The 72,089-nt window shown below is 34.9% G+C and overlaps 3 protein-coding genes and 1 non-coding gene across 8 annotated transcripts; 3 read left to right on the top strand and 1 right to left on the bottom strand.

The window, feature by feature from the left end:
• The first annotated feature begins 16,319 nt into the window (after positions 1-16,319).
• Positions 16,320-23,288, top strand: LOC130799907 (probable methyltransferase PMT14). The gene is made up of 7 exons (XM_057663197.1): positions 16,320-16,697; positions 18,181-18,874; positions 20,218-20,428; positions 21,175-21,457; positions 21,952-22,338; positions 22,438-22,515; positions 22,646-23,288. Exons 2-7 carry the CDS (start codon positions 18,233-18,235, stop codon positions 22,881-22,883), a joined length of 1,839 nt encoding a protein of 612 aa, XP_057519180.1. The 5' UTR covers positions 16,320-16,697; positions 18,181-18,232; the 3' UTR covers positions 22,884-23,288.
• Positions 23,289-32,562: 9,274 nt separating this feature from the next.
• On the bottom strand, positions 32,563-32,663 carry LOC130800563 (small nucleolar RNA R71). Its single transcript, XR_009039442.1, has one exon. It is a non-coding gene; the product is annotated as a small nucleolar RNA R71 (small nucleolar RNA).
• Positions 32,664-49,616: 16,953 nt separating this feature from the next.
• Positions 49,617-58,862, top strand: LOC130799643 (two-component response regulator-like APRR2). Of its 5 annotated transcripts, XM_057662808.1 has the most exons (14): positions 49,617-50,074; positions 50,465-50,541; positions 50,787-50,856; positions 51,570-51,760; positions 52,590-52,669; positions 53,743-53,809; positions 53,936-53,982; positions 54,070-54,147; positions 54,226-54,777; positions 55,284-55,424; positions 55,503-55,772; positions 55,883-55,948; positions 56,068-56,133; positions 57,952-58,862. In XM_057662808.1, the coding sequence occupies exons 4-14, from the start codon at positions 51,631-51,633 to the stop codon at positions 58,105-58,107; spliced, it is 1,653 nt and encodes a 550-aa protein (XP_057518791.1). In that variant the 5' UTR covers positions 49,617-50,074; positions 50,465-50,541; positions 50,787-50,856; positions 51,570-51,630; the 3' UTR covers positions 58,108-58,862. The 5 variants fall into 5 exon arrangements, with proteins under 5 accessions (XP_057518791.1, XP_057518790.1, XP_057518789.1 ...); XM_057662807.1 differs by lacking the exon at positions 50,465-50,541; XM_057662810.1 differs by lacking the exon at positions 50,787-50,856 and having other exon boundaries at positions 49,717-50,074.
• Positions 58,863-59,248: 386 nt separating this feature from the next.
• LOC130799785 (uncharacterized) lies at positions 59,249-62,585 on the top strand. The gene is made up of 3 exons (XM_057663022.1): positions 59,249-60,175; positions 60,713-61,776; positions 61,854-62,585. The coding sequence occupies exons 2-3, from the start codon at positions 61,149-61,151 to the stop codon at positions 62,291-62,293; spliced, it is 1,068 nt and encodes a 355-aa protein (XP_057519005.1). The 5' UTR covers positions 59,249-60,175; positions 60,713-61,148; the 3' UTR covers positions 62,294-62,585.
• Positions 62,586-72,089: the final 9,504 nt, after the last annotated feature.

Below are 72,089 nucleotides of genomic sequence, written 5' to 3'. Positions count from 1 at the left end.
GGGTATACGTAAGTATAATCACAACAAAAAAAATGAATGAATTGTGACGAACTGATGATGGCCATGTCGTCCTGTAGCCAAGAGCGTCAAACTGGCTACAGACTTGTGTCCGCCACCAGGATGGTCTGAAGTCATTCCATAAAATTTTTGTTTTTTTAAGGGAACTATGTACTAGCTAGGTCATCATTAGATCGTCATTTTGTTTTCAACGTTGTATATTAATTAGCTCGATTCATACTTATAGGCAGTGGCAGATCTAGGGTTCAGAGTCCCCTAAGGCACCAACGAATAGACGAAATTTCGTCAGAGGTTCGTAAAATTAACAACTAAAATATTATTTATTTCGGCAAAGCGCAAAGTATCAATCATGGGCAACTATCAATTTTGAACCTTGGGCCACAAAATAATGAAGCCCAAGGTGTTAGTTAGGCGACAAACTTAATGTTGGGCGACAATCAAAATGAACATTGGGCCACAAGAGTTTGACGCACAAGGTACCATATGGGCAACAAAATAACATGACGCCCATAGTCAAATGCCTTGGGCGACAAACACATATTTGACGCCCACATTTATTTTCATGGGCAACACCGATAGGGCAACAAAAATAGTGACAAAAAATTATTTGTCGCCCAAAGTATGCGCCACACTTTTCAATACTTTGTGCCACACTTTTTGTTGTCGCCCAATATCCCTTTTCTTGTAGTGAGTATAAGATCAAGATTATAGATTAAGATTAAATATTAGAACATAAAGATTAAGATTAAGATTGAGAGTAAAAATAACTTTAAAAAACAAAATTTTAATTTTTAGGGTTTTTGTTAGGAATGTGAAACAAGAACCACCGAACCAGCCGCTGGGCAGCCATAGGCGGCAGGCGGCTGGTCGGAGCTTGCAAGCGGCAGTGTAGGCCATAGTTGGTTTGTTTTAGGTGTTTAGAGTTTTATCTTTTTAGAGAGAAGAGAAAATAGCGAGGGTTTTGTTTTTCTAGATTTTGATACACTAAAATGCGCTTTTCCAATCTCTCCTGACTTTAGAATTTTTAAAACTTTTTTTAAATTCTCCCTGGAACACAAGGAATGCCTATAAATAAATCGGCCTCTGCTTATAGGCAATATCTCCCACAACCTGATTTTGAGAAAGTTATGATACATAGATAAATCATTTAGAATTAATTAATATTTTGAATTTATTTTGAGAAAATGTGCTTAAACATGAATTATTTATGTCAGTTCTTCCTAATCGAAAATCTAAATACGTCATACTCATAGGCACTAGAGTAGCAAGTAGTATTTGTGTAGTTATAGTTTAGGATTATGCATGAGTTATTTATGCTATTAAATTCAATACAGTTGCCGACACTAAAAGAGTTTATTTTATGAAATGGATATGTACTATTTTTAGTGGGTAGAGGACTTGCCATTTTCTTATTGTAAATGCATTTTAAACCATCTATGTCTTGATGTGGCAGTGGAATAGCCGCAACCCATACTATTACTATTACTACCACTAATAATAATAATAATAATAATAATTATTATTATTATTATTTTCTCCTATTCGCTTTAAGTGTCATTTTTTTTTATTTTGTCAAGTTACTTTAAATGTTTCATTTTTATTTTGAGTATGTTAACTTTACCAATTAATTCTTATTAAACTTAATTTTTTTACCCCTTTACACATATTAACTCTACTTTCTATCAAATTTTAAAAATACTATGCTTATTTTTTTTCACATGTGGTCCCATTTGACCGCCTAAAAATGGTAAACAGTCAAATGGGACATATTAGGTGAATAGGAGGAAGTATAATATATAATTGGCTTCATAGCAAAGATGTCTGTGTGTATGTTACTGGAAGCTCACCCTTTGTTGGCATGAGAGTCTCCTCATGGGCTTCTGGTGCTTCTTTAGCCAATGCTGCAAAAAGAAAGAGGAAAAAATCACTGCTAAGGTAAGGAAAATGGCTATAAATTCATCTTTTTTACTTTCTTCACTTTCGGACATTGATGTGCTTGACCTATATCAAGGATTGAAATCATTTTCTTTAAGTAACTCAAGTAGCACTAAGTCTAGATTAGCTTTTTATATTAAAAAAAGTGTGAGCGTTCAACTTGTTGTTCGACTCCCTAGTCCCTACTAACTTCTTGTAAAGTCTTTTTTTATGAAATGAAATACGTTTATAATAATAATAATAATAATAATAATAATAATAAACCATAGAGTATGAGTATTTGCTTTAGAAAAAGTCTTAATAAATAACGGTTATTTGTGTGGTTAAAAAATTACTCTTATATGGTAGGGTGAGAGTTTTGTTATTTTAATTTATCTTTTTTGATTTTATTTATTTTAATATTTTTTTGTCTTTTTATGATGATTTACAAATCAAAATTATTGATTAGGAATTTTTATTTGCTTTAATTTAATTAGCAGTCGTAAAACATTAGTGTTTGTACCAACATGGCAACAACATAGAGTAGGTGTTCTTAACTCTTGGTTCTCTTTTTTAATCTTTGTCTACTGACTTTTTACGATTTTTTGCACTGTAATTATGTCATAAGGCAACTCAACAACTCTAAAATCTAAATCGTTAAATTTGCCAAAATTTTGTATTTCTTCGTCCTATCTTATATTTCAATTTTTTTATGTCAAAGTTGTCAGAAGACTCAACTCAAGAATGTAGTAATTTGATTGGATCAGAAAAAAAATTACTACTCAAATATTTTTGCAACTCTCAAAATTTATCATAATTAAAAGGGAAATTTGCAAAGAAATACCTTTTAAAACTCTTTTTTTTGTAAAGAAACAACTTTTATAATTTTTTTAAAAAAAAACACCTTTTAAGAGACTTTTTTTAAAAAAAACACCTTAAATCAGTTTTCGGTGACTTTTGTCAAATTTCCGGCGTTGACTTTTGTTTTTATTTTTATTTTTATTTTTATTTTTATTATTAATATTATTTTTTTTAAAAAAAATTTATTTTTATTATTATTTAAAAAAAATAAAAAAAATAAAAAAATAATAATAATAATAATAATAATAATAAAAATAATAATAATAATAATAATAATAATAATAATAATAATAATAAAAACAAAAATAAAAAAAATAATAATTTTTTTAAAAATTTAAAAAAAAAAAATTTATTATTTTTTTATTTTTCCTTTTGTTTTTATTTTTATTTTATTTTTAATTTTTATTATTATTATTATTTTTATTTTTGTTTTATTATTATTATTATTATTATTATTATTATTATTATTATTATTATTATTATTATTATTATTAATTTTTTAATAATATTAAAAATTAAAATTAAAAAAAATTAATATTGATAATAAAAAAAATATAAAAATAAAAACAAAAATAAAAAATAATTTAAAAAAAAATTAGTAATAATAATAAAAATAAAAGTATAAAAAATATAAAATAACAGTAATAATAATAATTAAAAATTAAAATCAAAAAAAATAATAATAATAATAAAAATTAAAAATAAAATAAAAATAAAAACAAAAGGAAAAATAATAAAATAATAATAAAAAAAATAATAAAAAAAATAATAAAAAAAATCTTTTATTTTAATTTTTAAAAAAATTATTATTTTTTTATTTTTGTTATTATTTTTATTATTATTATTATTATTATTATTATTATTATTTATTTTTAAATTTTTTTAAATAATAATAAAAATAAAAAAAATTTTAAAAAATAATATTAATAATAAAAATAAAAATAAAAATAAAAATAAAAATAAAAGTCAACGCCGGAAAGTTGACAAAAGTCACCGGAAACTGATTTAAGGTGTTTTTTTTTTAAAAAAGTCTCTTAAAATGTGTTTTTTTTGCAAAAAAAAATTATAAAAGGTGTTTCTTTACAAAAAAGGGGTTTTAAAAGGTGTTTCTTTGCAAATAATCCTAATTAAAATTTGAATTTAGGATACTTCCTCCGTATTCCATTACAGCTATATCATTACAATATAATTTATTTTTAGTGGGATATTAGTAACATTTAATTTAAATGTCACTACTTTAAATTTCTAATGCTATATACAGTGGATTTAGTGATTTATTAGATCTTTTGGCAGTATAATAAAAATTATACTAAAGTTTTTCACGGCATATAATCTAGTGACGTTCGTTAAAAATGTCATTATAAACTATTGTAACAATTACATATGTTTAAAAACCAAATAAAGTGTCACCGATTATATTGTTGATTTTGTTGTTTGAAGATTTGAATTTTATGTGGTTTTATTGTTGATTTTATTGTTTAAAGTTCTAAATTTATGTGGTTTTATTGTTGATTTTGTTGTATGATGTTTTAGACTTGATGTGGCTTTATTGTTGGTTTTGTTGATTGATGGATGAAGTTGTTATTTGTTTTTAGATGGGTTGTTTGTGGAATGAATTTTGAACATTCTAAATAATGGTTTTAGGAGAAATCCAAGTTCATTGTTGGGGTTATGTCGTTATGAAGATAACTATTATGAACTCAGACTTAATTGCTTGTTACGAGTCCAACGTATCCAGGAACATTGGAAGATTAATGGAAGAAAAAAAGTTATCTATTTAGATAGGACCCAACATTTTATGGATGAGGAAAAAGCCGGAAAGAGGAAGGTGATTGAAATTGGGTTAAATGTTAGGGAAAGAAGAAATTCACAAAAAGAAATTAAAACTCACAAATATGGAGTTTCAATGGTGGATTGAGTTAAATGTTAGGGGAAGAAGGAATCAGAGAAAATAAATAAATAGAAATCAAAAAAAAAAAAAATTTAAAACCAAAAAAAAAAAAGTCAAAGCTAAAAAGTGTAGTCAACGGTTAAAATTGTACGGAATCTGTCATTTAGCTTGAATACTAGGCAAAAGGCTACTTTTAAGGCTATAATTCGCAAAAACACATTAAGACTGTAATTCGTAAATCATCAAATATTGTGGTTGTAATTTGCAATTAGTTCTATATTTTATCATGAGAACTAAGCCAATTAGTTGTTAACTACTACTTGCTTTGAATTACAATAAAAAAACGTATTTATTGGCTTAATTTTAAGGCACACAAGTCGAGAAGGTATTTAGTGTCATTGTTAGTTGTTGGACATTCTGATAAGCTTGAGATTAGAAACCAGTTATAACGGTTTCCGGTCTTGATTGCTGAGTTCTCTTTTGTTTGATTACTAGGCTTGTATTATTCCTTCTATATATATTCATGTATAGCTCTGCATTTTAGAGAGGATGATAATAAGAGAAATTCTTCACTGTTTTTTGGTTGATTGATACTTCCTGTTTTCTCTGCATTTGTTTCTCTTCTGTTCATCCAAAGAATTCTAACATGGTATCAGACGCCATTAAAGGTTTTCAATTCTACCTCTTTGTTTCTTTTGCTTCTTGATCGTCCTTCATTATTGATATCTCTTTTGCATGTGTTCTTTACCCTTTTCTGTTTCTTGCGTTTTGTTTCACTGATTCAATTAGCTTTTTCTTCCGTTCTTGTTCTTCTTCTTTCTCTGTCGACCAAGTGTTTGTTGAAATGTCTGAACCAACACAAAATTCACCAAATAACAACAATAATACTCAACACAATCAAGATCCTTGCACCATTTATGGAAGCCATTTCTACATTCATCCTTCAGATACTACTATTATCAAACTTGTTCCTGAGCCCTTCAATGGCACAGGATTCATTGATTGGAAAAGATCTATTATGCTTTCTTTATCCCCTAAAAATAAACTTTGTTTCATTGATGGCTCCCTTCCTGAACCTCCTTTAAATCATATCAACTACGCTGCCTGGCATAGATGTAATGACATGGTCAAGAATTGGTTACATTGTTCATTGATAAAAACAATTGCAAAGAGTGTATATTATTGCAAAACTGCTGCTGAAATATGGAATGATTTGGAAGAAAGATATGGTCAAGCTATAGCCTCCCAATTATATTCTTTAAGGCAAACTTTGTTGGATGTTAAACAAGAACCTGATGAATCAGTTGCTGATTTTTACACCAAGATCAAAAGCATTCGGGATGAAATTGATATGCATGACCCTTTATCTGTATGTTCCTGTAATGCTTGCAATTGCACTTCTAACAAGAACAATCTAAGATCCCAGCAGGCAAGGAGAGTTATGCTGTTTTTGATGAAGTTAACTGATGATTTCAAACAAGTTCGAAGTAATGTTCTAATGATACAACCTCTACCTCCTCTGAATCAAGTGTATAGAATGTGCTTACAAGAAGAAAATCAAAAGGCTGTAACTAAGGCTACAACAGCCACACAACTTGAATCTATGGCTTTTGCAGTTGACAGACGACGTTTTACTGATCCTCATAAATATGGCAAACACACTTACCCCACCAACAACTACAATACCAATTCAACTACTACTGCACATAAAATGATTGGGACCAAGAGGAATTCTATATGGTTTTGTGATCACTGCAAAATATCAGGCCATAGCATTGAACGGTGCTACAAGCTACATGGATACCCCAACACATGGAATAAGGATAAAAAATCTGCCAATCTTTGTCACAATATTGATGAATCTGATATGCATTCTCAAGCAGGCGCCTCTGATATTCCTCCACCTATCAATCTTGATCAATACAATCAACTCATGAGTCTTTTATCTAAGAATCAGAATTCTGAAAACAATAATACCGAAACACCAATAATGCAAGCAGGTACTTCTCCGGCCCTCTTCTCTAGCTATAAGTTCTGTATGATAAGCTGCAGAAATCCTATTTGGATTCTGGATAGTGGTGCCACATACCACATTTGCCACGATTTAAGTCTCTTTTCTACTTATACCCCATTACAATCCCATGCTCATACTATTACTATACCTGATGGTAGACAAGTTGCAATTAAACATATAGGTTCTGTTCTTTTACCAGGGAATATCACTTTGAGAAATGTTTTCCATGTTCCTGATTTTCACTATAATCTTATCTCCATACATAAATTGTGTCTTGACCTCAAATGTGACATCACTTTCTCTGCTTCTTCTTGTATGATCCAGGGCCCTCACTTGACCCTTCCTCAAGTTCTTGGTAATCTTCATCAAGGCCTCTACTGCACAAAACATGAATTCCAGTTTCCAACCACTTCTGTTCCCAGTATCTCTTGTCACGCTGTTCATCTCCCCAATGCAGATCTTGCTAAACTATGGCATCTCCGCTTAGGTCACTTGCCTTTTCCTCAACTACAAACAGCTACCAAGAATATTGTTACTTGTCCTTCTATGGAATGTATCTGTCAAATTTGTCCTATAGCACGACAAATTAGATCTTCTTTTTCCCATAGTACAATAAAAACTACTCAACCTTTTGAGCTTATTCATGTTGATATTTGGGGACCTTATACAGTTCCTACCTATACCAAATGTAATTTTTTTCTTACTATTGTAGATGATTACTCACGACATACTTGGGTTCATTTCTTGAAATACAAATCTGATGATGTTTCCATTATGAAAAATTTTGTTGCCTATTCTTCTACACAATTTCAATTGAAAATTAAAACTGTAAGATGTGATAATGCTAAAGAACTTACGGAGGGTGAAATTTTACAATATTACTTCACACAAGGAATTGTTTTACAAAAAACCTGTGTTGATACTCCTCAACAAAATGGAATTGTTGAAAGAAAGCACAGGCATCTCCTTGAAACTACTCGAGCTTTATTCTTTCAATCCAAACTTCCTATTTCTTATTGGAATGAATGTGTTCTTACTGCTACTCATCTCATAAATAGAACCCCATTAAAATCCATAAACAACATTAGTCCATATGAAAAATTATATGGAAAATCACCTAGTTTGCATCATTTGCGAGTTTTTGGTTGTCTTTGTTATGTCTCTACTTTGAAACAAAACAGGTCCAAATTTGATCCTAGGGCTGCTTCATGTGCTTTCATTGGGTATCCACCAAATCAGAAAGCTTATAAAGTCTTAAATCTCAACACTTTCAAAGTTCATATTACAAGAGATGTCTCCTTTCACGAAAAACATTTCCTATTTCATTTCTCTCAATCTCCCTCAACTCCTTCTACCTCTCTCTTTCAAATTTTTCTCCCTTCCACTACCACTAATTCAAGTTTCTTTGATCATGACATTCCTGATATTTTCACAAACCTCAACCAAACAACACATAACACTCAGTCTACAAACAACATTTCTCCTTCCTCTGCTTCTGAATTCACAAACTCCTCTTCTACTTCAAATATTTCCTCTGATTCCAACCTTATAGATCTCTCAGACCTTTCCCACCCAACTTCTTCTTCTGCACCTGATGCTCCTGCCCTCAGAAGATCCCAGAGACAAACTAAAATTCCACAACACTTTGATGATTTTATTTACTCTCTTCCTGGCCACTCAGCTAACACCAGTACCCATTGGTGTCAATTCGCCTCTTACACACCATCTCACTTCGTTCTTCTTGCTCAATTGGACATCCCAAAAGAATCTACCTGCTATAAAGAAGCAGCAAAGGATCCTCGGTGGGTGGCAGCAATGACAAAGGAATTACAAGCCTTAGCAAAAAATCACACCTGGGATGTTGTTTCTTTACCAACTAGAAAGAAACCAATTGCATGTAAATGGGTCTATAAAACGAAACTCCATGCTGATGGTACCTTAGAGAGACTCAAAGCTCGCTCGGTAGCTATAGGATACACACAAAAATATGGCATAGACTATTCAAAAACCTTCTCTCCCGTCATCAAAATGTCAACAGTTAGGTGTATTTTGGCTATTGCTGCCAGCAAGGGTTGGAGCTTATATCAGCTAGATGTGAATAATGCTTTTCTCCATGGGGATTTGCACGAGGAAGTATACATGAGACTACCCCCTGGTCACCCTCATTTACCAGATCAAGTCTATAAGCTAAGGAAGTCCCTCTATGGTCTGAAACAAGCCAGCAGACAATGGTTTGCTAAGCTTACTCATGAGTTTACACATCAAGGGTTCAATCAATCACAAAATGATCACTCCTTGTTCATTCGAAAGACAACATCTGGGGTCATCATTGCAGCAGTGTATGTAGATGATATAGTTCTTACTGGCACTGATCAGCTTGGTATCCACAATCTCAAGCATCACCTACATCATGCTTTTGGTATCAAAGATCTAGGCTTACTTCATTACTTTCTTGGCTTTGAAGTTGGTTACACACCTGAAGGTATCTCTTTAACACAACACAAATTTACAAAGGAGATTCTCACTGAGGCAAACCTCAACACTACAAAAAGAACAAACACTCCTTTACCACTGCATCTCAAGTTAAGTGCTACTGAAGGTCCTGATTTTGATAATCCAACTCTTTATAGAAGTTTAGTTGTCAAGCTCAATTTTTTAACAAATACCAGGCCAGATTTGGCTTATTCCGTGCAAACACTAAGCCAATTCTTACAAGCACCAAAGATCTCTCATTATTCTGCTCTACAGCATGTTCTGCAATATGTACACAATACTAGCAGCCAGGGTATTCTTCTAAAAGCCAGTGACACACTACTCCTTCAAGCTTTTAGTGACAGTGACTGGGGAGCATGTGTTGATACCAGACGCTCCATTACTGGGTATATTCTTTTATTAGGCAACTCACCAATTAGCTGGAAAAGTTAGAAGCAGAGTACCATTTCAAGGTCTTCAGCAGAAGCAGAATACATAGCCATGAGTAGTGCTGCAGCTGAAGTAACATGGATTGTTCGACTGCTTGAAGAGTTGGGTGTTGACAAACTAAAACCTGTCACCTTACATTGTGACAATCAAAGTGCTCTGTTCATCGCCAAAAATCCAGTCTTCCATGAAAGAACCAAGCACATAGAACTCGATTGCCACTTCACAAGGGAAAAGGTCTTAGAAGGACTCTTACAACTGACTTATCTACCTACTCGCAATCAGTTAGCAGATGTTCTCACCAAAGCTCTTCCCTCTGCTCAATTTCATACACTTCTTCACAAGTTAGGCATGTTTACAACCCTGCCTACCTTGAGGGGGGGGGGGGGGGTGTTGGACATTCTGATAAGCTTGAGATTAGAAACCAGTTATAACGGTTTTCGGTCTTGATTGCTGAGTTCTCTTTTGTTTGATTACTAGGCTTGTATTATTCCTTCTATATATATTCATGTATAGCTCTGCATTTTAGAGAGGATGATAATAAGAGAAATTCTTCTCTATTTTTGGTTGATTGATACTTCTTGTTTTCTCTGCATTTGTTTCTCTTCTGTTCATCCAAAGAATTCTAACATTAGTAGTGTTAATATTTTTTTCGAAAAGAGACGTTGCAATAATCCTAATAAGACACTTAATTTGAAAATTTGGCCGATATAATTAATATGGACAATGCTTTGTCGTACAACCACAAATCAAAGATACTTCTTATACCGAATACCTTCATATTTTTATTCTTAGACTTAGACCAAGCGGGATCGAAGTATTATCGAACATAGGAAAACAAGAAAATCTAAATTGATTGGCAATTTACTAAATCATAAACGGTCTGTTTGGTAGTGCTAATAAATAGTGGTAATGAGAATGAAAACTATTGTATTTTTGGTTGAAAAATCTATTGGCAACCTTGATGGTCATGCTTGTGTAACTTCAATCATCTCATTTTTCTTCATAAAATCCATTCTAATGCGTTACCATTTTGAGAGAAGGTATTAGGTGGTAATGGAAATTTATAAACCAAAAAACTTTTTTGTGATCAAACTTTCATCACCATTAGAATAACATGAAACTTTTGATGAAATTTTACACTATAAATTATTCTCATTACCACCATTTAGTACCACTAACCAAACGGGTCAGAAAAGTAATAGGAACAAATGAATGATTGATCAAACTAATTATAACTAAAGACGTAATTTACATGGATGAACTATCAATACCATGAATGTTAGGAATACATTAGAATCATCAATTACATTTGAATGTTTGTTCAATTAAACCCTAAAATTTATCTACAACATCTAATTTAAATCCTAACATTTAAATAATAACCCTAATGCAAAGCTATATTCCCCTTATCCTAGACTAAGATAGAAACTCATGCAATACACGAATTTTTAAACACATTAATATTTTAATAAAATTTTAAACTAATAAAAATATTAAATTTTAGACTATTTATATTGTAATTTCTGTTATTAAAGTGTTAATACAATTTTTAAAAAGGAATAATTATATTACCGAAAATTAGACAATAATTTTAGTTGATTGATTTTTATTGTACTATATTTGGTAGCTGAGATAGTCTGATTGCCTGCAGACTGATTACAATTGGCTGCTTTTTTGCATTAATTTATTTGTTGCCAATTCACATTTAATTAAGTATTCTTGACATTTTCCCTCAAATTCAGAATTGTAATTATTGTAGTCTAACAATGTAAATGATTGATTTTAAATTTCTATTAAATAAATTTTATGTATTTCAGTTTTAAAGAACAATTGCTGGAAAAAAGTGCATTTATGTACTTCGAGTAATTTCCAAAATTGCAGTATAATTGGAATAATTGTAATTTATTATCCAGTATAATTTTCTACGTAGTACATCATACATTTCACAGTATACTTTTTTAAATAGTACATCATATATATTATAGTGTAATTCTAATAATTTATCAGACAATATATAATTTTCTACATAGTACATCATATATTTCATAGTATAATTTTGTAAACAATAAATTTATATATAATAGTGTAATTGGAATAATTGTAATTTATTGCATCCATTAATGTATAATTTTTTCCAAAAATGCAAATTCGTAAATATAGTAAATTCAAAAATAAATGTCAATTAGTCAATTCCATTAATAGCGTCTAATGAAAAAAAAAACAAATGTTATGCTCATAATCAAACTGCCTTATTCTATTATACAATAAAATTAATAGAATGTATGATTGAAACTTACCTTTAACATGGATGTATTACGAAGTCATAGATTCAATAAAACAAAACATAATAATCAATTTCAATCTAAGAAAGATAAAGAAAATGAACTTACTCATTCTTATCTTCCATGAGGGAGTAAATTCGAGAAAATTAAAGTTGATTATAAGTGGAGTCTTTTCCCAGAATATTGCCCCCCAAAAAAATAATTCCCACGTTAGGTATCATGAGAAAGTATTTCCCACAATATCGTCCACGTAGGATGAGTTTTTAATTTTTTTTAATATAACCGCCACATGAAATGGCGGTTTTGTTTAGGAATCTGAAGTAAATCGCTAGATGAAATGGTGGTTTAGATGAATTTAAGTTTTTTTTTAAAAAAAAATTAATTTGAAGCAAACCGCCACTTTTATACCTGTACAAAACGCCAGTTTCTGCTATTTTTTCTTCACTTCATTTCATTTGCTTCGTTTTCTTGTGGCTGCTGGTTGTTCTTTAAAAAAAAAATTTCTTCAATCCTCATTTACTTCATATTCACAATTCCTCTCATTCAACTAAATTAATCAACTACATTCTCATCTTCTCCTTCTTTACTTGTTCATTTTCATCATCCATTAAGATATTAATATAAACCCTAATTTATTTCAATTTGCAAATTGAATATTTTGTTTATTATTGTTGTCATTTGAAGTTATAAATACATTGATTGTTTGTTACATTCTCTTGATTTCATGATTTAAGCTTACATTTTACACATTTGTAGTTGAATTTTATGATTTGGTTTGTATGCATATAAAGTGTTTGATGAAATGCTTTAATGAAAGTTTATTACTTTGTTGGGTTAGTTTAATGTTTTTAGTATATATTTATATGATTTTGTAATATCATGTTGAGTCTGATAATATTTATATGATTTTCATAACACTTATGTATGTAACAGCGATCATGGCAATGCCGGGCCCAGTTGATCCATCAGTACTTACGCTTCAAGTGACACACAGGAGCATAGCTACGTGGGAGGGCTACACTACCCAATTGGTTACTCGTCAGCACTACCAGGCGAGTACATTACATTGGGAGGTGGATGACAGGGTATTAGAGGTAGTCGAACTAGCTAGTTTCAGATACATTCACAGGTTGTTGGACGGGGGGTTAGAGCTGGATCGAGCTCTTATCACTGCATTGGTGGAGAGGTGGAGGCCGGAGACTCATACCTTCCACCTCACAGTTGGTGAGGCAACGATCACGTTGCAAGATGTGGCAGTTATAATGGGACTGCCCATTGAAGGACAAGTAGTGATAGGTCATGGAGACGGGAATTGGCCAGCAATAGTTCATGAGCTACTAGGGGTTTGGCCTGAAAAGCCTCAAGACCCCACACAGTCGAAGATCATCGTGGGATCATCATTGAAGCTGACTTGGCTCCGACAGCATTATAGCGCGTTACAGGATGACGTAGATGATGTTACAGTTGTTAGACAGACATGCACGAGCGTACATCTTGTACCTGTTTGGATGCATCTTGTTTCCAGACAACAGCGGTGACTCCGTGCAGTTGATCTATCTCCCTCTACTGGGAGACTTGGAGCGCGTAGATGAGTACAGTTGTGGAAGTGCTGCCCTAGCGAATCTGTATCGTAACTTATGTCGAGCATCTCGTATGGGTGCCAAGGACATTGGTGGTTGCTTGATGTTGTTACAGATATGGTCATGGGAGCATATTCATATAGGGAGGCCCATAATTCGGACGATTCGACTCGATGGGCAACATGATCAGGAAGATGACGCGGAAGATTTTGAACTGGTGTTAGGTTCACAGCATCGTCGCGGGATGGATCCTTTAGCAGTAAGGTAGCAACACTCAATTCACTATTCTAATTCATAATTTCACTATTTTATGATACATGAAAATGTTAAACAATGTTCATTTGTTTGCAGCTGGCTTCGCGTATATCTTTCGAGATCCCACTCCCCACACACACTCGTCTACTACAGAGACGCACTTGATCGACAATGGAACGAGCAGGTTATTAACATTTATTATTTGTATTAGTTATGAATAAATTGTATATATTACTGAGCATATTGACTTCTATTACAGATGACATGGCAGCCTTACACAGCGGCTAAGATGGACGCTCTGCCGCACATATGTACATCGGGCCACGAGATTTGGAGATCGCGTTGTCCACTTATTTGCTTTGACATCGTCGAGCTACATCTACCGGATTGTGTCATGCGTCAATTCGGTTTGGAGCAGGTTATTCCGCAAGCCTGTGACACCCAACCTCAACTACATGCGATCGATCGGAGGACTGGGGACAAGAACTACCTCGTACGACATAGATCCCATGTAGATGCGTGGAATGACCGAGCATCTACATTGGTTCGAGGAGATAACTTCACAGGTCATAGCTCTGCTATGTACATGAGTTGGTACAGGCGTATCTCCATATTACGCCTAACGAATACCACATTTGCGCAGCCAGGATTACATTACCATCCAACATCTACGTTACTGGTACGTCTTCTTTCAACACTCATAACATATAGTAATAGTTTTATGTGACTCTTTTAACAATATAATGATAACAAACAGGCTGAGCGCATCTGATCGGTGCTCATACAATGCAATGACACGATTCAAGGGGCTGCTACATCGCCAGTTGATGTGGGGTATCGGCTATGTTCTCAGACCCTAGGCTCCATTAACCCGTCGTTGACCGATGCATTGAGTCAGGCGGGTTATGAGTACCTTATACCGACTCCACCCGTCATTGGCGAGGTAGATGACACATTCCACACTCCTTCTCAACGAAGTTCAGCCCACTAAGGTAGCTCTTCCGGAGGATCCAATTCTCGGTCCACAAGAGGTCGCCAGCGTTCATCTACTCGAGGTCGGTCTTCCAGATCGCCATCAACATCCGGTACTATGTCGCCATTCGTTCCTCCAGCTTCCATCACCACTCCTCCTCCACATCCATCGCCTCCGCAAAGGATCATCACATATCAGCGTGCTAGTCAACGACGAGCTTCTGCTCTTAATGTTATTGCGGAGGTTGACGAGTTCACCCATCATCATCCACCGGTGCGCAAAACAAAAGGGGCCGAGGGTTGTAGTTTAACAAACTTTGTATATTCTTATATGATTTGAACTTCTTGTATGACTTTCCATGATTGTAATATATCTTCGCATTATTTTCATAATTAATTTTTTCAAATCAAGCTGGTTCGTAATTGATTATTATGGAGTACATGGTATTGAACTAGTTTAATGCAGGTTGCGTTGACTATTTAGGGGAAATGAAAGAAAAAAAAAGTTAAAAGGCACAAGCAAACCGCCACATGAAGTGGCGGTTTACCAGGGACCAAACCGCCACTTGAGATGGCAGTTTGCCTTGACCAAACCGCCACTTCATGTGTCGGTTTAGTGCTTAAGGCAAACCGCCATCTCAAGTGGCGGTTTTGTCTAAAAAAATTTTAAAAAAAATAAATTTCCACGTGGACGGTATTGTGGGAAATATTTCCCACATAATGCAAAGTGGGAATTAGTTTTTTTTAGCAATATAATAGGAAAAGATTCTTATAAGTGTAAAGAAGGTCTATTTATAATATTTTCCAAAAAAAAATAAATAAAGAAAACAGTTTAAATATATTTATAACTTTTCATATTTTCTTTAAAAATCACACTTTTTCTCTTTGATAATGACATTGGGACATAAAAAATAGGAGTATATATTAAAAAGAGAGAGAGAGAGAGAGAGAGAGTAGTAGAATAATAGAAAACAAAAAAGAATAATCAGTGATTTGCGGTTTGGTCAAAACTAGGGGCGAAAGTTCGATTTGTGCGTTGATTTTATCATAAAATCAAATGAAACCAAATTTAATTTATGATTTTTCAATCGAAAACTAAATCAAAACTAATTTAAATTAATTCGGTTTTTACTTTTTCATTTCAATCCAAATTAAATTTTCAATTAAATAACAAATCTAAACTGCAAAACAAATTTAAAAAACTAAAATAGTATATCAAAAAAATTTATAATTATGGTTGCAAAATAGAAATGACAAAATGAAATTAAATAAACACTTATTTCTATTGTAAGAGCGCTTAAAATTTTTTGTTTGCATCGCCAATAAAGTCTTTTTTTTGTGTGTTGGGTTGCGCAAGGTTTATTTAACTAGTAGTATAACTCAATATAATAAGTAAGCTCCTATTTTAATTCCGCTTAAAATTTTAATTTTTAATTTTTTATAGGCTCAAATTTAACCAAAACCAAAACATTTTTATTTTGAAAATTCAAAATCAAATACAAACCAAACTTTAACCAAACTTTAATTGATCCAAACTCTACTTTGTATTCGATTGGAATTCATTTGGTTTATAATTTTTATATGAATAGCTTTTATGCTAACCGTGAATCCCAAAGTAATAACCACTTACTCCAATGATTTAATAAATCTGAGATAGACTGTTGTTTCACTGTCGGTGCCATTGGTAATGTTATATTTTACCTTAGAAACCTCGAACATTGATATGCTGAAAGTACCAATTTTAGCCTCACTTCCTTCTTTCTTGTTGTATGCCAGTAAATCTACTTCTTTCTTGTTGTATGCCACTTAATACTCCCAACAATCAATCACTTTCTCTTTAGATTCCTTCATTTCTCACTCTCTTTTTCACACTTCCATACTCATTACTCCCACTTTCATTATATCTTCTCTCTTTTCTTCTCTGTATTCATCATTTCCCTCTTAAGATCTGCTCCAATAACCATTGAAACACACCTCTTTCTAACCAGGTAAATCTCACTGAACTCAATTTCATCTTCTGGATTGTGCTGATGCAATCAATTTTTTCATGTGATTTCAAATCTCAATCTTCTGCAATTACCCATGTTGAAATTTTAGTTTTCCATGTCTTAATTTTTTGAAATCTAAGACTTAGAAACTATAATTTGTTGATTTGTTTTGATTTTGATTGTTACTTAATTGGGTTGGAACTTGAAAGATTCAAATGTGTTCAATTTTTAAGGAAAAGGGTACGAGTGGGTTCTTAGATTTGTGACTTCAATTGAACTTTATGGCTATTATGGGTTAAAGATATAAACTTGGGATAAAAATTTGATCTTTTTTAGTACTTGTTGACAAAAATCATGTCTTTTGCCGACATTTAATGTGATACCATGTGTTACAATTGAACTCCTTTTATGCTTAGTAAAGACTTGCTATTTTATCTCCTTGTTTGATTGAATAAAAGATTTATACTAGAACATATTTAGTGAGCTGAGTGAAGATTGGCTTATACTATGAAGTGATTAGCATCTGTTACTCTACATTCCTATACAATTTTGCTGGATTACTTATGTTAGGCAGTGTGGGATCCAAGAAATAAAAGTGATATAAAATTTTTTTTAAAGTAAAATGCACTTTATGGGTTTTGAACCCTAGTCGAAAAAAATACTCTAACCAACTCATGTGTGGTTTAATTACATGTATTATTTGATTGTATTTTAGATTTAAATGATGCAATTGACTTCAATGACCACACACTAGGTCCGCCCATGATTTAAGTAGTAGGGGAGCTCTTAATTGATCCATAGGGTTAGCAAAATTGTGCAATACCATGTTTTTGTTAGTGTATCGGATAATGTTTATACTTACTTTCAAGCTGGTGGTGGCAACTGTTAAGTAATTGTTACTTGTGAGGGTACCTTAGAAGTATATGATGGCATTTGAAATGGGTATGATCGAAATTTAGATGGGTGTGGTCTATCGTGTTTGAATAGGGCTACATTTTGTTTATCTTCAGGATCAACCTGTATCAGCCATCATGGGAGCATTCTATACAAAAATCTTTAGCCAATCCTTCCATCTAAACATGATTTTAGGCCTTAGATATTGTTCTTGCTTCGTTTTTGTGGATGATGATAATATCATCAATATGTTTAATGTGACTTGGGGATAAAGTACTGTGTAGGAAACGGATCAAGGTCGGTGTCGTAGTGTCTAACCATGCTTTTGATGGAGAGGTTCATCTGTCTCTTTGTCTAATTTCAACTGTCCAAGTCTCTTAAATAGTGTCACTTACTAGGGTTTATTTTAGTTGGAATGAACAGTTTAAACGAAATGCCGAATAGTTATCATTCTAACTAGACTGTCATTTCATCTTCTATGGTCTCAGACTCACAGAATAAGGCTTGGTCTTATGCATTAGTAGTTTATCATATAGTTTGTCAAATTCTGTTTGTAAACTTGCTGATGATAATTTTTACTTCTTAACAGGTGATTACTTTTTGAAGTTTGATACAACGTGGACGGAGTGTAGCTAGCTATCATGACTCCTAAACATGGTAGTCGACGTCGAGGCTCCATGTCAATATTTATTGTGCTTGGTCTTTGCTGTTTCTGTTATTTACTTGGAGCTTGGCAAAGAAGTGGGTTTGGCAAAGGGGATAATATTGCCATGCTGGTGTCCAAGGTATCCGAAAAGACCGATTGTAGTATAAAGACAGATTTGGACTTTGAGCCTCACCACAAATTTGTTGGGACTATTGAAGCCCCTGAGGAGATAGTTAAAAAGTATGAGCCATGTGATGTAAAATACAAAGATTACACCCCATGTGAGGAGCAGGACCGGGCAATGAAGTTTCCAAGGGAAAATATGGTCTATAGAGAGAGACATTGTCCCCCGGCAGAGGAAAAGTTGCGCTGTCTTATTCCAGCACCTGTAGGATACACAACTCCGTTCCCCTGGCCAAAGAGCCGGGATTATGTGTACTATGCCAACGTGCCTTATAAACATCTTACGGTTGAGAAGGCGGGACAACATTGGGTGGAATTTCAAGGCAATGTATTCAAATTTCCTGGTGGTGGAACAATGTTTCCTCAAGGTGCTGATGCTTATATTGATGAGCTTGCCAGTGTGATTCCGATTAAGGACGGTTCTATTAGGACGGCTCTAGATACCGGTTGTGGGGTATGTTTTCCTACCTATCATGTATTCTGTTTTCGTTGATGTGATTCATCCTTTTCCTTTTCCTTTTCCTTTTCTTCTATGTGTTTAGTTTTGTTGATTCTTTCTGCTCGCTAAAGATTTTGAATCTTGCCTAGTGTTCTTCAGAAAAATTGATCTGCTTTACTCAATAAATTGTCAGTTTTGTCGCGGTGAAAGAGTTGCCTTAGGCTAGTAGTCTGTAGCAAAAGTCTGATTTTCAGCGCTTTGCACTAACTATAAAAATGAAGGAAAAAAGAATTGAGATGCTTGTTCTCTGATACTGTTCCTTGGAAGTAAAATATAATTGGATTTTAGTGTCCTTGATCTTGGTTAGCCTTCTTCACTTTATGTTGGTACCTAAAAGCTCACTTCATTTTCCTTTTCAGTCGTAATTAATAGGCACAAAGAGGTAGTTGTGGATAGAGATGGGCAAATTGGTCGAAATGGACTTGTGACCCAACCTTATCTGAAAACGACCCCTAAATAAAAACGAAAGAGAACTAACTTATCGTCCAAGTTATGGACCAAACGCAAATATAATCCAACATAACATCCCACCTAAAGGCCCTAATGCTCATCTTTAATCGTAAATGACTAGTGTTGCTTTTATGTTACCGGAACTATTTTGTTAACATTGTTATTGCTGTGCTACTTCCCACAATTTTTGGATCACTCTAATAGACCCTAAGGAGCTGAGTTCAGTACGTTCTAAGTATAACTAAATAAGTACTGAGTTCCTAAGGAGCTGAGTTCAGTACGTTCTAAGTATAACTATATAAGTACTGAGTTTGGTCCTCCGCAAGATCTTTAATTAGTATGTGCTTAATATATGTCACTTTTTTAACATTTTGTAGCGATTTCTAGTTTATTTGTGGTGCAACTATGTACTATCCAACTAGTAAACAACTTCATTATAGCCCCTAGGCCCTAGACATATCAGATCAGACAGAAAGCAAAATTCAATCTTTATAGATGTCCCACTATCTCTGCAAATAATTTGATTGGTATATATGATCTAGGTTTATATTAAAAAAAAACCCCGTGATATGAATTTGAAGAACTCCTGAAAGGATGGACGAATATCTAGAATTTCCCTTCCCTCCATTTGTATAGAGAAAAAAACTATTAGAAAAAGTATTATAATGAATTTCATGTTCCTGTAGAAGTGTATCTGATTTATGCAATACCCCATTGAGCCATATTTCTCATGGGGCAATTGTTGTGTAGTGCATTGCTATTATACTTTTGAAACCCGATGATAATGCTTAATTAGGTAGCCATGGTTCATAGCGGATGAACTAACTAGTTTTTTATGTCTTTAACAGGTTGCCAGCTGGGGTGCCTATATGCTGAAGAGAAACGTTTTGGCGATGTCATTTGCACCAAGAGACAATCATGAAGCCCAAGTGCAATTTGCATTGGAAAGAGGAGTTCCGGCGATTATTGGTGTACTTGGTAGTATGCATTTGCCATATCCCTCAAGGGCCTTTGATATGGCTCAGTGTTCCAGATGTTTAATACCATGGGCATCAAACGGTGAGTACGGCCGCTGGTTTAATTGGATTTGATGAATAAATATTTCTCAAGATCTATTAAAAACTTCAAACATTCAGCCATATGGTAGTCATATTGCATAAGTTTTGGATATGTTCTTATCTTATTTAGAGGAACTAAGGCGTCTATGATATTTTAAACCAAGATTTCATTCATATGAATAATGATGTATCATCAAATGGAGGCAGACAACAACAATCGGTAGTCCAAAATAAAGTCAAGTTTGATTCATAGGCTATGTTACTCGGACCCTTCGCTTTGCTTCACATACCCGTGTCTCATCCTTGATGCTCGGACATTGTTATGGCACTTGGACATTTCATTTTAGGCATACAATTGAATAATTAGACGTGACGTACCAGTATCTGATATAGTACCCGAGTCCAAGTAACATAGATCATATGTATGCAACTATGCATGAAGACAGTAACTAGGGTGTCCCCATCAAATCTCAAAAAGCAACAGCAGTATAGCACTATACCCAGATTTTATTTCCTAATATGCTGCCCATAGCCATATTCAAGGAAATGGTTGATTCAAAAGCTTTTTCATGAATGGGAATCATTCCCACTAACAACCATAACATGTATAACATAATCTCATGAACTCGGTCCATTCTTTTCACATCTGCCCCTTGGGAGTGGTGTGGTTGGATGCGGTAGACCGTATGCCTAGCAATTTTCATATCTAGTTCCTATTTGACCTTTGTGATATGATCTCTTGCGCAGACGGAACGTATCTAATGGAGGTGGACCGTGTTCTGAGGCCCGGTGGTTATTGGGTTTTGTCTGGTCCTCCAATCAATTGGAAGACATATCATAAAGTATGGCAGCGTACAAAGGACGAATGCAGAGCAGAGCAGCAGAAGATTGAAGAGCTGGCTGAGCAACTATGCTGGGAGAAAAAGTATGAGAAAGGAGATATTATCATATTTAGAAAGAAGATTAATGCTAAATCTTGCAAGAAAAAGCCTCAAAATGTTTGCGAGGCACAAGATCCGGATGACGTCTGGTTAGATACTTCTACTCTCTTTCTCTGGTCATGTACTTTATGGTTAAGTTTGAGAGTTGGTTTTTAGGTTCAGGTACTTAATGGTTATAACTAAAAAAAAGTTCTAATCACATAATAGGAATTAAGGATAATTTTAGCGGTCAATGTCATGTAACCGTTTTCTCAAAATTCGTTAAATTCAGGGCACATATTTTTGTACCTTTTAGAATTATGTCGATGGGGCTAGAGATTTATGGTTCTTTTTGTTTCAGTATATAATGGACTATATTAAAATGACTCATTAAATCATATACACGTCTTAGCTATGTACTAACAAGAGTCAATCGGAAACAAACTCGCTGTAGGGTAAGGTTGTGTACATCTGATCCCTCCAAACCCCATCTAGGTGGGAGCCACTTAATGACGTTGGGGCATTAGAATGTTATTTACTTATTGAGGAAATTTTAAAAAATAATGATAAATACATGTAACTCAAAGAAGAATGCATAATACAGGTATAAGAAATTGGAAACATGTGTGACACCTTACCCTGAGGTTTCAAGTACAAATGAGGTAGCTGGAGGAAAGCTGGAGAAATTTCCTGCGAGGTTATTCGCAACACCCCCCAGAATTGCCAAGGGATTGATCATGGGGGTCACAGAAGAATCATACCAGGAAGACAGTGCGAAGTGGAAAAATCACGTCAAAGCTTATAAAAACCTCAATAAATTAATAGGATCCTCCAGGTATCGCAACATTATGGACATGAATGCAGGCCTTGGTGGTTTTGCCGCTGCACTTGATTCGCCTAAATTATGGGTGATGAACGTTGTACCTACTATTGCCGACAATACTTTAGGAGTGGTATATGAAAGAGGTCTCATTGGATTATATCATGATTGGTATGCAACACAATTCTATTCGTTTTGTTCCTTCAATGATCGTTTAAAATCTGATCGCTAAATTTGTTTTTTCCGATGTATAATTATCTGCTTTTCCAGGTGTGAGGGATTTTCTACGTACCCAAGGACGTATGACTTAATTCATGCTAATCGTTTGTTCAGCATGTACCAAGATAAGTAAGTGTCTTCTGTAATCTATGTTTGAGAACATTTTTTCTTCGCGTGTTTTACTGACTGCTTTTGTTAGACCTCTAAAGTCGTTTCAAGCCATTGATCGAAATTCTAATAGCTTCAATGTTATGCGTAGGTGCGAGTATGAAGACATACTTCTAGAAATGGACCGAATCCTCCGCCCAGAAGGTGTAGTTATCTTTAGAGATGCAGTTGACCCTCTAAATAAGGTTAAGCAAATCGCTCGAGGCATGAGGTGGGATCTCAAGTTGGTAGACCATGAAGACGGTCCTTTTGTTCCGGAGAAGATACTCATTGCTGTAAAGCAATATTGGGTTGCGGGTGAAAACAATAGTACATCAAGCAATCGTTAATCAACTTTTACAAAGGAAGGCTATAAAACCTTCCTAAAATAGGCGCATCAACCGGAGAAGACGTGTCGAGTTCTTCATATCACTTGAGCAATGGAGGTATGATTCTTTGCATGTTTTTGATTTACTTTGTTACATTGTTTTATATTATAGGTCACCATTGCATTCAAGAAATGTAATATTCTAGGTGAAGTTATATTTTGTGGAAATGGTAGGGTCTCAAAGATTTAGACCCTTTAGATTTATGTATGCTCATACCTAAAAATAGGTTTGAGATTTTCTACTTGAAATGTAGCATTAATGAAACAATTGTGAGCTAAAAAAAAAAAAAAAAAATCATAGTGGCCCATATATAATTTATTTTGAGGCATAATTTTGAATATTTGGATGAACCCACCAATGATTCTATGTCTCTTTTAAATCTTAAATTCCTCTACCTTCCCCCTTTTGTTATCAAATATTTTGGTTTTGTTTTGAATTGTGGCTTAGAACTCAATTTTGAAGAATCTATTTATGAGACACAGAATATTTACCACATCATGCATCATTCTAATGCTCCACATATTTAACACAAAGTGTCATAAGACAAAAATGTCTTTTTGGGGCGTTTGGTAAAATGGAAGCTTGGTATAAAACAGCTTATTTGAAGCATTTTGAAGGTTTGAATGGTTAAAATATGTGTTTTTAGCCAATTTATTCACCCGAAACCTTAAACCTCCGGCACCCACAAAATATTACGATTTATTTGGTTTATTTGGTTGCTGGTACTAAAAGGTGGTAATGAGAATGACTTGTATAAAATTTCATGAAATGTACTATATTATTTTTGTGGTAATGAAACTTTGATTATAAAAAAATATTGTTGTTCATAATTTTCTATGATTACTTAATACCACCTTTTAAATGAAAACGTATTAGAATAAATTTTGTGAAGAAAATAAGATAATTGAAGTAGAAAGGACATAAGAATTAAAATTGTAAAGAGATTTTCCTATTAAAATTGAATCAACTTTTTATTATCATTCTACCATTTAATATTGACTACTAAATGAGTCATAAAACGGAGATAACATGTGTTTTTTGTAACAAGGCACTACAACGCCTTGACGCTAAATTTGGGGTATACTTAAACACACAATAAGTGTATGAGGAGAGCATTATTCATGTCTTTAAGGTATTGTTATATTAACAATAAGAGAGACACAAATGATCGACATTTGGTTATTATTATTATTCCACCATTTAATACTAAGAATTCTTAAGCATTAGTGTGGACTGTAGCCTGTAGGTGCTGTAAGATCCACTCTTGGGTATCTACTACTTGGACTTTAAAACTGTTTGGATAGTAAATTAGGAGAGTAAAGAAGGTGAGGGAAAGAGAGAAAAAATACTCCATTGTTTCAATAGAAAGAATGGGTAGGGAAAAGAAATGAATTGTATTTTACTTTTAAAATCTTTTCTTTTATGGAGAAATTTGGATGTTAACAAAATGAAGGGATCTAATCCCTCCAAATCCCTTCTTTTCAAATCTTTTTCTTCTTTTTTTGCTATCCGAACGAAAATATCTCTATCCCTATAAATCATTTCTTTTTTTTTCACTATTTTTCTCCATTCAAACAAGACCAAAAAAGTTAAATTGTTTAGACAAGCTGCAACTTAAGAAGTCTCACAAAATCATGATGGTAAACCTTAAACTACAATGAAAATGGTTGTATAATGTCATTTAAAAACTTTATTTTTTTGGGATTAAATGTAGGGATGATAATTCAGCCCCTAATCCGACCCAATCCGAGATATTTAATCTGATATGAATCCTAGGAAAAATGTTATCTGACTCTGAATTCGATTATGTAACCCAAATTCGATGTAAGAGACAAATCAGAGTTGGACCTAATAAAAAATCCGATACTCCGACCTGACTCCGATTCCAATCCCACTCCGACTCCGCTACGACCCGACTTCTACTCGACTTGATCTGACACCCTACTCCGAATTTGAATTTATGCCATTTTTAATTTGAAAAGAAAATTTAAACTTCATATTAAAAATAAATTGATAATAAGTTTATTCCGATTGCTTCTATTAATTGTAGCTCGGCGGTTTTTTTAATTTTTAATTTTTTATTTTTTATTGCAATGGTGGCTGTGGCACTGGGTTTTGGAGATTACAAATGCAATTGTATCATTTATTTTTTCTCCCTTGCAAATTAAATGCACTAATTTATTCTTAAATATTTTTAATTATATATTTAAATATTAATAAAATTTACATTGACATAAATTAAATAAGATTTTATTTAATTATATTTTAATTTATTAATTAAAAATAAAATACAGATTAAAAGTAATTGATTAATTGTCAAAAATTAGCAAATGAAACAATTGCATAGAGTTAGAGGGAGTATGTATAGTTTTTTTTCCTCAAACAATACTTTATCTTTCTAATAGAAGTAATTATATAGCAAAAAGATCATTATGGAAATTAAACAGTTGTTTAAGAAATTTGTCTTTAGCGTTAAATACAATGAAATTAAGAAAGTAGTGCTTAATGATAAGATTACGTTTTTATTAAACACCACAAATTCTCAAGGCCTTTGTATAAACACGTATATAATTACATGTTTGGTTTGACAATTTTATTAAGAAAATAGCGCGCCAAAAAGGTGCTTTTATTATTATTATTATTATTATTATTATTATTAGCAGCAGCAAGGGCAATAAAGCGGACTATTGTTTTAGAGACTACAAATTTTTAGGGCTAACTTTTTCTTCCATATGTAAGGTTGATATTATTAACTTGAAATAAATTTAAATACTAAAATTTATATTTTTGCTATATAATATGAATTTTATTACTTATTAGAGTTTTCTTATAAAATAGTTAAAATATAAAAAATCATCATCATCATATCCAGTGTATCTCGCTCATAGAAAACTATAATCAATATCTGGAGAGGGAAAGACGGCGGCAACTCATACCCATAGAGGAGATCGCAGCCAAAGAGTCACCCGACTCGAGAAAGAATAAGAAAAGTTTCTGCAACACCCAAAGAAAGGTAATAACATCCTAAAGTTCTTGAGAACTAACGACCATTTCTTAGTGCATGGAATGAATTGTGAAGTTAACTCTTTTGAGACTGTTGTATAAAAGAACTGCTTTTCAAAACTAGAAGTAATGTATGGTGTTAGAAATGGTATTGTCTTACTTGGAAGCCAAAACATGTGCTCAAAAGTTTCACAATATTTCGTTAGATCGTCAAAAGGAAAAATATAAACTTAAAAGTTTGCAAAACTCGTGCGAATAACAATAGTGTTGACACATTAACTAAACTATTGTTTCAATCCAATCAAACTAGGGTTTGATATCTATTTATACATACAAGAATGTTGTTTTAAACATAAACTATTTTTAAATTAGTCACATATATAAAGGAACTTGAATAAGTATATTTATGTTTGTAATTGGATTGTAAATTCATATTTAATCATGGTTTGGTGTTGAATAAAATGCCCAAAGTATTTTAACTTTCAATAGGTTTGTTAAATTCACAATTTAATGAATAATATCTATTAAGTGAACAAAGTTATTTAAAATACAATTTAGTCTGAATCATTAAATTGGACATAAATAACTTATTTATGGATTAGTTTGTAAGTTGATTGATAGCACAGTTTTATGGGCTATGGAAACTTAAAGATGTCTAGTTATTTACATGGATATGTAATAGTGATACATTTTGGACAAATCTTCCTTATGTACATAAAAAAAATTGACGAATTTCATTGTTATATTGAATTGATTGCTTTGACATGAGTATGACATTCTCATCTAGTAATTAGAATACTTTTGACATTCTCAAACATTGCGCCGTAAGAGAAAGCGATAAAGGGCATACTCGGAGTTGATTAAAATTAAGTGAGAGTTTTGGTTGAACAAGACTGGATATGTCATCTTATTTATTAGGATTGGTGTCTTTCGCTTGTTAAAGAATAAGAACTAAAAATGCGTGGCCTTGCTCATGGTGTTACATTTGTTTCGACAATTCAAGCTTATACTTCAAGAATTAAATTTGAACATCAGTATGAATGACATTAGATGTCATTGTGCTATCAAATTTGATATTACGTGGGAGATAGAAGATATTGGATGTCCTTTAATTAGGTGTGAACATTAAATATAATAGGACGAATTATAGAGATAAAATATATTCAATTATTTTAGGTGATCATAGTATTTTACTATAAGTTAAATATGATATGAATACTAATTAAATTAATTTACTACCAATTCTAATAGGGCTCTATTAGGTAACACATATTTGTATTGATAGAATAAAATTATACCAAATAACATAAGATGCTTATTAGTATTATGATTGTAGTTTATTACAATGTAAGACATATTAAGAGACATTTATCTTTATTATATTACTTGAAACTTAGGTAATGCATATGAAGATACAAATATCTACATCATGTTATTTACTAAAGTAAGATGCATGAAGCGGCATGAACTTTTTGTATATAAGTTGCATGTGTTCATATAATCATTTATGTGATATGTATTGTACATTTCCATAACATTTGCTTACTCTTAACAAACACCATATTGAACCTAAAAGTAATAAAAAGTAGTTTTTTATTCCGTACTAGTATATTTGATGAATCGTTCGGTGCATGTGGATCAATAATAAAGCGACGACAATTGACGTTCTTTAATCTACGTTTGGTTAATTTCATAACTAGTTAGTTATACTTCGTGGATTTCACGATTCAAGGGTATGAAATTATTTTTTCAATGATCATCTTATGATATGCTTAGATCATATTTAGATGTATTTAAGAAATAATTTCTTGCAATTTCGCTATACACATCTAAATCTCTACATTTATAACTTTTAGGAAAATTTGATTTTAAAGGTATGAATTTTCTCTTCCGCTTTTAAAGGTTCGAACTTTCATTTATTTTTTAAAGGTTCGAACTTTGGGGTGCCTCTGCTTTTAAAGGTTCATTCGCTTTTGGTAACCTGGAATATCAGGGTACCTTCTTCTTCCCTTTGTTTTCTTCATCTGATTTTTCTACTCAGCTAAATCTTCTTCATCCCTCAACAATGACATCTTCACCATTTCTTCCTTTCACCATTTCTTAACTATTTGTAAATTTAATTATGTTGGATAAATGGTCATTTAAAGCCTTCTCTAACAACTCTTTTTTTCAATCATGAAGTTATTTAATTTCTCCAACAACTCTTTTTTCATTCATGGTTTGAATTAATAACTTTTATGTTCTTTAGCCATACTTTATGAAGGTTGAAAAAGAGTTGTTAGAAAATCCTTATAAATAGATGATATTCATTCATTTGCAAACATATAATTTTTTTATTCTATTCTCTCTTTTTCTATTCACTTGTGCAAGAGTAGTATTTGCTCCACACCTCAAGTAGTGAGTGTACATTGCTTTTGGTGGGTGTGTTAACTTTTGAAAAGTCTTGTCTATATACACTTGGGATAGTCGAGAAATAGCTTTCTTAATGCAACGACAAATTCGTGTCACACCATACATTTCTTTATCAAACACATGCTAACCACAACTCTAAGCACGTTTCTCATATAGGAAATGTTATGCAAATTAATATCACTAATTTGTGTTGATGATTGTAGCCATAAAAAGACTTTGTAAAGACCTTAAAAAGGCTTTATTTCCAACAAATTAAATGGTTAGTATTTAAATCTCTAAAAAATAAATTAAAAGCATGTACTGATTTGGAGTTTTTGATTTCAATCCCATAAGGAATCTCAAAAAATCCATCTTAAATTATGATTAATAAACTCATTTTAATTTTTTTTTTGGGGTTTTTTGAGTTTTTTTTTCTCTTAGTTGATTCAAAAACCCATTTCGATTTAATCTATGATTAAAGACCCATAAAGAAGGAAGAATTGAATTAGTTTCTAGTTGGATTGCAGTTTCCAGTTAAAGTAGGATTGATTCAAAAACCCATTTCAATCTTTAAATACCATTTGTAAGGAACGGGAGAGGTCACTACGACTCTCACTAGATCACCAATTCAAGACAATCCTTCAAATATTCAAACCAATCAACCCAAAATATCACACAACATGAATATGAAATGTGGACATCAATATTTCAGTCACAAAGCATCAATAATAAGCGAAATAAAATGCAAGCAACACACACAAATTATATGTGGAAAACCCCTTCGATGTGAAGGATAAAAACCACGGGACCTCTTGAGGATTCCACCCTTAATATTCTCTTATTGATGTTAAATTAAGGGTAAAATGAACCCAATGTAGTTCACAACAATCTACAACCCACCAACAACAATAAACAATAAGAGATTGGAATTAGAGAGCAAGAGAAGTAGAAAACGCCCAATAAAGCATTTTTGTCTAGAGATAACTATGACCAAACTCGAGCTCAAACAACGATCCAACCATTCAAATGAAGCTCTTGATGTCAGGAACAAGCTTCCAAAATTTGAGGATGATCCAACGGTGCAATTTCTGAAAACGGACAGATTATTGAAGCCTGCTCTAAAAACTCCGAAAAAGAAAAACCTCCTTTTTTTCTCTATTTTGTGTGTGTTGTTCTTAAAAACTACTCACCCTATCTTGGTCACATGTTTACCACAACATAACCCCTTTAAAACTTCTACAGGAAGTCACTAAATTAGACTTAATCCAAGCTAGTAAAATGTAATAAAAAATGGACCAACTAAGTGGACCAAAACAAGAAACATTTTACTTCAATTAGCCTGGACCCATAACAATCTCCCCCTCCAGCCCAAAACGGGAAAGACGAACAGACTTCAACTATCACTTGAAGCTCATTCCCGCAAGCTTACAACAAACTTCAAGCTTGCTTCCAGGAACCATCTTAGTCAACATATCTGCACCATTCTTGTCGGTGTGGACTTTCTTCAGCTTCATTCTTCGATCTTCGATCACATCCCGCAACCAATGATATCTAACATCAATATGCTTAGTGTGGGCATGGTATATAGCATTCTTGCTCAAATCCATAGAACTTTGACTATCACATAGTACTACATACTCACGTTGCTTCAAACCCAACTCTTGAAGAAACCTTTTCAACTAAAGTATTTCCTTGCCTGCTTCCACAGCTGCTATATATTCTGCCTCAGTAGTCGACAAAGCTACACACTTTTGTAACTTGGATTGCTATGATATGGCTCCCCCTGAAAGAGTGAACACATAGCCTGAGGTAGACTTTCTATTATCGAGATCACCAGCCATGCTGCATCTGTATACCCCTCAAGAATAGGTTTTCCACCTCCATAACACAAACAAAGTTTAGAGGTGCCACGCTAGTACCTAAAGATCCACTTTACTGCATCCCAGTGAACCTTACCCGGATTGGATAAGTATCTGCTCACAACTCCAACAGAATGTGCAATATCTGGTCTAGTACAAACCATAGCATACATCAAAGAACCAACAGCAGAAGAATATGAAATAGTAGACATACTTGCTTTCTCTTTCTCTGTTGTAGGACAAGCTCTCTTACTTAGCTTAAAATGAGTAGCTAATGGTGTACTAACTGGCTTGGCATGTTTCATATTGAATCTTTCAAGAATCTTTTCAATATAATTTTCCTGTGATATGATGTGTGTATTTTATATATTATTTTCTACCATGCCTCCATTGTATTTTCATAGCATTTCTCGCGTATTTTGCTCAATTTTCTATTGGTTTTTATGCTTGGTTGGAGTGTTTGTTTCTTATCTATTTTGTAGGTACAAAGTTCTAATTATGCTAGGAATCGACTCTTGGAGCGAGATTTGCAAGTTGGAAGGTCATAAGCTACTCAAAGGTCATTTTTGTGCTGACCAGGTCTCATACCCGGGTGGGTTTCTTCATACCCGGCCGGGTTTGCACTTGATACTTAGAAGAATTTGAAGACGCTATTTGGAAGAGAAAGTTGCCACACGCACCCGGCCGGGTTTCCACATACCCGGCCGGGTGAGCCTCTCATACCCGGGCGGGTTTCCACATACCAGGCCGGGTGAGCCTCTCATACCCGGGTGGGTTTCCACATACCCGGCCGGGTCAAGCAGTTATTTTTTTTTTAGTAACTTCCGTATCCTCCGATCTCTTTGGAGGAGGATATAAATAGCTTTTGAGAGGAATTTCCAGGAGTCAGTTTTTTTCTCTGTTTTGAGGGCTTGGTATTGAAGGGATTTCTGATATTACTTGCCTTGAGGGATTGTTAATCAACATTTCGATATTGTAATCTTAATTATATTGAAGGTATTAGTTTCAATTCTAATTTCTTGTTCTTGTTTATCGTTGTTATCTTTGAATGTTTGTTTCTACATTTAATTTGAATTTGATTTTCTCCATGGATTTCATTGTTGAATCTCTTGTTAGTTTTAATATGCTTAGTGAGTAGTTTTATTTCTAGGGCTTGGTGAAACTATGCAAAAGGTCATGATTCTTGTTTGATTTTAGGATTTAAATTTGGTTTGTCTAGGCGATTCAATTAATGGGTTTTATATTGATTGCATGTTTGGCCAATTTGCAAGTTTTATTCGCTCAATTCTATAAGCGAGAGTTGCGAGTTTGAGTGAATGATTTCCTTCTTTGAACAATTAAGGTTTAATCGCGATAGCTTGTTTTATTGTTTGATTGTCGAATTTGTTTGCGAGAGCAACATCTTCCTTCGCCTATATTCATTCCTATCCCAATTATTGTTCATGAATCGTGATCGATGCATAGTGAATCCTTTTAGCCCTAGGTTTTTAATTATTGAATTTTATTCATCTCTTGTTTTTGCGTTTTACTTAGATAAACAAAAATCCAACATTTGATCGTTAGCAATAGTGAACTTGGTTCAAATTGTGACTTTATTTGTCCTTCCACAGTGGTTCGACCCTGCTTTCCCAACTATACTAGTTAGGTGAATTAGGAATTATTTTTGGTAGTAAAACGACCTATCAAACTAGTTAGGTGAATTAGGAATTATTTTTGGTAGTAAAACGACCTATCAAAATTTGGCGCCGTTGCGGGGGAAGGTCAACAGTTTTACTTTTTGAATTTAGTGTTTGCTTTTGCTAACCCACTCGAGGAACAACTGTTCTTCGAGCGTATTTACGTTTGTTCTAGTGTTTTTGTGCATGACCAGGAGTACCAACAAGCAACCTTTGCTTTTTGATCCTGAGGTTGAGGCAACTGTTCGTAGAACACACGCAAGTGCAAAGAAAAGGAGGGCGGAGGCTCGTAAACAAGCTCAACAAGCCTCTCAATCTCTTGACATGGCAGGTCAGGCTCCCGAGAGAACTCTTAGGCAGTCTACACAGCCCAAGGCTAGCAATGTTACCGCGGGGATTAGGATGCCGACTACTAATGCTGGAAACTTTGACATCAAATCCCATGTTATGAATATGATCACGGGAAATCAGTTCTATGGTCTTGACAATGAAGAACCCGTCGATCATCTGCAGAATTTCCTTCAAGCATGTTCTCTACAAAAGATTACTGGGATGACTGACGACGAGCTCTACTTGTACCTCTTTCGTTTCTCTTTGGCAGGCAAGGCTCAACGTTGGTATAACTCTCTTCCCAACACCATTACTACTTGGGCGCAACTGTCTGATGCTTTTCTAGTGAAGTATTATCCCGGTTATAAGACTCATGATTACAGACTTAAACTCTATAGTTTCTCACAAGATGCGGGGGAGACTTTTCATGATGCGTGGGAGAGATTCAAAGATTACCAATATATGTGCCCTCATCACGGTATTGAGAAGGAATTTCTTATGCAATCTTTTTATAATGGTCTTGATAATGAGACTAAGAGGATGGTAGATGGTGCAGCTGGCGGCTCTTTCATGAACAAACAAACTTCTGAGGCTATTTCACTCTTGGATACTCTTGCTGAAAATCAATTGAATAGCTCATCTAGGCGCGCAGCTCAAGCACCAAGGAAGGGGAAGCATTAAGTTGAAACTTATTCCATTCTATCATCACAAATCTCAGCTTTGAATGCGAAAATCGATGGGATGCGCATGAATGCTAGTACATCTATGCCCGTCAATGCTATGACTACCTCTAGCCAAGGTGGAGTTGCTTGTGATTATTGCGGTATGCATGGTCATTCTCTAATGGAGTGTTCTGTTAATCCCAATGGAGCTATGGGAGTGCCAGAGCAAGTTAATGCTTTTCAAGCCCGTCCTCCTTTCAACAACAATAGCTACTATCCTGGAATTCGGAATCATCCTAACTTGTCGTATCGCAGCAACAATGTGTTAAATCCTCAACAGCAACACTTTCCACCACAAGCACCACAACAACAATATGGGCAACATCAGCAATTTCAGCCCAATCAAGGACCACCCGGTTTCCAAAGGCCTCCTCAAGGCCATCAACAACAGCAATTTCAGAACCAACAACCCCAATCCGAATTGGGGGAATTGAAAAACATGATGGCCCAAATGGCCAAACAGCTTGAGCAACTCGGTACTCACAATAAAATGCTTGAAACTCAAGTCGCTCAATTAGCTGCATCTAGCTCCTCTAGACAAGCAGGAGCATTGCCCGGCCAACCCACTCAACCACATGGCAAGGAGACCGCCAATGCAATCACTACAAGGAGCGGGTTGAGTTATGATGAGCCACCCATGCCTCGCAATGAAGAGTCAAATTCGAAAGATGTGGGCATTCCTGAAGTGGTTATTGATGAAGCACCTTCTGAGGCAGTGCACGAGAAAGAGAAAGCAAAAGAAGAGGCATTGCAAGTTCCTCCCATCACACTTCCTTTCCCCAACCGCCAATTGAAGAACAAACTTGACAAGCAGTTCGGTAAGTTCTTGGAGGTGGTTAAGAATTTGCAGGTAACAGTTCCTTTTACTGAATTAATCACACAAGTGCCTGCTTATGCTAAATTCATGAAGGACATATTGACTAGGAAAAGAGCTTTTAGTGAGGTGGAAACGGTTGCTTTTACTGAACAATGTAGTGCTTTGCTACAAAATAAATCCCCTCCAAAACTGAAAGATCCTGGTAGTTTCTCCATCCCCTCTCACATTGGGACACTGTTTATTGATAAAGCTTTATGTGATCTAGGAGCTAGTGTCAGTGTAATGCCTTTTTCTGTCTGTTCTAAACTGAAAATGGGAGATCTAAAAGTCACCAATATTACTTTACAAATGGCCGACCGTTCTGTTAAATATCCTTTGGGTATTTTAGAGGACGTCCCTGTTAGGGTAGGTAAGTTTTATATCCCTGTTGATTTTGTTGTTCTTGATATGGAGGAAGATCGACAAATTCCTATTATTTTAGGAAGACCTTTCCTTCATACGGCAGGAGCAGTTATTGATGTGAAAAATGGTAGACTTACACTTTCTGTGGGGGATGACAATGTAACTTTCAATTTGAGCAATGCTTTGAAAGGTCCCATGCTTGAGGAAAAATGCTATGCTATTGATGTAGTTGATGTGATTTGTCATGATAACTTGCCCCTAACTCTTATGAAAGATCCTTTGGAGGCCGTTCTTTGTCTTGAATCTTCTACAGGTGATGCTAGCATTTGGAAGACTGAAATTGATGCTATTGAACAAGCTCTTTGTAATGAAGAGCTTAGTCACAGCAAGAGCAAGAGAGTGCAGAGGTTAGTTCGGCCTGTATGCAAAGTTGAGGTAAAGAAGCCCGAACTAAAACCTCTCCCTTCCCATCTTAAGTATGTTTTACTTGATGAGCAAGAGCTCCATCCTGTTATCGTCAGCGCTACACTCAATGATGCCCAACTTTCCCAACTTTTGGATGTTCTGAAAACTCATAAGAAGGCCATTGGATATAGTGTTGATGATTTGAAAGGTATTAGTCCCGACTTTTGCATGCATAGGATTCATTTAGAAGAAGATCACAAGCCTTGTATTCAACCACAAAGGCGCTTAAACCCTAACATGCAAGAAGTCGTGAAAAGTGAGGTATTGAAACTACTTGACGCAGGCATTATTTTTCCTATTGCTGCATCTAAGTGGGTAAGTCCTGTGCAAGTGGTTCCAAAAAAAGGTGGGATGACTGTTGTTAAAAATGATAAAAACGAATTAATTCCCACTAGAACTGTCACTGGTTGGCGCATGTGCATTGATTACAGGAGACTGAATTTAGCTACTCATAAGGATCATTTCCCTCTCCCCTTCATTGATCAAATGCTTGAAAGGTTAGCTTGTCATAAATATTTTTGTTATTTGGATGGTTATTCTGGATTCTTCCAAATTCCCATTCATCCTGATGACCAAGAGAAGACAACATTCACTTGTCCTTATGGTACTTTTGCATACCGTAGAATGCCATTTGGATTATGTAATGCACCAGCTACTTTCCAGCGTTGCATGATGAGCATTTTCTCTCATTTCATAGAGTCTATCATGGAAGTTTTTATGGATGACTTTAGTGTGTATGGTAGTTCTTTTGAATCTTGTTTGGCTAATCTCACTAAAGTTTTGAAAAGATGTGAAGAATGTAATTTGGTTTTAAATTGGGAGAAGTGTCACTTTATGGTGACTGAGGGTGTGGTTCTTGGCCACATTATTTCTGATAAGGGCATACAGGTAGATCGAGCCAAGGTACAGGTGATTGAGCAATTACCACCACCAGTCAATGTGAAAGGGGTAAGGAGTTTTCTTGGCCATGCGGGGTTTTACCGCCGCTTTATTCAAGATTTTTCTAAAATTGCTAAACCACTAACCCAACTTCTTCTTAAAGATGCACCTTTTGACTTTACTGAGGAATGTGCTGAGTCTTTTAACAGGATAAAGCAAGCTCTCATAACCGCACCCATCATTTGCCTTCCCGATTGGGAACTCCCATTCGAGATTATGTGCGATGCAAGTGATTTTGCGGTTGGAGCTGTGCTCGGTCAAAGAAAGGACAAGGTCTTGCATGCCATTTATTATGCTAGCAAGACTTTGGATGAGCCTCATGTCAACTACGCCACCACTGAGAAGGAACTTTTAGCTGTTATTTATGCCTTAGAAAAATTTAGATCATATCTTCTTGGTTCCAAGGTTATTGTGTATACTGACCATGCAGCTTTAAAGTACCTTCTTGCTAAGAAGGAAGCCAAACCAAGGCTTATTAGGTGGATTCTCTTACTTCAGGAGTTCGATATTGAGATTCGTGATAAGAAAGGAGCAGAGAATGTAGTTGCAGACCACCTGTCTAGAATCAGGTATGATGATGGTAAGATCTCCTTCTCTATTGATGATTCATTTCCTGATGATCAGTTGTTTGCAGTCACATCACAGGGTTCGTGGTTTGCGGATTATGCTAACTATGTGGTAGGCGGTATTTTGCCTCCTGATTTGTCCTACCAACAAAAGAAAAGGTTCTTGCATGATGTTAGATATTATTTTTGGGATGATCCTTTTCTTTTCCGTGAGTGTGCAGATGGAATTTATCGCAAGTGCATTCCTGAGTGGGAAGTCCATGGGATCCTCCAGCGCTGTCACAGCTCACCCTATGGGGCACATCATGGGCCAGATAAAACCGTTCGCAAGCTGAATGAGTCTGGTTTCTTTTGGCCCACGATGTTCAAGGATGGTCAGTCTTTTGTTATGTCATGTGATTCTTGCCAGAGGACCGGCAACATTTCGAGGCGGCATGAGATGCCCCAAACTGGTATTCTTGAGGTCGAAATTTTTGACGTTTGGGGTGTCGATTATATGGGACATTTCCCATCTTCTCATGGGAATTGCTACATTTTGGTCGCTGTCGACTATGTCTCTAAGTGGGTTGAAGCAATCGCATCTCCCACCAATGATTCTAAAGTGGTCATCCGGCTTCTAAGCAAGGTCATATTTCCGAGATTTGGGGTTCCTAGAGCTCTCATTAGTGATGGTGGTTCGCATTTTCATGAACGAAAGTTAGATTCTCTTCTCAAGAAGTATGGAGTTTATCATCGTACTGGACTTACATATCATCCCCAAACAAGCGGTCAAGTTGAGATTTCCAACCGCGAAATCAAATCTATACTGGAAAAGGTGGTTGCAAAGTCTAGGAAAGATTGGAGTGTGAAGCTTGATGACACGCTTTGGGCCTACAAAACAGCTTTCAAAACACCTATTGGCACTTCCCCATATCGGCTTGTGTACGGAAAATCCTATCATCTTCCCGTCGAGCTAGAGTACAAAGCTCATTGGGCAATTCGCGAGCTTAACATGGATAACAAACTGGCAGGGGAGAAGAGGCTACTTCAACTTAATGAGCTGGATGAGTTTCGATTGTCCGCCTATGATAGTGCTCGGATTTACAAGGAGAAAACTAAGAATGGCATGATAAGAAGATCCTCCCAAGAGAGTTTACAAAAGGAGATAAGGTGTTATTGTTCAATTCTCGACTCAAGCTCTTTCTCGGAAAGCTAAAGTCTAGATGGTCCGGTCCTTTTTTGGTTACTAATGTGAATAAGTTCGGCTCCGTGGAATTGAAAAATGAGAAAGGTGATGTTTTCAAGGTCAATGGACAACGCTTAAAGCTTTACCATGAAGGAAATGTGGTTGGAACGATGGAAGTTATCCACCTTCATCCTTCTTCCTCCTCTTAAGTTGGTCGAACAAGAGGGTCGTGCGGGACCTTAAAAAAACCAGCACTTGTCGGGAGGTAACCCGATTTGAGAGTTCACATTATTACAAAAAAAAAAAGGAGAAAAGAAGAAAAAAAAGAATAATACCCGCACCCGCCCGGGGTTACGCTCCCCCGCCCGGTTTTTCCACTCACACCCGCCCGGGTCCGCTCCACTCCCCCACCGTATATATATTTTTTTTCTTTCTTTTTTCTTTCTTTCTTTCTTTCCTTTCCCTCATTCACACTTCACTCACCACTTCACCTTCTTCCTCCATCAAATTCTCTCTCTTCCTCCATTACTCTCAACTTTCCTAAATCTCTTTCCTCAATTTCTCCATTTTTCCTTCATCAAAAATACCTAAAAATTTCACCATCCTCTTCCTCTTCTCATTCTCTTTCCCATTCACTACTTCTTTTTCATCAATTTCACCCATTTCTTCAAATCTCAATCTTTACACATTTCTCTTTTTATTTTTATTTTCACCCTCCAACTACATTAGCCCAATTCCTAAAACTTTCTTCTTACCCATTCTTGTGTTCTCCTCATCCACCCATCAATTTCCAAAAAAAAAAAAAAAAAACGGGAGTACAATGACAAGCAAGCGGGCACGAGCTTCGGGGTCTACCTCACAACCTATGGTTCCAGCCATTGAGCGCGATGAGGATTTTCCCGACGTTATTTTCTGCAATGAGGATCAACGACAAAAGTTTCAACATCTCAAAGGGCGCATTGTGTCATCTAAGTGGATCGATCGTTCGGCACTCGAACGATTAGGTATTATCGAACCCACCCGTGATTTATTTGCTTCTCTTGGATTGTCTACTTTGTTTAATGCATGTCATAACACTCATGAGCATCTTACACTAGAATTTGTTAGTTCATTGTGGGAAGATGTTAGTGATAGGAGCAAACCTAAGTTACGGTTTCGGCTGCATAACCGGAATTTTTCCTTGACCATTTCGCAATTAGCTAAATGTTTTGGCCTCCCTACGGGAGGAGATTTGCGAATACCCCAAGGAGGTGAGGCATGTGAATTATTTCGTCGTTTAACTGGACTAACCAATGTTAACACATCACACATGCATTTTAATCAAGTTCATCATCCATGTGTGCGTGTGTATTTGAAATTCTTCAGTACTTGTCTGTTTGGTCGAGCCGACCCTCACTCTGCTCGTAGTTTGGATTTAAACATTTTGGCTAAGTATTTCTTGGCGGGACATACAGATATCAATATTAACATTCCTGTTTTCCTTTGGAAACACCTGTTATCTATTTCCCGCCATGCACTATCTTCGAGCCAGGATGTTGTTATTGGGGGTTTGGTCACTCGCATCGCGACTAAATTTCAAATTCCTGATGATGCGGTTGTTCGTGCTGATTGTTTATTGTCTTTACAGCACCTTTGTCAATGTGGTTATTTGGTGGAGGGTAGTCAGGGGGGTTTTCGGTGGAAAATTCATTCCCGTCCCCCCTTTTATATTGATATGCCGACAGAGGATTTACCATCTTTGGAGCCCAACCGGGCTCATTACTTATTTCCTGCGGCTCTCCCTGCTGAGTCCTCTGGAGCTCGTACGGGACCTCCGCTGGGACCATCTCCGGTGGCTCCCCAAGGGTACTCCCCTTTTGAACAGCTCATGATCGATAATTTTAATGCTATGCAATTGTCTCAGCAGCAAATGGCCGCCCAATTAACCTCTTTGGACACTCGATTCACTCACTTCGAGCTCCAATCTCAGGCTGCTTTTCGACCACTGCTTGACTATCATCATCAGCAAGGTCATTTTCATGCCGATGTTCAGTATCCTGATTGGTATTCTCCCCCTCCCACCTATCAGGATGATGACGATGATGATGAGCAACAGGATAATGATTTTGACCCCATGGGTTAGTGGGCTCTTGCCCCCCTCACAAACTCTGTGGACAGTGCTTGATTTAGCTTGGGGGGGAGTCTTGATTGTCTTGATTGTTGCTTTGGCTTACTCTCTTGTATATATTCTACTGCTTTTAGTGTAGTTCTTTTGGTTGGAGTTCGTTGTTTCTCTCCTTTTGCAGGTTCTTTTGCAAGTCACACTTTGGACAACGTGATGATCTTCTGTATTTCAACTTGCATTAGGAAGTTAATTGGTGAGATCTTCCCAACTCTTTTCATAATTTAGCTTGGAGTGTTTTTATTGCTTTCTTAGGATTGTTGCATGGTTTGTACCACTCATTAGGAGTGGGAGTTTACATGTGACCAAAAATATTGTATTGCTTTCTTAGTCGTAATGTATTTCTTTCTCCCTCGATGCCCCTTTGGATCTTTTTGACAAAGTATGTTTCTCTGTGCCCTATGGTTGGAATTTTTAACACTTGTGATTGCTGAGACTAGTCATTGTAGACTTTTGGATTCTTTTTCTGATTCCTTAGTATTATTGAAACTTGTGTTTTTGAGCATTATTATCTATTGTTTGGAACAAGGAAGAGTTTACCTTGTAAGGATTTGGACTTTGACTTCTATCTCACTATTTTCTTCTTGAGCGATTAGTTCCTGGTGTATCACTGATCTACATTTTGGCTTGGTACTGGTCTTGTTAGCTATGTAATTGCATGATGAGCATGATAGAAGGCCCTCACTTGCTAGAAGCCGTGCAAAATTGTTTTCAAAGTCATGATTTGCCATTTGATCCTTTATTCTATTTGCCATTTGATCCTTTATTTTATTTGCCATTTGATCCTTTATTTTAAGCCCTACATTTTCTTCCATAACTAACCGCATTATAAACCTTTTGACCCTATTTGATCAACCCAAGTCTAGCTTGGGGGAGCAATTGGTTAGTTAGTGGGCGGTATATATTCTGTCATTTGGCTCACATTTACGTGCATGGGATACTTAAGTTAGGTTGATTATTTCCTCATTGTTGGAGTGTGCTTATCTAGTTTGTCATATATCATCATCTTCTTCATTGTTCATATTCATTCAAAAAAAAAAAAGAAAAAAAAAAGGAAAAAAGAGGAGAAAAAAACCCTCTTGGTTTGTCATATGTTACCATCTTTTCATTATTCATATTTATGTAGTTTCAATTTAAAAAAAAAAAAGAAAAAAAAGAAAAAAAAATCACAATACACGGACCAAAAAAAAAAAAAAAAAAAAAAGAAGGAAAAATTTGTCTGACATCTTTTATTTTATTGTACATTTTCGCCTTTGCAAGTTGTGAATCTCTTATCGTTTGATGATGATATGACGGTGCTTTCCATTAGTTGGGTTGGTTCGGTAGTTATGAGTTGAAGTTATTTGGAGTTGTTTTAGCCTCATCTTTAGGCTACGTTACTTTTTAGATTATGCTCCCCCAAAATAGACTTTCAGCTCGCATATTTTCAAATTGAATCCTACCTTTGACCCAAACCCCATTACAAGCTTAATAAAGACCTTCTTGACAATCACGCAGTTATATGTGCTTCCTCGATTTAATATCTTGCCAAGATTCAAGAGTATGTGATGCATTTCGAGTCGACTTTTATAGGTCGAGTGATATTATTTCCCCTTTAAACACATGAGTGTTGTTGAGATGGGAGGGTGCCTTATTAGCATTTTAGGCTACAAAAATTCATTCATATGCACATCTTTTGCATATTTGTGGGCGGAGAGCGATCGAGTACATTTTATACTCGCCACAGATAGAGGAGTGTCACTCGTGAGAACTCTTTCCTTGATTTCTCGTTATTCCTTAGTGATAAGGCTTGAATTCGCTTGTATGATATTTTACTCTTGGATTGGTATTGAACTATTTGAATGCTTTGATTGAGAGGATGTGATCACGAGTGTTTTGCGATGTTGCTTTTATAGGGTGAAGCATACTTTTATTCTTAGAACCTTGTCCTGTTTGCTTGAGGACAAGCAAAGGTTCGGCTCGGGGGAGTTTGATGAGTGTATTTTATATATTATTTTCTACCATGCCCCCATTGTATTTTCATAGCATTTCTCGCGTATTTTGCTCAATTTTCTATTGGTTTTTATGCTTGGTTGGAGTGTTTGTTTCTTATCTATTTTGTAGGTACAAAGTTCTAATTATGCTAGGAATCGACTCTTGGAGCGAGATTTGCAAGTTGGAAGGTCATAAGCTACTCAAAGGTCATTTTTGTGCTGACCAGGTCTCATACCCGGGTGGGTTTCTTCATACCCGGCCGGGTTTGCACTTGATACTTAGAAGAATTTGAAGACGCTATTTGGAAGAGAAAGTTGCCACACGCACCCGGCCGGGTTTCCACATACCCGGCCGGGTGAGCCTCTCATACCCGGGTGGGTTTCCACATACCCGGCCGGGTCAAGCAGTTATTTTTTTTAGTAACTTCCGTATCCTCCGATCTCTTTGGAGGAGGATATAAATAGCTTTTGAGAGGAATTTCCAGGAGTCAGTTTTTTTCTCTGTTTTGAGGGCTTGGTATTGAAGGGATTTCTGATATTACTTGCCTTGAGGGATTGTTAATCAACATTTCGATATTGTAATCTTAATTATATTGAAGGTATTAGTTTCAATTCTAATTTCTTGTTCTTGTTTATCGTTGTTATCTTTGAATGTTTGTTTCTACATTTAATTTGAATTTGATTTTCTCCATGGACTTCATTGTTGAATCTCTTGTTAGTTTTAATATGCTTAGTGAGTAGTTTTATTGCTAGGGCTTGGTGAAACTATGCAAAAGGTCATGATTCTTGTTTGATTTTAGGATTTAAATTTGGTTTGTCTAGGCGATTCAATTGATGGGTTTTATATTGATTGCATGTTTGGCCAATTTGCAAGTTTTATTCGCTCAATTCTATAAGCGAGAGTTGCGAGTTTGAGTGAACGATTTCCTTCTTTGAACAATTAAGCTTTAATCGCGATAGCTTGTTTTATTGTTTGATTATCGAATTTGTTTGCGAGAGCAACATCTTCCTTCGCCTATATTCATTCCTATCCCAATTATTGTTCATGAATCGTGATCGATGCATAGTGAATCCTTTTAGCCCTAGGTTTTTAATTATTGAATTTTATTCATCTCTTGTTTTTGCGTTCTACTTAGATAAACAAAAATCCAACATTTGATCGTTAGCAATAGTGAACTTGGTTCAAATTGTGACTTTATTTGTCCTTCCACAGTGGTTCGACCCTACTTTTCCAACTATACTAGTTAGGTGAATTAGGAATTATTTTTGGTAGTAAAACGACCTATCAAACTAGTTAGGTGAATTAGGAAATATTTTTGGTAGTAAAACGACCTATCATGATAACCACAACTTTCCAACCTTCCTATCACGAGCAATCTCCATGCCTAAAATTTGCTTTGCTGGACCAAAGTCTTTCATGTCAAATGAACTAGACAAATTTTTCTTCAAATTGCTGATTATCTCTGAATCTTGCCCAACTATCAGCATATCATCTACATACAAAAGAAGGATAATAAATTTGTCACCAGGAAACCTCTTAAAGTACACACAAGGATCTACAGAAGTCCGCTTATAACCATTACTTGTCATAAACGAATCAAATTTTCGGTACCATTTCCTTGGTGCCTGTTTGAGCCCATAAAGACTCTTCTTCAACTTGCAAACAAGGTTTTCTCTCCCCTTTTCTTCAAACCCTTCAGGTTGCTCCATGTAGTTTTCTTCATGCAAGTCACCATGTAAAAAAGCAATTTTAACATCAAGCTGCTCCAACTCAAGATCAAGAATTGCAGCCAATCCTAGCACAGTTCTGATAGAAGTCATTTTGACAACAGGAGAGAAGATCTCATCAAAGTCAATACCTTTTTCTGGTTGCATCCGTTTACCACCAATTTGGCTTTGCGCTTCACTATCTTCTCACCATCTTTCTTGTTCTTGAAAACCCACTTGTTTTTCAAGACTTTCTTACTCTTAGGAAGCTTCACCAACTCATAAGTTTCATTCTTCTGTAAGGACTCCATTTCTTCCTTCCTTGCATTGAGCCACAAATCTTTCTCTTCAAGAGACAACACTTCTTGATAATTTTCTGGCTCTCCATCCTCGGTAAGTAGAATGAACTCTGAGCTTGGATACTTAGTCGAAGGCCTTCGTTCTCTAGTTAACCTTCTAACTTGAGTATCCTCAACATGAGGGGTAGGTTGCTCCCCCTGCTCATGAACCTCTTGATCATGTACTTCTTCCTCATCTGATAAAGACTCATCACGATCAACATCATCATCCTCATGAACGCCATCATCATCATGAACTGGTACATCACCATCAGGTTGTACCTCACCAAAATTTTCGTGATTCTCCTCAACGTTCTCATTTGATAACTGATTTACAGGAGGTGTAGAAGAAGAAACATCATAAGTAGTATCAGAAGACAATTCTGAAGTAGAAGTATACCTTGAACTCAGAAGATCTGCACCCTTCTCATGTTCAAAAAATACTACATCTCTGCTTCTCACGACCTTCTTTTTTTCAGGATCATATAGTCTGAAACCATACTCTTCATCACCATAGCCAACAAAAACACATGGGTTAGTCTTGGAATCAAGCTTCAATCTCTGATCTTTCGGCACATGCATGAATGCCTTGCATCCAAAGACTCTCAAGTGTGAATATAAAGGATCACACCCCTTCCATGCTCTATCAGGAATGTCAAAACCAAGAGGAACTGATGGAGAACGGTTGATCAAATACACGGCACACTGAGCTGCTTCAGCCCAGAATGTCTTAGGAAGATCAGACATTCTAAGCATACATCTCACTTTCTCCACAATGGTTATGTTCATCCTTTCTGCAACTCCATTGTGTTGTGGTGTACCGGGCTCTGTCTTCTCATGTCTTATGCCATGCTGTGAGCAATAATGCTTGAACTCTTCCGAAGTATACTCACCACCATTATCAGTTCAAAGGCATTTCACCTTTCTTTCTGTCTTCCCAATCTACCATGGAATGAAATTTCTAAAAGACCTCGAACACTTGACTTTTTGTCTTCAACATATACACCCAAGTTCTTCGAGTAGCATCATCGATGAAAGTGAAAAAATATCTAATGCCACCAAGGGATTCAACTTCAATGGGACCACAAACATCGGAGTGTACTACTTCCAACTTGGCTTGCTTTTTAGTATACTTTCTGGAAAAGGAAGCTCTATGCTGCTTTCCTGCCAAACAATGATCACAAAAGTCAAGAGAAACAGTTTTATCAACAAGAATCAATGTTTTACCTGCCAGAAGTTTTAATCCCTTGTCACTCATATGTCCCAATCTTCGATGCCACAAGTTAGGAGAGTTCTTCTCTTCCACTGCATTAAGCTCACCAGAACATACACTCAAATATGTCTTGTACAAAGAGCAACACAACTCACCCTGTGCAACTGTCATCAAACCCTTAGACAGCTTTCACTTACCATCACCAAAAGTATGTCGGAAACCCTCTAAATCAAGAACATTTGCAGACAACAAAATAAGGCGTAGATCGGGAATATGGCGCACATTTTTCAATGTAAGCATGCAACCAACACTTTTCTTTACACGAATATCACCTAACCCAACAATGCTTGCTGAGCTCTGATTTCCCATCTTCACACTACCAAAATATGAAGTACTCTCTTTTGGGAACACAATGGTATGAAGCACCTATATCTACTAACCACTCTATATCTGAACCATCAACATGATGACACTCACTAGTTGCACAAATCAAAGTGACCTCATCATCATCCTTAAAAGATGTTGCTGCAGTATTTTTATCATCCCCCTCCTTTTGTGAATCATTCTTCTTTCATTGTTCCTTTTTCAAACGAAAACAATACTTCTTGATATGACTAGGCTTCTTGCAGTAGTGGCATGTAGTCACATTTCTTCCATCACTGAATTTGGACCTACTTCTTGAGTCATCGCGACCTTTAGGACCCTTACTCTTGCCTCTTCCTCTGTTCTCAACAACAAGAGCATGTGAATTATCAACTCCCATCTCCTTCCTTCTGATTTCTTCATTAAACATGCTATCTTTGATCACATCCAAAGAAAACACGCCATTCAGAGCAAAGTTACTAATAGTCAAAACCAAGGTCTCCCAACTATCTACTAAAGAACTCAATAAGAAAAAAGCTTGCAACTCATCATCAAGAACAACTTTCATAGTGGTTAACTTGTTAATTATATCCTGAAAGTCATTAAGATGTTCAGAAACAGACTTTCCACTTTTCAATTTCAAATTAGCAAGTCTTTTAATCAATGAGGCTTTTTTATGAGCGGTCTTTCTTTCATAAAGGCCTTCCAACTTCTTCCACAATTCATAAGGGTCGGACTCTTGTGACACATAGTTGAATATGCTAATATCGACCCATTGCCTAATTGTGCCCAAAGTCTTTCTTTTCAAATTTTCCCAATCTTTAACTTCCATTTTATCCGGTTTGGATGGTATGGAAATACTACCATCTGGATTAGTAACAAATTCAATTAGGTCAAACAAGTCCTTGCAATATAGCAAGTCTTCCATCATAGGTCTCCAAATTGAATAGTTAGTTGATGTCAATTTAACCATCAAGCGACTACTACTCAACTCCATAATGTGATTATATTAACCACGGCTCTGATACCAAGTAGTAAGGAACGGGAGAGGCCACTACGACTCTCACTAGATCACCAACTCAAGACAATCCTTCAAATATCCAAACCAATCAACCCAAAATATCACACAACAAGAATATAAAATGTGGACAACAATATTTCAGTCACAAAGCATCAATTATAAGCGGAATAAGATGCAAGCAACACACACAAATTATATGTGGAAAACCCCTTCGATGTGAAGGATAAAAACCACGGGACCTCTTGAGGATTCCACCCTTACTATTCTCTTATTGATGTTAAATTAAGGTTAAAATGAACCCAATGTAGTTCACAACAATCTACAACCCACCAACAACAATAAACAATAAGAGATTGGAATTAGAGAGCAAGAGAAGTAGAAAACACCCAATAAAGCACTTCTGTCCAGAGAAAACTGTGACCAAACTAGAGCTCAAAACAACGATCCAACCGTTTAAAATGAAGCTCTTGATGTCAGAAACAAGCTGCCAAAATTTGAGGATGATCCAACGGTGCAATTTTCGGCAACAGACAGATTACTAAAGCATGCCCTAAAAACTCTGAAAATGAAAAACCTCCCTTTTTTCTCTATTTTGTGTGTGTTCTTAAAAATTACTCACCCTATCTTGCTCACATGTTTACCACAAGATAACCCCTTTAAAACTTCTAGAGGAAGTCACAACTTAAGTCTCTAAATTAGACTTAATCCAAGCTAGTAAAATGTAATAAAAAATAGACCAACTAAGTGAACCAAAACAAAAAATATTTACTTCAATTGGGCTGGACCTATAACACCATTATTATTTTAATGAAGAAGGAAGAATTGATTCAAAAATCCATCTTAATCTTTGATTAACAAACTTATTTTTAATGAAGGAAGAATTGATTCATAAACCCATTTCATTCTTTAAGCACCGTTATAATTTTATCCTTGAATTGAATCAGAAATATTCTATTAAAGCTGGATTGCAGTTTCCAATTGGAAGAATTGGAAGGAACTTGAAGAAAGGAAGATATGCTCAAAGATTTGATTTCACAAAATTAGCATACAATGAGCAATACCCATACAATTTTTATTTTCCAGTTGAAGAAAAGAAGGTATCTGAAGAAAGGAAGATATGTTCTTAATTGGAAGGTACTGGATTGCAGTTTCCAGTTGGAAGAATTCAAAATTCAAGCAACCAGGAGCAACACGCATACAATGAGCATTCAGATTCAATTGCGCAAAATTAGGGCTCTAATTTCCAAAAGCTATTTTAAAAAAAAAAAAAAATCTTCAATTCTACTCCAATTTTAGTCTCCCTACAAAAATCTAATCAAATTCATTTCGTAGAAGTCAACATCCTTCTAAAATTCACTTCTTTTCATCTTCATCATACAATCAAGAACTCGAAAAATCTAATCGAATTCTACTGGTGAGAAAACAATCCAATCTACAATAATCAAGACATACCTAAGAAATGAAGGTTTTTCTTACTATCATCCCCAAATTTAAACCCAAGATAATGTATTTCTAGCAGAGAAAACGAAGAAGCCATTGATGAGGAAGAAACTTATTTTTGTAAAAGAAGAAACTTGTTTAACAGGTTAAAGGTATAAAGAACCTTTACAAGCGGAGATATCCCAAAGTTCGATCTTTAAAAAATAAATGAAAGTTTGAATCTTTAAAAACAAATGAACTAAAATTCATACGTTTTAAATCAAATTTTCCTAACTTTTATTATCATAGGTAGCTTAGTGGTCGAGGGGTTTTTCATTAACCCGTATGATAAATATTCAGTTCCCACCATATATGTAAAAATAATTAATTCTCTCTCACCCCTTGCATGTATGGATCTAGCTTACGCCAAATCAAAAAAGAAAAAACTTTATTATCATATTTTCACTGGTATTCCAGTTTAATTCAACTAAATTACCATAAGTTTATAATTATATAATGCTGTCACTATGTAGTAACTTTTGTAATGTTTATAAAATTATTTAGAAAATTTAAATTTTAAAATTATTTGCATTTTTTATTTACTTCTTGCTTTAAATTTCATTTTATTTTTTAAAACAAGAAGTTGTAGTTAGACACGGGGTAATTTTTTTGAAATAATCTACCACATGATGTGAGGATAATCGGTAGAATCTTTAGAAGAAAATGACGTGAAAAGTTTAAATTTTGTAGATTAAATTAAAAATCGAATCTTTAAATGATAACAATATAAAGGTTGGACCTTTAATTTATTTTTTTTAAAAAAACTTAAAAAAATAGTAATTTTACAAAAACAATGGCATTTAACGAAGTTAGAAGGCCTTAATAATATTATGCTTAATGGTGTAAAAATATGTTCTGTGGTCCTTTTTTTTTTATTATTTTTCTTTAGTGATAGCAACACTACAAGAGACAAGAGTAGTCCAGGATTTGTACGCATATATCATAACACAAAATAGATAAGTTTCTTTGAGAGATCATTTTTAATTGGGTCGACTCATTTCAATTGTTTGGACATATAATATGATGTTTTCGCCTGATGATCTTTTACTTAAAATAAACTTATGACATTTTTATAAAAAAAGAATATGTTATAATTAATTTAGTTAAATTATATAACTCAATTTAGGATTATATCGCGAGGAGGACATCTTAAATGAGAGTTTCTGTAGTAAGTATCATTTGGGTGTTTTTTTTATCTGGAGAATATCATTAAATTTACGTACCTTAGTAATTAGTGATATTTTTAATTCGTTGTTCTTTATTGATAAATTATGTTAAATAAGAAATTAGTATTTTACTTAGTTGAAATAATGATGCTTTGTCAATTTACATTTTTAAAAAAAATGAACATACACGTTTGTGTTGCAACTTTCGCTTAAAATTCCTAAAGAGTCCGAGAGGATCTTGAATACAAAGGTTGTATTTTGAATACACTTGACTTATATATTGCATCATCATCATATTCGGTGTATTCCGCCCATAAAAAAACTTATATATTGTATCATTGTCTACATTTATTGTAATTCAATAATTCTTTTGAGACCTCTTACTTAAGCTTTTGATTTTTTTTTTTTTGCCTTTTCTCCTAATGATATCAACATCTTTTAGGTTTAATGAGCCCTCTATATGCCACCTTTTATAAACAAACACAAGGGAATTAGGGATGTATCACATCATTGTAAATGCGTAGTATTTACGTATAGTAACTTCTGTCATCCCTATATAAACGAGTGGTTTGCGAATGTTATATATATATATATATATATATATATATATATATATATATATATATATATATATATATATAAGGGTGTTGAAAATGAGAAGGATAAGGATTCTACACCCTTGATTTCACTAAAATTTTTAAAAAATCTATGGTCACGATTGAACCAAAAACATATAATTGTAAAAGTAACTATGTTACACAGAAAAATAACTATGACATAAATTTTTATAATGTTCTTACTTTATAATATAGTATTTTTTTTTGTAACAAAATCAAACAAAAATCCTTCTCAACCTTCTTATTTTAAAATCTCTTTAGATTTGATCATATATACATATATATTGACGATAAATTTTTTATTTTAGTGAAATCAAAAATATAGAATACTTTGTATCCTTCTCATTTTCAACATTGTTATTATTAGATTTCTCCCTCCTATATATATAATATAATATAATATGACCGTAACAATTTATTAAATTAGAAGAAATAGAGTTTAAAAAAATCCCGTCTCACCTCACTTATTTGGTCTTCATTCTCTCCTCTAAATTGCTCCTTATGGTATTTTTGTAGGCGTGTGTCCCGAAACAAGTCATCAAAAACCAAAATTCCGTGTCATTTGCATCTCTCTACTGATCTATACAAAGGTCTTAATACAAAATTAGTGAAGCATCAAGTATAAGAAGGAACACCTCCAACTACTTCATCTTGCTTCAACTATCAATTTCTCTTCTTATCACAATCTCCTTTTTATCCCATAAAACTTTCCCTCTTGGAGGAAGTATAAAGCAAATTATACTCCCTTAAAGAAACCTCCTTTTATTTCACCACTTCTGGTAAAGTTCTGCACTTTTTTCTCTTCAAGAATAATTTTGGTTGTGAATCTTCTTACCACTTATCTGCATTATGTATTTTAGCTTGGAATAATCGCAACATTCTTCTAAATTCTTGCTTAATATATACTTCTATGCATTTTTAATGTAATTCATCTTTTTTTCCTTGATTTCTTTTTGAATTTTTTATTTTGCAATTTTAGTGTTCATTCTTTGGAGATTTTTAATGGGTTTTTGCTTGTATTTCTGTGATTAAATAATACAAAATGTTTTTGAATCTCTGGTAAAAAACATCAAAGGCTTAATGGGTAATTATAAAATCTGTAAATATAATAAAAGATCTTACCTTTTCCTCAATATTTACATTTTACAGTTTTTATTTTTTTGATTTAGGGTACTGTATGATCAAGGGGCAATGGAATCATTTCTTCTAAATTCTTGCTTAATAAATACTTCCATGCGTTTTTAACGTAATTCATCTTTTTCTTTGCTTATTTCTGTCAGAATTTTTACTGTGGAAGTTAGTGTTCATGCTTTGGAGATCTTTAATGGGTTTTTGCTTGTATTTCTGTGCTTAAATACAGCAAAATGTTGTGAAATTTGTGGTAAAAAAATTAAAAGCTTAATGGGTAATTATAAAATCTGTAAAAATACTGAAAGATCTTAACTTTTCTTCAAAATTTACATTTTTACAGTTTATATTTTTTTGATTTAGGCTACTGTATGAATTATGATCTAGGGGCAATGGAAACATGATCGGTCTCAATTATATTTGTCTTTGCATGGTACAAGTTGTTTTTTCTTTTTTTCTTTTTATTTTTCTTGCTGCACTTTAGTAATTCTATTTATAATATTTGTAATCTTCTCGTGAGTCTTGTGAAGCTTTTATCAATGGATCACTGTTTGATGTCAGTAACACAGATTATCTGCTCTCTTGATTCAAATTTCAAAAAAAGTTTTTATTTTTAATTTTCTGATTACTAATATAGAACATGGTACTGTATTTCTAAATCATGTAGAAGTACTTGATAAACTTTTTGCAGAAATGTTAAAAGGTAGTTTGTGGGCAATCACGCATATTGAAGTACCCTCTTCATTTGAATTTGCTACAATTTATAAAAAGATCTCAATTTGATTTGCCTAATGTTGCAAATTGGTAGCGACAAAGAAGTATTTAATTTTTTAATTGGGGGGTTGGGCAAAATAGTTTATTAATCAATTTTAGTTTATTTTGATACAAATAGATGGTTGGGCGGGTGATCATCCAATGTTAGTGTTTGGTAAAGTAGCTAGTTGAACAACTTATTGTTATGAATGTTTTTTTGAACAAGCTATCAGCGGGTTTAAAATCAGCTGATCTAATCGCTCAATAAAATCAGTTGGTCCAATCAGCCAATGTAATTAGCTAGTTTGCCAAACAACCTCATGTTGCATTTGGGTGCATTGTGAAATACTCCTTGCACACATTTGATGATTGTGATTGCATAAAATGTTACAGATTTGATTTATATGAGGATAATTTGGGATTTTACACATTGCTAAACAATGCGAAACGAGCTATGGTTTGCACTGCCAATGATTTACTGGAGTGGAAGGATTTCCCTAAAGGCCTTAGGATCCTTCTCCTTGATGAAGACTGGAATTCTGCAGCTGAGATAAAATCTAAGCTTGAGAAAATGGAGTTTATAGGTTAGACATAATAATTTACTTCAGTTATTATAATTATGTATTGGGTTATGAGTTGCCGTCTTTCATTCCTTTCTAGACCCTGATTATAGACCCTATGAGCAGGATACACTTTGTAATAACTATGTTATGTTAAAGAAAGCTAACTTATTGACTTCATTGATGAATTATTTCTATTTTGGTAGTTCGTATCACATATAGGTTGGTCCTTCAAGTTTCCTTTAGGTTATAGTAATAGTTGTAACAACCTAGTTACTTGATTTAGTATCTTGTAGCCTGCATAGTGGAGCAAAAATACACAATTATTTTGGAGTTCCGGTTTATTTTATATTTTTTCGGAAATGTTGGGGCCTAAACACATGTGATTAATGCAAAGCAAAAGCTATGTAATTAAGCTAATGTAAACTAATATTTGAGTATTTAATTTACGGGGTCTGTGTGATTGGGTACCTTGCACATGCCCAGACCCATCCGGTGACTATCTTGTGATGAGCATTTGGAGAAATTTGATTTGAGCATATTTTCTGATGTAGGATTTTGGTGCATTCATGAATGTTTAGAGTAATAATTTGTTTATTTTCTCTTTATGGTAACCATTTGCTCAAACTTCAAGAATTCTGAATTAAATAATGGAGAGAAAGCTATCAATGTATTGCACAACTTTCTGGTATTATTAAATGTGCTGTATATGTCCTTTTTTCCTTTCATTTTTTTTAGAAAGATTTTGGAATGCTGTGCATTATGTTTACTTGGCAAATTGGTTAAACTTTAATTATTTTGTCCTCTCACGTTTTCTTTCCGAAAATTGACAATGTGAAGTTGTTCTTGCTAGTTAATGCATTTTCGAGTGAGCATGAAGCTTTATCTGCAATTTCAAGTAAAACCGAGAGCTTCCATATCGCCGTTGTAGAGGTAATGTGTTTAATTCGTTTGGAAGAAAAGCTTAATGCTTGTATTACAATGTTCGTTTGAAAATTTCTGTTGGAATTTTTATAATACAATATATAAATTTTATACTGTCGAGACTAAACAATGATAAAAATGAAGGGCCTACGCCTTAATTGCGAACCAACTTGACTACAAATTATGTTTTTTTTCTACTGCAAACTTGTTGAATATGATTGAGCACGAAAATATACACTTGAAATGAAGGATATTAGTAACTTGATACACATACAAGGCACATAATCGCTTTCCTTAATTGCTATCCTTGATGTTGTTGGTTGAATCTAATCAATTGAAATAGACTAAAGAGACACTATGTAATCAATAACTTTCTTGGCAAGGGTAAGCTAAAAGATAGGTTTGGTTCAAATCAGGGTTGTCTTGGACATTTTAGGGGCCTGGGGAAAAGCTAAAATACTTATGTACATGTTTCATTTGTTGAAAAAATATTATTGAGATATATTAATTTTTTTTTTCGATTAAAAAAGACACTACTTTGCTTATTTAACCCAATTAACCTATAGAATACAAAAAATTAACAATATTGTACTTGCCACCTTGATTCAATGATTTTTTCTGAAAAAGAAAATAGCAAACAATAAAAAGTAACCATTAACCCAAAAATAATAATCGAAAAACACTACTACTATATGTAGTCACTAACAACTAATGAATAACTATTATTTATAAAAATTATTGACATGAATAAAAATATTATATTTTTAATAGATAATTTTATAAAGAGTATAGTTGAAAAAAAATTTAGGCCCTCAAAAAAGGGGGTCCTGAGCGGTCGCTCATGCAGCTCATGCTACATGTCGGCCCTGGTTCAAACTAAATATGAATTCAGAAAATGTTCAGAGATATTGCAAGTTGCTTTTGAAAAATATTCGTTGTTTTAACAATGTGTTTATCTAAATTCTTCTTGCACAATGACTACATGTTTATGAGTTCTGAATGACGATTATTGTATATATACTTGTTTTTTTGGCACTACCAATCATTAACAACTTTTCATTACCTTATTTCACTCATAACAGGTGAGTATACATAATCATGATGGGAGATGCAACTTTTTGGAGACTGCAAAGGATCTTCCAACAATCAGTAAGCATGTTATTTTTTCGTGTGAAATGTATTTTGGTATTCTTGTTGATTAACAGCAGAAATTATCTAAAAAAATTGCAATATTCATTTTTGTGATTATGTGAGGTTCTTTTTCATTGGTTGCAGTGATATCAAAAGAGCATTGCTTGAACACCATGATGAAGTGTATAGCGGTGAACTCCTGATCCTAGGCTATTGTTTCGAAGCTTGCATTGTCTTTGCTTATCTCAATCTTATTATTGATTATTATGAATTTGCAGCTAGGTGCAGTTGAATTTCTTGTAGAACCATTATCGGAGGATAAACTTCGAAATATATGGCAGCATGTAGTTCATAAGGTTTCTTTACTTCCCCACTAGATACTATTGAATATATAAATGTGAAGACGAATCAGCTTATGTATTGTTTCTTGAAAGGCATTTAACACGAGTGGAAGCGGAAAATCAGAATCACTCAAATCTGTCAAGGATTTTGTGGATTCCATATTGGAAATTCAGCAAGAAAGTGTTGCGATACAAACACACGTTTCTGAAGAACCAATCGTTGATACAGAAGTGGACGTAGGTGATCATGACCCGTCAGCCGCTGGTGACAAGTTCGCTGCTCCTTCAACTCCTCAAATAAAACAATCCGGAAGATCCTTGGATGATGGAGACTATCAAGATCAAACCAACAACTCTTCGGTCAAGGAGGGTGGGGAATTTGATGGGGAAACGAAATTTGTCAATAATACATATGATGGCAACTCATTTGCCAAGATGGACAAGGATCCACCTCAGTCGACATCTGTTGGAGCTATCAAAGAGGAGGTGGAGGATCGCAGTGATGTTTCCCGGGGTACGGATGATTCCGTACCTATGCCATGTGACAAAAAGTATACTAATGATGTTGGTACCAATAGTGGGAGCTCAATAAAGGGATCTTCTCATAATGTTTGTGGAACGAAGAGTAGCCGGAAAAAACTGAAGGTAATAATGTTACAACTTTTGGTTTATCTGGTAACTGTTGTGATAGTGTGCTCTATATAACCCTTTGTTACTTGGACTCGGGTAATGATGTTGGATATTGGTACGTGTCCAACTGTTAGATACGTCTAAATATTCAATTTTACGCCTAAAAAGAAGTGTCTAAGTGCCATACCAATGTCCGAGGATCAAGGATCGGACACGGGTACGTGAAGCAAAGTCCGAGTAACACAGATATAACCTATTGATACTTCACTTTGGACTCAACGAAATTTTTCATACAATGGCCGAGTCTGACTTAATGAACAAATTGTGTCTGATACGAGCACCCGAGTCACTTGGGCCATATAGACTATTATTTAGCCATCACAAGTATTTCATTCTCGATTTGTAATTTTTCTTTTTAAAGTGATAGTAATTTTAAATTATAGTCATTTATACACTTGAATCATAAATTGATGTTCTAGGATGCATATGTTTGGTGATCGTTGACATTTTTGTTTGTTCAGGTAGACTGGACACCGGATCTCCATAAAAGATTTGTACAAGCAGTGGAGAAACTTGGTGTTGATCAAGCCATCCCTTCTCGAATATTAGAGCTTATGAAAGTGGATGGATTGACGAGACATAACATAGCCAGTCATCTTCAGGTAAAATATTCTTGAATTTTGTGGTGCAAATGTCTCCATTTTTAGGTTGGTCTCTTAAATTATTGGTGATTTTTTCAGAAATATAGAATGCATAGAAGACACATTTTGCCTAAGCAAGAAGAACGAAGATGGCCGCACCCTAGAGATTCAACACCAAGGAATTACTATCCTCATCATAGACCTGTGATGGTATATCCTCCCAATCAGAACAACCATGCCTACCTATCCGGGCAAGTCTACCCCATGTGGGGTCAGCAGGGTTTTCAGCCGCCTGGCTTTCCTGTTTGGGGATCCCCAAGCTATCCCTGGCAGCCTGCTGAAAATTGGCCTTGGAAGCCTTACCCTCCGGTAAAAAATACGTCTATTCCCTCTTAAAACCAATTGCTTCTCATATAGCTTCACCTTTGGTTATGCCATGTTGCTAAATTTTGTGTGTTTTCGGTGTAATTTTGTTTCAGATGCATGCTGATGCTTGGGGTTGCCCTGTAATGCCAGCTCCAGTATGCCCAACCTCGGCTTTCCAAGTAAATTCCATTACAATATCATTTTGTTAAGGTTCTTTGTAAACAATTATGAATTCATAATTCCTACATGAAACCAAAAACTACGAACGTCGATTTATTTGGTGACGTTCCTTCAACAGGTACAAGGTGCATATGGGTTCCACAGTCCTGATAGCTACGGGAAGAATTCTGCTGATATAAACCCGGTAATGCCAATTTCCCTCAATTATACATGAAACTTTGACAAAGTCTCTAAAAGATACATTCGTTAGGAAGTTATGCCCAAGAAAGCGACAATCTCGCCTAGTAATGGACCTTCAAGGATTAGTGATTTCCTATAACCAGTGTTTGACCTTAAGGGTTTGGCCATATGATTAATAATAATGCCTTCTCCTTTTAAAATCTTTGCTTTGTTGCCTTCAATCAGAACCACAAATCACTCTGCATACTATTTATGGATTTATTCCTCAGAGATTGTTTGGTTGTATTGTTGCTGTTAGAGGTGCTCATTCAGGTCATCGTATCAATTTTGGGTCATGTGTTTCGGGCCGTTTCAAAATCGTGTCTTGTGTCGACATTGATTTTTACATTATTTTAAATTCATTTTTAAATCGGGTTCGGTTTTAAGGTCAAGTAAATATCGGGTCTGTTTTGTACACCTTTAGTTGCTATACTTGAAGGCTGACCAACCAATAACATCATTGTACTCTCTGAACTAGTTAATGATGAAGGTTCATCCTTTGGTGTAGTGCAGATCATCAATAGCTCTAGCACATGCTGAATTAATATTGGGACAAATAATAGGTCCTTTACATAATACATGCATCATCTTGTACAACTACTTAGAAAATACTAATACATAAATTTAATTTCATGAAACCTAGAAGTTTTGCCTATCATACTAACTGGTCCCTCTTGCAGTATTTCAATATTGTGGTCCTTGAACACATCTTTTTCTTATATTTTCAAAAGAAAACTCCCATAATCCTCATTTAGTATGCATGAAACTTCCATGCAAATATCTTTTACTATTCTTCCCTTAAATGGTTTTGACTATTCATATTGGTATCTTATGTGAATATCTGCATAGCTGGATACTCGGGAGCCTGATGTAGATGTATGAAATTTCTATCGGATTATGAGGCCCAACCAAACCCAAATCTGATTATGTTGATCCGAGCATGAAAATATATATATAACTGATTCAACACGGTGATCAAGGTAATATTGTCAAGGAACCAACTCAACCAAAAGCTTAAGCTAATGGTTGTAGCCTCAGAAATATTATATTACTCAGTCATGTTCCCTCACAAAAACCCTTTAGACTAAAAATACAAGTGTGGATACAACACATATCATCCTCATACATGTTGCTAAATATTACACATAAAATTATAAGTGTTTGAGATTCAAACACATGACCTTGATTCACGTTGGTACTTTAACCATACCAAGGAGCAAATTCAACTAAAAGTTTAAGCTGATGGTTACATATTTTATCAAACACATGTCCCTAGGCGAAGTTACATCGGGGCCATGGGAGGTCCGGTCCCCCTTGTTGAAAATGCAAACTTTTCCAATTTTGGCTTTTGTGCTCCTTACGAATAGTATGATATATAATTTAAAGAATGCATAAATATAACAAAAATTACTATAGCTCAAAAGAGGTAAGTATAGGGAAGCTTCAACTCTATTTGGTAAAAATAATTTTTTCAATGATTCAAGTTAATTTCAGTCTGTATGACTTTAAAATTTTCATATCGACAATTTCACCCCCTAACTAAAAATCGTAGCTTCATCTTTGCACGTAACTCAATGTGGCCACCAGTGATGAGGAAATATGTTGCCTGTGTGTAAATTGATGTGACGATCCTAGTATTAATACATAGTAGTACTTTACAGACTACAGTAACATAAAAGGGTCCCATGATCACATATAGAAGTATATTACTTATTACACTGAATTTATAACTCTTAATAATTACTATGTGCACACTTTAATCCCATAGTAAATGATGTTGCAGTGGGAGGAAGTTATTGACAAAGTGGTGAAGGAAGCAATAAACAAGCCATGGTTGCCACTACCAATAGGCCTTAAGTCACCATCTACTGACAGTGTCTTAGCTGAACTCTCCAGGCAAGGGATTTCCAATATCCCTTCCAACATATATCAATGCTGATCTGGCACATTATTGCGGCTGGGTCCCACGAGGCGGAAAAAGGAGGATTTGATACTGTACAACACCTCAGTTGACAAGCGTCATGGTCCTAGTATAAAGCTGATTTTTTTCGATCGAACGATCATCGTTAAGCCACGTATAAAATGCTAGAACCACAGAGGTTTTAGTGGTTGTAAATAGAGCTGACATGAAGATGGATAGATATTTGGGTAGGTCAGGGGAAATATATGCTCAGACTGATCATAATGAAAAGGGGGGTTGATAGATAGTGTGAATGTGATGGGTGCATAATTGTTCAATGTTTGTTTGTTGTTGGTGGAATGAAGAGGGGTGGGTCCTACATATCTTATATAGGGAGGGTACTATTTTCTGAGCAGCTTGTCCCTTAATTTGTAGGGCTAACGACTAATAATTTTTCCCATTGAAAAACTTAGGGTATTACTAAATATCTTTTTTTATTTTATCGCTATTATATATATATAATGAATTTTCAAGATTGTCCCTGCATAATTTTCGAACTCAAAAACTGTAATATCTCTCTAAAACTCTCTAAAAATACTATGTTAACTTAAACAAGCTAATAGTGTACATCGAATAACAATGGCGAATCAAAACGAGCTTGATAATGATTCGGTAAATAATTAATCGATTCGAAATTTTTCAAAAAAAAAATTTTTCCAGAACCCCCAGTTGCACAAAATGTGCGACCAGACCTAGGGATAGTCGCATTTTTTGTGCAACCCCTCCTAAGTCAAGTCGCATTTTTTGTGCGACTAGGGGGGTTCTGGAATTTTTTTTTAATTTGTTTTTTAATAATTAATTGTTTTTAATTATTATAATTATTTTTTAAGTTATTATTATTTATTAAATATTATAGTAAATTATTTTATTTACTCATATATTTATATATATTTTTTTGTGTTTACTTAAATTATTTATTTATGTTATATTAATTTATTTTATTTTATATATGTTTTTTATTTAGTAAAATTTTTTATTTCATATTTTTGTATTGATCTTGTTAATATATTGAAATTTGAATTATTAAACTAATTGATATTGTTAATATATTAAATAGTTTAATTTTTTAATTATTATGAATAAATTTATATTTGCAGGACTTTAAAAACTTAGTGGATAATGTAGATTACTCTGAAGATTTGTTACCGATAGGGAATTTGATTCTGTAGATAATTTACATGTTTGGGCTGATGAGATAACACTAAGAATTGGTTTTCAATTTACATGTGCTTCATATAAACAAAAGAAAGGACGTTCTAGAGTGAGTTTGTACTTAAGATATCAACGTTATGGTAATATAAGAGGTGATTTGCATAACTTAGACAATGATATCCGACTTAGTTCTAAAAGTAGGGCTTGTGGGTATAAATTTATGATTTTAGGAGGTAGTCGTAAACCAGGGAAAGACCTTGGACGGTAAGATGTTTCCTGGTGAAAAAGGAAGACATAACCACCCGTTCTTGGTGTACAGAGATGGTCAAATAAGAGTAAATAGAATGACTATCGATATTAGGCAGCACATACGAGATCTCAGTGCAACTGGCATGCAACCAACGTTTATAATGACTTCAATTAGAAGGAATTTTTCTGATTTTTTTTGCTAGTATGAATCAAATTTAAAATATAAGACAATCAATAAAGAGAGAAGAGATGGATGGTAAGACTCCTCTTCAACACTGTCTTTATATGGCCACAGAGCATAATTATGTAGTTCGGACAAACTTGGATAGTGAGGGACAGTTGAGTAGATTATTGATTGCAAATCCTACATCTATACAGATGATACGTTCATGGCCCCATGTTGTGTTGATAGACACATTGTACAAAACTAATGAGCAAAAGTGGCCCTTTTGCGAAATAATTGAAATGACGCCAACCAATCACAACTTCTTGGTTGTGTTCTGTTTGATGCGAGATGAGGCGGTTGTGTCTTATTCTTGGGTGTTGGAGAGGTTGAGGTATATTTACGGCAGAGTTCAGACGCCTAACGTAAACGTAACGGATCGAGAAGAGGGTTTGTCTGCAGCTATTTGTGTTGTCTTTCCAGGTAAACAGGTTTTAATGATTAATTATTGTCGATATATATATACTTCCTCCGTTCCATAATAGCCGCTACATTTTCTATTTTTGGCAATTTCATATTACTTGTTACATTTCCGTTTTTAGTAATAAAACAATCATTTAAAGTTTTACCTACCCTATTTTTATCCTACTCTATACTCTATACTCTATAATAAAATACTATACTATAATCTATAAAGTAACCTAACAACCTATTTTTCCTTTTTCTTTTTCAATTAACAATAATAAAATACTATACTCTATAAAGTAAACAATAAGTTACAGTGTAGGTCAATCACTTTTCTTAATTCCCGTGCCCATGTAAATGTAGCAACAATATCAGAACGGAGGAAGTATATATATATATATATATATATATATATATATATATATATATATATATATATATATATATATATATATATATATATATATATATATATATATATATATATATATATATATATATATATATATATATATATATATATATGAATTAATTTTAAATTTCTGTTTAATGCAGATGTACGACATTTATTATGCGTATGGCATAATGACAATGACGTGGAGAACATGGTCGACAAATTGTGCGGCGGCAAGAGAAATCAACAGGGGCAGATATTCAGGTAAACAAAATGGAACCCCTTGGTTAACAGTCTGACGATCCCTGAATTTGAAAACAAGTGAGAAGGGATTGTGTCTACTTGGTCGACTAGGAACAGGAGGGTCGTGCGATATTTGGCTGGAACATGGATTCCTCACAAAGAGAAATTTGTGCGTGCGTGAACGAATGACTGTTTGCACTTGGGTAACCAGACTACCAGTAGAGTTGAAAGCCAACACTCTTCCTTCAAGTACTACTGGGTAGCGGTAATAGCTCATTTGATACCCTCATTAAAAAGGCACACAAACAGATAACGAATCAGCAATCGAGGATAAGACAAGCTCTGCAGGAATCTATGAATTCGATTTCAAGGACGTCGCGACTTAATTTTTTGAGACCGTTGTATCGTCATGTTTCCATATTTGCCTTAGAACAATTGATGATGGAGCACAACCGGATGTTAAACTTGGGGATTTATGTTTTTGACAAATGCGGTTGTGTACTTCAAAGAACCCATGGATTACCCTACGCGTGTTACTGTTACTTGTCAATCAGGTCTCATGGTTCGTTGTATTTGGACGATGTACATCCATTTTGGAAAACGTTAAAGTACTTAGAAGCAAAAGAAGACGCCAATGAAGAAGTACGGCACGCAAACGCCGATGATAAAGAGTACTTTCAATCGTTGGTCGATGAAGTTTTAAAAGCCGACCCCGCAATTGTACGACGCATGTCTCAGGTACTTGAACATGAACTACACCCTGATGATACCGATATACCTGAGCCACAAGCAAGTCCACCGAGGAAGGGAAGACCAACGACAAGCGGAACCCTCAGGAGAAACAAAAGTGCGTTCGAGTACAGTAGATCATCCTCAAGGGGTCGCGGATCCAGATCTTCATCACGCAGGAGATCTAGTGGTAGATCTAGCAACCGATCAAACCAATCGTCAGTTGGAATTAACTTCAGTTTCAACTTATCTGGTACCCGTATTTCCTTTCCTATAATCATATATGTTTTAGATCAATTGAACGATATTAATATACTGTTATTTTTTCAGATCATTCAGCAGGTCGTGATTTTTCTCTTTTTCCGTGGCCAAATCACATTACGTATACTCTTCCGCCGTACATGTTTGATTGGATTGATGTTATAGGTGACGAAAACTGTGGATTTAGAGCTATTGCCGTCACAGAGTTAGGGGGCGAGGAGACATGGCCTCTTTTACGATGTGCAATGAGTTTGGAAATGAAAACGAATAGAGATCAATATGCACGCGTGTATCTATTAGCAGAGTTGGTGGAGAATGCTATATACAGAATTGGTGCTCATAGCAAAGGACCTGCCCCGTACAGTCACTGGATGGAAATGACAACATTGTATTTTGCAGATACGTTTCTCAACATTGTAATTACGTATTATGGCTCTACCGATGGTAATCCAACGTATAATTGTTTAGTGCTTCTGGTAAGGAGAACAGGGGGAATGCATGCGCGTTAATAAACTTGTACATATTCTTTGGGTGAACGGGAATCATTATGTTCAGCTTTTAATGAACGATGATTCATCTCCACTGCCGCCAGTCCAGCAAATTGGAGAGCAGCAGCTAACAATTCATGTAGAGATTTAGAGAGATAGTATCGCAACAGGATATCACTTTAGAATAGACTGTGTGGCGTATAACGACCACAACATAATAACACCGTCGAAGATGCTGTTAATTTAGATACTCCATAGTATAATGTTGTGTAGCCTGCGCGTTGATTGTATTTATTGTACTGATTGTACTTAGTGTTTTCATTTTATTAATTGTATTCATTCCAGTAATTGTATTTATAGTATTCATTCCATAATTAAGTTCGTGAATAAATATGTTAGTGAATCAAACGCAATGCGTAATAAGAAAAATTCTTCATCAATACAAACATAAATGTCTATGAAGGGTTTCATCAATACAAACATAAATGTCTATGAAGGGTTGTGCCCTCTAAACTCTTGCCATTCAGCAAACAAATCTCTAAGTTCATCCAAATACAAATCAGCAGCTTGTCTTTCCCGGGGCGTCATATTAACAACAGCTGGCATCCTGAGCAATGGCACGAGTCGAGTTGGAAATTCAGCTGCAAATTATACAAACAAAACAATTGTATAACCAAAAAATTAGACAACAATTTCGGTAATGACACATAAAAATGAAACAGATAAACAGAAACACTAACGTATTCAACTCTGTTATCCGCTGCACTAAACGCAGCAGTAGGTCCTTCACCGGGGATGAGAAATGTATGGGAAGACACTCTAAACCAATCGATATACTCAGGGATGGCCTCTGATGGAACAGATGCTCGACGTAGTGCCTGATCACCAACACGGGCACAATAGGTGGGAACCTACTCCATATCTCCGTGTGCATAAACAAAGAAGCGAATGTCACTGAATAGGAACCCTGTGCTGATCACAGAGCTTGGGTAGGTCTCAACGGGGGGGGGGGGATAGCCTGTACAAAGCCAAGCTGTCTGACTGTCCTCTCAGGCAAATACACCTCCACGATATCAAAACAGGTGATACCCCCGATATAGGCAGTGCGTGGGTGCTCGTTCAATAAAGCCCTAGGAGAAGTCATGTACGGAGTCCATTCCACCTGCTTACAAAGAAAATTAACATAAACAACATAATATAAAATTAAAATAATTAGTATAATGATGTGTGAGGTCATGTACAAAACTTGTGTCTTTGTCATGGAGTCCAGTATACTCCTACAGTCTCTCAGTCTGCTCAGCTCATGAATTGGCTTCTGCGGGGACCACATCTCCGCCCTAGTCTTGTTAGGCATATCAGCTTGACGAGGATGGGGGCGGAAGGATGGAAAGTACTCGTAAATCCATGTCTGCAACAGTATCAGACAACCAGCAATAGTCTTGCACCCAGTCCTTGTCGCCATACCCAGTTGGCGATACATGTTAGTCAGCGTCACTGCACCCCAAGCAATCTCATCCTAATCAGCAGTCAAAGCAAGTATAGGGTGAGGCTGCATTTCGACTCTAGTCTTATCCACCAGTAGCGTGGAACCCATTATACCCATGTAATACGCAGTAGTCCGAGTCTTCAGAGACTGAGAACGGTGGCATAGCTGCAACATTTCACCAACGTTAATGCTTCCGCTGGTGAAGTACCCCTTCTTACGCAGCTCCGAAATTGGCTCCCCAAACAGACCAGCTAGGCCAAGCTTCCAGTCACCATCAGCAAGTTCAGCGGGAAGTGAACCATCAATGCCAACTCCTAAAATGCGTTGCACGTCGTGCAACATATTTTCCACCTCTCCACAAAGGCCGTAATAAGAGAACTATCAATGTGATGGTGCATTATGTACGGCAGACGACCTAGAGGAGTGGCAGGTAACACCCCGTACAGCTCATTAGACATGTCCTGCAGTCTGATGATCGCCTCCAATGTCCTCTTCCTAGGGCGACAATCCAAAATCGAAGGCGTGCGCTCCGATCCCTCAAATATAATCTTCGCTATGTGCCCTGTAATACCCTAGATTTAGCTTGAAAAAGGATTGATAGACTACTCATACCAACAAGGTGCATCTTCTTTTCTAAAGAGCCCATTTGCTAAGAACTTCACAGTCAAGCGTGCTTGGTGGGGAACAATCTTAGGATGGGTGACCTCCTGGGAAGTGTTCCCGGGTGCGCACGAGTGAAGCCAAAGTGCGCTGGAAAGACTTGTGTTGGTTTGTGGGGCCAGTCTACAGTCTCCATGAGTAGTCACCAATGGTCCGAGGGGGATTTAGCTTGAAAAAGGATTGATAGACTATTCATATCAACAAAGTGCATTTTCTTTTCTAGGGAGCCCATTTGCTAATATCTCCACAGTTAAGCGTGCTTGGTGGAGAGCAATTTTAGGATGGGTGACCTCCTGGAAAGTTTTCCCGGGTGCGCACAAGTGAGGCAAAAGTGCGCTGGAAAGACTTGTGTTGGTTTGTGGGGCTAGTCTACTGTCTCTAAGAGTAGTCACCAGCGGTCTGAGGGGCCGGGGTATTACAAATGGTATCAGAGCAACCCTGCGACCGTGATTGATAATGTTCAGTGCACCTAGCGGGGGAAAAGATCCTGAAGTTACAGTTCAACGAGGACGTTGTATTCTTAAGTGGGGGTGAGTGTAATACCCTAGATTTAGCTTGAAAAAGGATTGATAGACTACTCATACCAACAAGGTACATCTTCTTTTCTAGGGAGCCCATTTGCTAAGAACTCCACAATTAAGCGTGCTTGGTGGAGAGCAATCTTAGGATGGGTGACCTCCTGGGAAGTTTTTCCGGGTGCGCACGAGTGAGGCCAAAGTACGCTGGAAAGACTTGTGTAGGTTTGTGGGGCTAGTCTACAGTCTCCAAGAGTAGTCACCAGCGGTCCGAGGGGCCGGGGTGTTACATGCCCACCGTAGCTGGGCATTAAACTGGTGTCAATAGGGCCCCCCGGGCTGGGGTGATGTGATCAACCAGTCCATATCCGCGGATTGTGAGCGCCTCCTCCCCCGTGGAGTCGCATCCTCAACCTGGCTGACTCCTGCGTAATCAGAAGTGCCAGCTGTGCCATGCCCTTCTAATCTTAAATTGACCGGCATGCCCTTTGACGAGCGTTCAATCAACAAGATGCCCGACAGACTCATCCTGACCGATAGACTTTTCCCGACTGACAGACTCGTCGTAATCAGTATCATCATCACCTGAGCCGACTGTATTACTACGCAGGCTAGTCTGGCGCTCAATGCGACTACGCACATCGTCTAGGGTACTCGAACGTTGGGCTTGACTATGTCTGGCCGCCTGTTCCTGTCTGGCTCGCCTTGCATAACCCGTAACCCCCTCTCTTGGGGATCCCCTCTCAGTAAACTCGACCTAGAACTATTCCCGCTCAATAACCCTCTAAAAATCCTTTTTCTTTTCTCTGATTTCCAGCCATTTACTACAATTTTCATATTTTAAAAAACTATTAATAAAAAATGAAAAGCATAAAAAAATACATTAAGTTATATTCATTTTAATTACACTTACAATATTAATTTAATAAACATTTAAGTAAATTTAATAAACACTTACAATCATATAAATTATTCACAACTAAAATAATTCACACCTATAAACAACTAAACAATTATTATATTAATAAATAATTAAACAACTAAAATTTAATTAACAACTAAAATAAAATTTTATTAACAATTATTATATTAAAAAATGATTAACAACTAAATTTTAATTAATATATTATTATTATTATATTAAAAAATAATTAAACATTTAAATAAATTGTTTAAATTCAAAACTAATTATTATAATAATATTATCATAATATGATAATATATTAAAATAATAATTTATTACAATATTTATTAAATAATAATAACTTAAAAAATAAATTAAATAAACAAAAGGAATTTCAAAATTCAAAAAAAAAAAATCACGAGTTGCACAAAAAGTGCGACTGAACCTAGGAGGAGTCGCACAAAAAGTGCGACTGTTCCTAGGTTCAGTCGCACTTTTTGTGCGATTCGTCCTAGGTTCAGTCGCACTTTTTGTGCGACTCGTCCTAGGTTCAGTTGCACTTTTTGTGCGACTCGTAATTTTTTTTTATTTTTTTATTTTTTTTATTTTGAATTACATTAAAATAGAAATTACCTCGAGTTTTTGTTAATGACTCCTCTTAGGTTCAATCACACTTTAGCTCCGATTAATTTTATGTGTAGATTTTGTGTTTTTTGAAGTGATAAAAGCGTTATTGAGTGAGTTTGAAGTGTTTTATAGAAACTTTAAAATTTTTAAGTCCAAGGGCATTTTCGTCATTTTATTAAATTAATTTAAAATAGGGGTGACGATAAAATAAAAAGGGTGGCGAAAAATAAGAATCGAGAAAACTTTTCTCATAGTTATAATAAAAAGGTAGATAGTTTTTGAGTATTATCTTTTCTCATTTAAGCTTTTTTAGAACATAGCTTAAATTAAAAATTTGAATAATAAAACATTTATGAGAGGAAGAGTTGTTTCATTTAGTTTGTTAGATTATGGTTTATTATGCGAGAACTTTTTAATTTTTTTTGGAAGAATTGAAATTTTCATTACTCCAAACCAAGAAAGATACAGAAATAGAGACGGAAATAACAGTGCAAAGGGTTGAACCAATTCACTTTTTATGTGCAGATAATAGGGAGGAGCTCGGAGACAAAAAGAAAAAAAAAAACATTAGACATCGTCTCTAAACCAAATACAAGTTTGAGATTTTACAGGATATAAACTATAAAATCTAGTTCTAGTTTCATGCCTAATCCTCTCCATAACTTTATCCACCGTGCTCATATAAAAGAGTCATGTAGCCTCATTTCTTGTCCGCCAAATGTGATAACATAGATTGCAAAAACTAGAGATGAGAAGTTTTCAATTTTAATATAAATAAATGTAGTAAACAGGGGCAGAGCAAAAATTGTGGGGTTTTATTTTATTTTTTTGTTTGCAATTTTCTTTAAAGTGGAATTCTTACCCGCGCCTTTACGAATTATTAGAGAAAATTAAATCAAGTATAAAAATAATTAACTCCAAAATGTATAATTACATTCTAAACCAATCCGTCTCTAAACAAGAAAGGTTTGCTGAAACAACCTTTAAGACGGTTGTTACTTACTCTTAAATAAATAAGAACAATGATATCACCTTGTAAATCTAAAAGTATATAAAAAAAACTTAGAGGAGCTAAGCCTTATTACATCAAGGTAGAACGAAACTCTTTTAAAAGAAAAGAAACAAAAGTCTCAAAGTTTAAAAACAAGAAACCATGTGGCAAAAAACGTCCTAAATTTCACTCTTGCACTTCAAGCCTGCACGGTAGTAATCATTCTATCATTTACCATCTGTATCAAAATATAAATCCACAATCAGTGGGGAGTAACTAGTTGTCCTTCCTAATCATAAAACACATAAAATATTATCTTTAGTTACAAAGAAATATAAACATCTATCCATTTATTATATGAATATATAAAACAACTCAAAACCAGTCAACATTAGAAAAACAAATTCAAAACATTTGAAGCTTCATTTAATATAAATTTCATAAATTAATTCAAATAACTTAATAAATCGAATAAATATGGTTTCATAAATTTCAAAACGTGAATAAAAAGTGGAGAGGAAACGAACGCCGGTGTTAGATGCCCACAAGATGACCTTACACTAACACCTCATAAGGTTTGTCAGGCGAACCCAGTTTATTAAAAATAGACCTGTCTAAAAATGGTCAATTCTCCCCTAGCAGTGGATGCCTCCTTTGCATTACTCTACTGGGTATCGGAACGACAACAATTAAACCGGGTAAATAAATATCATCAGAAGCATGTTCTAACCATTTAGAGATGCCAAAACAGGCCTTATACTCCTATAGCTCCTTACACAAAATATATCAAACTCAAAACTTGTAGATATAAAATCATTATCACAAACGTTCATGAGATGCCAAAATAGGCTTAACACTCAGAACCATCATCAAAATACTTCATAAATATACTTTATCAAATAAAATTATTTTTAAAATATTAAATTTCAATTGATAAATTTCAATTTTTATATAAATACCAAAACTAATCTTATGAATAATGTTTGGGTTTGGGAATAAAGTCAACTATAAATTTATTTTAGTCAACAAAAGTCAACCCTATTACTAACTCTTGGCAAAGAGATACTAATAAAAATGTTATTTTTTACTCAAAAATACAACCGTGTAAACAACACTTTTAATATCTTCAAAAGAAGCAATACATTCAAAAATTCATCAAGCCTCAAAATTAAATACTAATTAAGAAATTTTAGTCCAAAATTATTATGTATCAAAAACAAACCAATAATTAACTCAAATGCCACTAATTAGCCAACAAATTGCCACGTTACTCAAGTAAATAATTTTGTCACTAATATCACAAACTTTAAATGAAAATGTGTTATGATCAGCCTTTCTAATTAACCATACTAAGCTACTATATTGATTGCCTTTTATTTAAATATTATTATTATTATTTTTATTTTATTTTATTTTTTTTTTGAAAAATGAAAAAATATCATTGCACCAACAAAGCCAAATACAAACACAAAGACAGAGCAACTACTTTTGTGCTGCATCAGTATGAAAAAGAAGGCCATCTTCTAGGAAGGGTTGCTCCAATTCACTCTTTATGTGCAAAAAGTGGAAAGCATCATCCCAAAAATAAATACAAGACAATACAAGAAGCTAATAAAAGAGGTCTCTAAACCAAACATCGGTTTAACCCTTTAGAGGATAAAGAGTAGTAATTCTAATATTAACTTCTTTTCGGATACACTTCATGATCTTATCCACTGTGCTGACCCGTCGATGCCATATCGCTTCATTCCTAGCTCGTTAGATTTTGTAACATAAGCAGCTAATACTCAGAAACGAGATTTTCTTATTGAGGCCACGCAACCTCCATCGCTTCTTAACAATGTCAGCAAAGGTGATACCTTAAAAGTGAGTGCCAAGCCAGGATCTCAACCTAGTCAAGCATTGAAAACTGAAAGGATAATTGAAGAAGATGTGATTAACTGACTCAAAGCCTAAACTGAACTCGTCTTCTTCCAGGAAATTCATGTGCACAAGATTATCCTTGGTTTTCAATTTATTTCTCACAACCATTCAGAGGATAAATCTAGCATTAGGAATAGATGATCTATCCCACACAAATTTGGTCCGCGGAACTACAGGACCATCTGCACAACAATCATTATAAACCTCTTTGAGATTATAGGTCTGTTGGTGTATCCAGTGTGCCAACTTATCTTTTACATAACATATCTTCCTAAAGGACCAGCTCAAATTAGGAAGGGGTGGGGGGGGGGGGGGAGGGGTTAAAGATACGTAGACAACGCCTTTGGTGTATACTCCATGAACCCATCTTACCCACAAGGATTCAGACTAAAGATGGATGTGCCAAGCAAGCTTACCCACAGCTACTTCATTCCACACCTCGATGTTACGAAGGCCAAGACCCCCGTCTTTTTTCTTCTTACATACATCTGACCTCCTTACATTACCAGGGAGAGGATTATTGGAATCAGCATGCCACAGATATGCTCTGCAGATTGAATTGATATTTCTAATCACTGATTTTGGAAGAATAAACAGCTGACACCAGTATGAGCAAATATCCATAAGCATGGAAGACACCAATTGGAGCCTACCAGCATATGAAAGAGAATTGGAGCACCAAGAACTAATATGGGCTGTCATTTTATTAATCAAAATATCACAATCAGTAGTAGAGATCCTCTTAGAAGTGAGTAGAATGCCCATGTATTTGAAAGGTAGTGCACCAATAGGCAATTGAATAGTATGGGCGATCTCATGTTTAACAGCATCAGGGATACCAGCAAGATATATAGCTGATTTAGCAGAGTTAGGCTATAAACCAGAAGAATCAGGAAAGGACTACAACCCTTGATGTAGCATGCGAGCAGAATGGGAGTTGCCATTATAGAAAAGCATTAAGTCATCAGCAAAAAGGAAATCATTCAAGTTTTAAACCTTTACATTTAGGGTGAAATTTGAAAGCTTTGTTCTGACTTGTAACCTGCAGAATACGAGAGGGGAGATAGGACCCCCTTGTCGCAAGCCTTTCTTTGGGATGAAAACCTCTAAAGGGAGTCATTCACCAACAAAGAGTACTGTGTAGAGGAAATGCATGTCATGACAATTGTGGTGAAGTATGGGGGGAAGTTGAGGGCTACTAGCATATCATGTAAGAACTCCCAATCCATAGTGTCATATGCTTTCCTCAAATTCACCTTAAGTGAACAGCTAGGGTAACAATGTTTCCTAGAGTAGTGTTTCACTAAGTCTTGACATAAAAGGATATTATGAGTGATGTACCTCCAAGCCACAAATGCTCCGTAGGACTGACTAATGATTTTGCCAAGGACTTTGGACAGTCTAGAACAAAGCAGCTTGGAAATGCATTTATACAGGGTGTGACAGCATGAAATAGGTCTAAAGTCACCCGGGGAAGAAGGACATTTGACTTTAGGTATAAGGGTGATAGCTGCTGTATTCCAACACCGCAGCAATTTCCCATTTTGGAAAAACGATTGAATAGCATGTATAACATCTGCTCCAATTACAAACTATGCAGCCTTATAAAACTTGCTATTAAAACCATCTAGGCCAGGTATAAAAACGCCCATTGCACTTCATATCATGAAGACCACAACTAGTCATACAATTACGAAGAGGAAGGATCTCAGATAATCGCACAGGTTTGCCTATGCGTTTAGTATTAGCTACAGAATTAGTCACCAAAGACCAACAAAGGCCCTGTACAAGAGCGAGCAACATCTTCTAGATTAGTGAAAAGAAGCACTCGATCACGTTTATCAGTATGGGCATAAACAAAGGAACAGAAAAAGGGGGCTCCCAATTATGATGATTGTACTTCAAGATGTATCAGCTGACTGCTCATATCTTTGATATCAACATTCATTTCCCCAGGTTTCCATTCAATGATGATCTTACAAATTTTATTATTATTTTTTACCTCCCACCAACTTATTAGTTTATCATCCTATCAATCACTAAGTTAGGAGAAGATTATAATATTTTGTTCTCAAAATTGTTATATTATGCTACTGTTCAAAACTACCATAGTACTTTATTTAATTATTTTTTTTGGCATAATTACCTAATATATATATTTGCACGAATTTCATCTGAAAATTATACCAAGATTAATCTTAATCATAAAATGGATTAACTAACAAATTAATTAATTTTAATTATACTTATTAGGTTTACTTTTAATTACCCCTAAATTACTAATCCACTTGTAGAAGGTTAATAGACCAACAGTTTGAATTATACGATTCCTTAAGTTCATATGCCACAATAAAAAAAAAATAATTAGACTAATTTTACATGCATCATTTAGATTTCTTAAAACAAAATTTAACTTATATTTTTCTATGTCTAATTTCAAATATAATTTTAAAATAACACTCTATATGAATTAAGAAAAGAGAGGATAAACTAGTTACCTTTATATAAATTTCAATTAGAGTAACATAAAAAAAATGATAAATAATAGCCTTAGAAAATAATAATCCTTAATTAGCCTTGCATAAATAATTTTTTTTAACCCAAGTATAAAAATTCTAAAAATATTCTTCATAAAAAAAGAAAAAGAAAAAGAAGAGAAAAAAATAATAATAAATAAATCATTTTGATAATAGCCGTGAGCATTCCTCATA

This window comes from Amaranthus tricolor, chromosome 14, assembly GCF_026212465.1.
Source record: "Amaranthus tricolor cultivar Red isolate AtriRed21 chromosome 14, ASM2621246v1, whole genome shotgun sequence".
NCBI classification, from domain to species: domain Eukaryota; kingdom Viridiplantae; phylum Streptophyta; class Magnoliopsida; order Caryophyllales; family Amaranthaceae; genus Amaranthus; species Amaranthus tricolor.
This window is presented reverse-complemented; position numbering and strand designations above follow the sequence as displayed.

Coding starts and splice junctions, on each gene's coding strand:
- LOC130799643 (XM_057662806.1), top strand. CDS start 51,631: ATGGTTTGCACTGCCAATGATTTACTGGAGTGGAAGGATTTCCCTAAA. Junction 51,761..52,589: donor TGAGAAAATGGAGTTTATAG/GTTAGACATAAT, acceptor TGTTCTTGCTAG/TTAATGCATTTTCGAGTGAG. Junction 55,773..55,882: donor CTTGGAAGCCTTACCCTCCG/GTAAAAAATACG, acceptor ATTTTGTTTCAG/ATGCATGCTGATGCTTGGGG.
- LOC130799785 (XM_057663022.1), top strand. CDS start 61,149: ATGAATTCGATTTCAAGGACGTCGCGACTTAATTTTTTGAGACCGTTG. Junction 61,777..61,853: donor CTTCAGTTTCAACTTATCTG/GTACCCGTATTT, acceptor TTATTTTTTCAG/ATCATTCAGCAGGTCGTGAT.
- LOC130799907 (XM_057663197.1), top strand. CDS start 18,233: ATGACTCCTAAACATGGTAGTCGACGTCGAGGCTCCATGTCAATATTT. Junction 20,429..21,174: donor AATACCATGGGCATCAAACG/GTGAGTACGGCC, acceptor TCTCTTGCGCAG/ACGGAACGTATCTAATGGAG. Junction 22,516..22,645: donor TTCAGCATGTACCAAGATAA/GTAAGTGTCTTC, acceptor TGTTATGCGTAG/GTGCGAGTATGAAGACATAC.